This window comes from Balaenoptera ricei, chromosome 3 (assembly GCF_028023285.1).
Source record: "Balaenoptera ricei isolate mBalRic1 chromosome 3, mBalRic1.hap2, whole genome shotgun sequence".
Classification (NCBI taxonomy): Eukaryota; Metazoa; Chordata; class Mammalia; order Artiodactyla; family Balaenopteridae; genus Balaenoptera; species Balaenoptera ricei.
The window spans coordinates 113870008-113939452 of record NC_082641.1 but is presented as its reverse complement, the minus strand read 5'-3'; the positions used below and the strand labels follow the sequence as shown (position 1 = coordinate 113939452).

The following is a 69445-nucleotide window of genomic DNA, read 5'->3' as shown; positions in this document are numbered from 1 at the left end:
TATATATATATATATCTTTTTTAGTTAATAAAATATACCCTTTTGAGTGTACAGATCTACGAATTTTGACAAATGCACACCAACATGTAATCATGACCTTAATCAAAATATAGAACAGTTCACCTCCTACACTGTTGGTGGGAATGTAAATTGGTACAGCCACTATGGAGAACAGTATGAAGGTTTCTTAAAAAACTAAAAACAGAGTTACCACATGATCCTGCAATCCCACTCCTGGACATATATTGAGAGAAAACTATAATTCAAAAAGATACATGCACCCCAATGTTCATTGCAGCACTATTTACAATAGCCAAGACATGGAAGCAATCTAAATGTCCATCGACAGATGAATGGATCAAGAAGATGTGGTACATATATACAATGGAGTACTACTCAGCCATAAGAAAGAATGAAACAATGCCATTTGCAGCAACATGGAAGGACCAAGAGATTATCATACTAAGTTAAGTAAGTCAGACAAAGACAGGTATCATATGATATAGCTTATAAGTGGAATCTAAAAAAAAAAAAGAGAGAGAGAGATACAAATGAACTTATTTACAAAACAGAAATAGACCCACAGATGTAGAAAACAAACTTACGGCTACCAAAGGGGAAAGGAGGGTGGGAAGGGATAAATTAGGAGTTTGGGATTAACATATACACACTACTATATATAAAATAGAAAACCAACAAGGACCTACTGTATAGCACGGGAAACTACACTCAATATTTTGTAATAACCTATAAGGAAAAAGAATCTTAAAAAAAAAGATATACATGTATGTATAACTGAATCACTTTGCTGTACGCCTGAAACTAACACAACATTGTAAATCAACTATACTTCAATAAAAAACACACAGAACAGTTTAATCATCCCCCCCAAAATCCCTTTTGCCCGGTGGTGTTCTGGTAAACCAGCTCTCAAAAACAAACAACACAACCAAGCCCTGATGGGAGTGTCTGCTGATTTCCCTGGTGTAGACACTCCCACCTGGCTGATTCCAAGATGCTAACATGGCACGGCTCAATGTGGACTTGGGAAGAGAGGTGCAGATGGGCCTCCTGTGAGGTGGCACCTGGTACCTCCTGGCCACCACTCATTGTACCACTTGGTAGAAAGCACCCTCTTCTCCTCACCCCCATTTAACCACTCATCTGTTATCTGTCCCTTTGGTTTTTGCCTTCCCCCTAAAATCACACAAAAGGAATCATATGCAAGTTCTGGTTATCTCATCTTTCTTGAATATCCATCTCTGCCTTCTCGATTCAGAGAGACTGAGGCACTGTGCTCTGAATGAGTATCCCCTCCCTGCTGCATTTTAAAAAGGGTCTTCAGGGGGACAGCTGGGGTGATTTTAAGGCTCACCTCCTTTGTTCCCTTTCTTGCCTGAATCACTGTCCTGCATTTTCTGTTTTCCATTGTCTTAAAATAGTGGTTTCCTGGTTTATCCACTTTCCTATTTGTTCACAGTGGGAGGGCAAATCTAGTACTAGTTACACTTTGGCATGAAGAGAACCAATTTTCAATAGTCACATTTATTTGCATGGTTATTCTATGCCAGGAACCATGCTGATCATTTTTCATTGATTATTTCCACTTAATAATCCTATCGGGTATGTAAAGAGAAGAAAATGAAGTTTAAAAAGGTTAAGAATATATTGAGTAATCAATGGCCAGTATTAAGTGGCAGAGCTGGAATTCAAACTTAGGCAGTTAGACTCCAAAGCTGAAGTACTTAATCACTTTGCCACTGAAGAAAGATTTCAGGTGACACACAGGGGAACGGTTCTTATTTTGATAGCAAATATATTTAATTTAATGTATATTAGAAAAAATATAATTATCACATCAAAGCTATGATTTTATAGATATTTTTGCTTGGGACAAGGTAGATTTTCTTTCAATAAAAATATGAGTCTTTAAATATCTGTATCATAGGTTGTAATCAGATGCGGAAAGAACATGGAGGAGATGTGAGAATGTCTGTGCTGTGGGACACAGACACTACACTTTGTCCCTTCTGGTTTGGTGAATGTGGTTCCAGGCTGGCCTGTGTCCATGTGTATCTGTCGATGTGGATGAGGATGACTAATTTTACGTAAAGGAAATCATGTATCACAAGTTGTTATCTTCGTTTCATAACACATGTTAGACTTTGCCCTAACCCATAAATATAGAGAGTTTAAGGCCAGCCCCTCAGGCTTTTCTGTGGGGTTGATGCCCCTTTTACCTGTAAGACATTTCAGGTGACTTTTAGAGAGCCACCTCCCCATGGCTGCTGTGCAAGTCCAGGGTTCCGGGGTTTCTGTGGCAAACCCTCAGCCATCCCGGCCCACACAGAGCCCCGGAGAAGATGCATCTAACTCACTGTACAAGCCAGAGCGTACTCCAACTGCAGCTCAAGTGTTTGGTCCAGCAGAGCCCCTATCCCTGGGCCCACCCGCTGGGCATTGCTGCCAGTTCCCAAGGCGTTGGCTTTCCTGGCCTCACTGAATCCTCACTGGATCCTCACACTCGTGACCAGCAGGGCATCATCAGGCCCAGAGATGGGGACTGACTTATCCAGGTAGAGCCAGGACTCAGCACCAGGCACCGTGCTGAGGAAGCACTTTAAAAACCCTAATAATCCCAGGGGCAGAGACTCAGAGCACAGTTCTGGAGATTCTCACTCCAGGTCAGTGTGGCTAAGCGTCTCGGCCCAGGGCCCTTGACTCCGGAGCCTGTGCTTCTAGCGCTTGCTCTGGAGGCAGAATGTGCTCTCTGCCCAGACAGATTACAGTCTAGACGGGGAGGGACATCAGCCCTCCCTGTGCCTCATGCCTCATCTGTGTAACAGGGACCATGTGACCGTCTTGCAGGAGGTTTGAAATTCGGATTTGCAGGGACACATGATCCCTGTGCTGCTAAAGTCCAGGTGGAGTTTGGAGAAAGCAGAGATTCGATAAGACGGGAGTGGTCAGCTAAGGGAACAGAGCGAGCGGTGCAGAGCTAAGGCCCAGAGTGCAGAGACCTGCATGGATAGCCCATGCTCAGTGAGATGTCAGCTCAAAACCTGGAGCTCAACTACAGTGCGGATTCTGTTTCAATTGCCAACTTGATTTTTCTTTGTTGGAAAAAATACTCCACCACATTTGTGTCTTTGGCGGTCAGAATTGTCCTTTGCGTTTTCCTCCTCCTGCCAGAAGTGACACCTTTATCGCCCTGAAGCTGCTCTTAGGTGGCCTGAGGTCACTCTGTCAGGAGAAACTGAGGCCTTTGGTTCTAAGTCCCTCACCTGGGGTGCGTCCAGGAGCAGAACTTTCCTCCCACCGTTTGGGGGTGTTCTCCCCTCTCCCCCATGCTCCTGGTGTCTCCCTCCTTCTCTCCCCCCAGGATTTTCTTACTTTCTACTGTTTTTCAGGAAAAGCTCCAATAAAGTCCCTGTCCTAAACCATCTCAGGGCAGAAGCATGCCATGGTACCCGCAGCTTTTCAAGAGTGTGAAACTCCCCTGGTACCTTTAACATTGTTTCTTTCTTTTTGAAAGGACTGTTGACGTGTTTAATTTCCCCTTTCAGCTGGGCCCCCATATGAGCTGCTCAACTAGCCCCTCTTCCAATTCAGATAAGAAGTTTGTCAGAAGGACAAACTTTCACCTAAGAGGACTGTCTGCTTTTCAATGCTGGCAAATCAAAGACGTACTTTTATACATACCAGTCACAGTAACAGACGGGTGCCACTAAGGGTTTACGGCTCTTACCCAAGTCCTCCTCTTTCTCCGACCCTTGCCTCCCCCTACACTCTGGTCATCATATCTCTTACCTATCAGACAGTGCCATGCGGGTCCCTCCTGTGGGGCCTCCATGTCACCTATGAACTCTTCCTTCTTGGGGATCTACTTCTGACCTGTTCCCCAGTCATGCTCATTCAGACCCTTAAAACTCTCACCCCAGGCAATTGCAGTCTCTTTCAGCTGGTCCCAACCTCAGACACTCCCCTGCCAACCTAACCTGCTCCCAGACTTCTCTTTCTAAAATTCGGATTTTATCCTATCACTCCCTTGCTCAAAAACCTTTGGTGGCTCCCTCTTGTTTAGGAAACCAAATCCAAACTCTCTGGTCTGGCATTCTAGGCCCTTCACCATCTAGCTTCCTCTCTCCACTAAGCAAGTGCCCCCTCCGGCCCACTGGACTTGCGCTGCCCCTAAAAGACCCGGCACATTGTCCCCTGCGCCTTCTCTCACACGGCAACCCTACTCCCACCTGAGCAAGCCAGTAGCCTTCCTCCAAGAAACCTCCCGGGTGGCCACAGGTGCTCTATTAGTCTTCTAGGGCTGCCACAATACAACCCCACAGACTGGGTGACTTAAAACACTCAAATTTATTTTCTCACAGTCCCGGAGGCTGGAAGTCTGAAGTCAAGGTAGAGGCAGGGTTGATTTCTTTTGAGGCCTTTCTCCTTGGCTTGTAGATGGGTCCCTTCTCCCTGTGTCTTCATGACTTTCCCTCTGTGCGCGTCCATGTCCCAATCTCCTCTTATAAGGACACCAGCCATATTGGATTAGGCCCCCTCTGAATGACCTCATTTTGCCTTCATTATCTCTTTAAAGACCCTCTCTCCAAATTACATTTGAAGGTACTAGGGGTTAGGGCTCTGACATATGAATTTGGGGAGATACAATTCAGCTTATAACAGGTCCTCATACTTCTTCTGTCCGCCTTTCTCAGACTGTATTACAGAGAGAATGGCCTCCTTCTGCCTCCCCGAATGCCCAGAGCTGCTCTAGTGCTTTCCCTGTCCCCTGTCCCCTGCAGGGAGTTTGTCTCTAGCCATCTCTGAGTCTCAGAGTCCTCAGCTGTAAAATGGGGATAATAACAGCCTAAGCTTGTGACAAGAATTAATTTAGAGAACAGTCATAAATGGTAAGAATAGTGCCTGGAACATAGTAACCTCCCCACCAGATGACAGTGATGATTACTGTTACCTCTCCTGTGAGAACACAACCTCCTGGTGCACCCTAAACCTCTCAGCTTACAAGACCTCGACGGGGACATGAAGAGTGACCTGTCCCACAGGGATGCCATGGCTCTGAGGATGCGGGACAGGAATCTCTAAAGTGACAGATAGATAGATACATATATACATAGATAGATAGAAAGGAATATTGTATAAATTATATATACAATCTCACATTAACCTTTGTACTAACTTTGTGTGTATATTTTAAAATACCAGTCATAAAGCCAATCAGTCATTACAGAGATATTTTGTTACTTCAACACAGATTTTACATAAAATGTACTATTTAAATGTACTTTTAAATGAGAAGGAAAAAAATTCATATGCCCTACAGTTCCCTCAGAACTCTTGCATGTAAATTTTAGTTGGAGAAATAGGTACTTTCCTAGTTATCCACAAGGGGGAAGACTTATTCCATTTCTTCTGGAAGGCACCTTTTGGGTCATCATTAAAGATCATTTAAAACTACTATGATTTTTTGTGTGACTATTTCTTTCAAAGAAATGAAACTTCTCTATTCATGGAAGATGCCTTTTTTTTTTTTTTAAAGCTGACAACTTACAGATGGCCATTGGTTTGAAAACATATTTCAAAATGATTTACACACACATTCTCCCTGCAGTCAGTCATTAAGCAGTCTAACAAATGCCACATCCAGAATGTAAGAACACTGTGGTCTTTCCACTAGAAAGTCAAGCAAATTATTTAAATTCACAGGAAAGAAAAAACATCTTTTCTCAACATCAAACAGAAAACATTCTCTCTTTGAAAATGTAAATCCCTTAAATATATTCAAGAATTTTAACAAGCACCCAGAAAACTATCCTATTACTCTTTGAAGCCCTTAAAGAGTTTTCTGAAAATAGTCACACGCTACTCAGGGTTGGGGAGAGGGGCTTGTAAGTGACAATGGAGGTGGAAGCAGGGCCCATGAGTCCCTGTGTACCTTTTTCAGGAAAGGCAGAACCAGCTTTAGAGAATCACTGGGCAAACGCAAGGGTATGGGGGAAATCTAAGAGTAAAGCACAGGATCCATTTCCCATCTGTTTTACATCTGGGGTTAGAAATAGGACACAGAGCTCTGAACTACAGGGAGAGCCTCAAAGAAGATGTTAAGAACAGAGAGTTGTGGAGAACTTGGATCTCTCATCTGTCCCCTCTCCCATCCAAGCCTGAGTGGGGTGGCAGTGGGGGCATTCCAAGAGGATGAAACCGAGGTGGTAGGCAAGCCAGAGGTAAAAAGCGGTTTGATGCTCAATCCTTTTTTGAGCTAATAAACAAACAAATTATCTTCAGTTCCAGGAACTGGATCTCCATCTAAGTTCAGAAAAACATAAGAGTCTAGACAACACCAGCTACTTACTCAAAGAAGTTTTTCCTACGGGAATAATTGAAGATATTTTCAGAGACGTGGCTTTAAGATACTTATTACAGTGTTGTTTATAACAGAAAAAAGTAAATGAAAAATAAATTAAAAAAAGAAAAATCCCTAAATATCCAACAATGGGGGATTGATCAGATAAAGGATGCTATAGCCACACAGGTAAATATTATGAAACAATTTAAAATTATAACATAGAAATGTATATATTGCTATGGGAAAAGAGTCATAATATATTAAGTGAAAGACAGCTTGGTTATGTAATAGACTATGCAGGATGTATATATATTGGTAGACTTGTAGATGTTATCATTTCTCTTTTTGCTAATTTAAAATTTTTCATCCTATTAAAAATAATACACAAAATATGTGCTACCTACAGAAAAGTTATTTATAAAAAGACAGAACCCAAAATTCCTATCAAAACACCAGCAAGATAATCTGTAGATATAGGCAAGATTATTCTAAAATTTATATGGAAAGACAAAGGAACTAGAATAGCTAAAATAATCTTTGAAAAAAGAATAAAATGGGAAGAATCGCTTTACCTGATTTCAAGACTTACTATATACTACAGCAATCAAGACTGTGTGGTATTGGTAGAGACACACATAGACCAATGAAACAGAAAAGAACCCAGAAATAGACCCACAGATATATGCCCAGCTGACTTTTGACAAAAGTGCAAAAGCAAATCAATAGAGGGGATAATCTTTTCAACAAATGCTGCTGGAACAACTGGACATCTGTGGGTTAAAAAAAAATGAACCTTGACCTAAGTCTCACTTCTTATATGAAAAGTAACTCAAAGTGTATCATGAACATAAATGTAAAATTTAAAACTATAAAACTTTTAGAAAAAAATAGAAAGTCTTCAAGGCCAGGAAAGGGTTCATAGATATAACATCAAAAGCACAATCCATAAAATGAACAATTGATAAATTGGACTTCATCAAAATTAAGAACTTTTGCTCTGAAAAACACCTTGCTAAGAGAATGAAAAAACAAGCTATAGAGTGGGAGAAAATATTTGCAAACCACATATCTGACAAAGGACTAGTATCCTTTGCAAGTAAACAAATTACAAAAGCAAACAGTAAAAAAAAACCCAAACAATCCAATTAGAAAGTGGACAAAAGACAAGAAAAGATATTTCACCAAACAGGATATGAAGATAGCCAATATGCACAGGAAAAGATGTTTAACACCATTACCTGTTAGGGAAATGTAAATTAAAACCACAATGAGATATCGCTATGCACCTATCAGATGGCTAAAATAAAACATAGTGACAACACAAAATGCTGGAGAAAATACATAGAAACTGAATCACTCATACATTGCCGGTGAGAATGTAAAATAGAACAGTCCCTCAAAAAAACAGTTTCTTAAAAAAGTAAACACGCAACTATCATAGAACCCAGCAATCTCACATCTGGACATTTATCCTAGAGAAATGAAGACTTATGTTCACACCAACACCTGTACATGAATGTATATAGCAGCTTTATTCAGAGTAGCACAAAACTGGAAACAACCCAGATGTCCTTCAATGGGTAAAAGGTTAAGCAGACAGAGGCCCATCCGTACCACAGATACTACTTGATGATAAAAGGGAAGGAACTATTGATACACACAACAACCATGACTCTCCAGAGAATTACACTGAGTGGGAAAAGCCAATTTCCAAAGGTACATTCTGGGTGAGTCCATTTACATAATGTTCTTGAAATGACAAAATTACAGAAATGGAGAACAGTTTAATGGTTGCGCAAATGGTAAAGGAGGGGTGGAGGGATGGGGAGAGGGTGTGGCTGTAAAGAGGCAACACGAGGGATCCTTATGGGGACCGTGGGGATCCTTATGTCTATATTTTGACTATCAAGGTCACTATTCTGGTTGTGATACTGTATTAGAGTTTTACAAGACGTTACCATTGGAGGAGGCTTGATAAAAGCTATGTGGGATCTCTCTGTACTATTTCTCACAACTGCATGTGGATCTACAATGATCTCAAAATAAAAGGCTTAATTAGACTAAGAAGTAGATGAGAAGATGGTGGTGTGGGAAGATGCGGAGTTAGCGTCTCTCCACAACTAGGGCGCCTGCTGGCCACTGTTGGGGGACTCTGACCCCCAAGGAGATGGGAGGAACCCCACAGTGAACCAGTAGGACATAGGGGGACCAAGGGCAGAGCAGAAGTGGAGGTCAGACAAGATCAGCGCCCCTGAGGCCAGGGAGATCAGGAAAGGCAGGTGGGAGGGACTCTCTGGGAAGAGCAGGAGAGGAGCAGAGGGCGATCACCTGGCCCACTCGGGCAGGGGAGCCTACTGAGCTCCCAAGCTGCTTCCCCCCTCCAAAGCCCCGTCCAGGCCTCGTGGGTCTTGGGGGCATAGGAGGGAGGCCGGGAGATCTGGAGTGGCAGGTGGGAGGGGCCATCCAGGAGAAGCGGGAGAGGAGCAAAGGGAGTTTGCCCTGCTCACTGAGGCCCGGGGAGCCTGCTGAGCTCCCAGGCCAGTCCCCTGCCCTCCAAGGCCCCCACTTCCACCCTCCCCATCCCCACCAGCCGCATTGGTCCTGGAGGCATAGGAGGGAGGCCGGGGAGATCAGAAGAGGCAGGCAGGAGGGGTCCTCCCAGACCCCAGACTGGAGGAGCAGGAGAGGAGAGGAGGGCATTTGCTCCACCCTCTTGAGCTCAGGAAACCTGCTGGGCTCCCAGGTGAGGTCCCCTGCCCTCTGAGACTGGGCTGGAGGGAACGCCTGGGCCCCTTCTGTTCCTTGAGCCTAAGTCCCACCCCCCACAGCCCCCAGGGCCTTTTCCAGCCCTGTGGGTCTTGAGCATTGGCCTCACCCACCGCCCAAACCTCGCCCTTGCTTAGGCCCCGCTCTCCACAGCCAAGACCTACCTCCTGGTTGTTGATTCATCTATATTTTTATTTTTACATTCTTTCTAACATATCTGCTAGTTTCCTAGTCTAATTTTATTTTTTACTTTGTTATTGGTCTTTTTTTTTTTTTGCCACCCCACGTGGCTTGTGGGATCTTGATTTGCGAGCAGGGGGTCAGGTGGAAGCTCAGAGTCTGAACCACTGGACTAACAGAGAACCTCAGACCCCAAGGAATATTCATCAGAGTGAGGTCTCACGGAGTTCCTCATCTCAGCACCAAGAGCCAGCTCTACCCAGTAGCCTACAAACTCCAGTGTCGGAAGCCTCAGGCAAAACAACCAGTAAAACAGGAACACAATCCCACTAATTTAAAAAAAAAAAAAAAAAAAAAAAAAAAAGAGAGACAGCAAAATAATATGTCACAGATGAAGAAGCAAGGTAAAAACCTACAAGACCAAATAAATGAAGAGGAAATAGGCAATCTACCTGAAAAAGAATTCAGAGTAATGATAGTAAAGATGATCCAGAATCTCGGAAATAGAATGGAGGCACGGATTGAGAAAATACAAGAAATGTTTAACAAAGATCTAGAAGAACTAAAGAACAAACAAACTGAGATGAACAACACAATAACTGAAATGAAAAATATACTAGAAGGAATCAATAACAGAATAACAGAGGCAGAAGAATGAATAAGTGAGCTGGAAAACAAAATGGTGGAAATAACTGCCAAGGAGCAGAATAAAGAAAAAAGAATGAAAAGAATTGAAGACAATCTCAGAGACCTCTGGGACAACACTAAATGCACCAACATTCGAATTATAGGGATCCCAGAAGAAGAAGAGAAAAAGAAAGGGAAAAAATACTTGAAGAGATTATAGTGGAAAACTTCCCTAACATGGAAAAGGAAATAGTCACCCAAGTCCAGGAAGCACAGAGAGTCCCATACAGGATAAACACTAGGAAAAACACACCAAGACACATATTAATCAAACTTACAAAAATTAAATTCAAAGAAAAAATATTAAAAGCAGCAAGGGAAAAACAAAAAATAACATACAAAGGAATTCACATAAGGTTATCAGCTGATTTTTCAGCAGAAACTCTTCAGGCCAGAAGGGAGTGGCAGGATATGCTTAAAGTGATGAAAGAGAAAAACCAACAACCAAGATTACTCTACTCAGCAAGGATCTCATTCAGATTTGATGGAAAAGTCAAAAGCTTTTCAGACAAACAAAAGCTAAGAGAATTCAGCACCACCAAACCAGCTTTACAACAAATGCTAAAGAAACTTCTCTAAGTGGGAAACACAAGAAAAAGACACACAAAAACAAACCCAAAACAATTAAGAAAATGGTAATAGGGACATACATATTGATAATAACCTTGAATGTAAATGGACTAAATGCCCCAACCAAAAGACACAGACTGGTTGAATGGATACAAAAACAAGACCAATATATATGCTGTCTACAAGACCCACTTTAGACCTAGGGACACACACAGACTGAAAGTGAGGGGATGGAAAAAGATATTCCATGCAAATGGAAATCAAAAGAAAGCTGGAATAGCAATACTCATATCAGATAAAACATACTTTAAAATAAAGACTGTTACAAGAGATAAGGAGGGACACTACATAATGATCAAAGGATCAATCAAAGAAGAAGTTATAACAATTATAAATGTTCATGCACCCAACATAGGAGCACCTCAATACATAAGGCAAATGCTAACAACCACGAAAGGAGAAACTGACAGTAACACAATAATAGTAAGGGACCTTAACACCCTACTTACACCAATGGACAGATCATCCAAACAGAAAATAAATGAGGAAACAGAAGCTTTAAATGACATAATAGACCAGATAGATCTAATTGATATTTATAGAACATTCCACCCAAAAGTGGCAGAATACACTTTCTTCTCAAGTGCACATGGAACACTCTCCAGGAGAGATCACATTTTCGGTCACAAATTAAGCCTCGGAAAATTTAAGAAAATCTAAATCGTATCAAGCATCTTGTCTGACCACAACGCTATGAGATTGGAAATCAATTACAGGAAAAAAAACTGTAAAAAACACAAATACATGGAGGCTAAACAGTACACTACTAAATAACCAAGAGATCACTGAAGAAATCAAAGAAGAAATAAAAAAATACATAGAAAAAAATGACAAAGAAAACACGACGACCCAAAACCTGTGGGACACAGCAAAAGCAGTTCTAAGAGGGAAGTTTATAGCAATTCAATCTCACCTCAAGAAACAAGAAAAATCTCAAATAAACAATCTAACCCTACACTTAAAACAACTAGAGAAAAGAAGGACAAAGAAAACCCAAAGTCAGTAGAAGGAAAGAAATCATAAAGATCAGAGCAGAAATAAATGAAATAGTAACGAAGAAAACAGTAGCAAAGACCAATAAAACTAAAAGCTGGTTCTTTGAGAAGATAAACAAAATTGAAAAGCCCTTAGCCAGACTCATCAAGAAAAAAAGGGAGAGGACGCAAATCAATAAAATTTGAAATGAAAAAGGAGAAATCACAACTGACACTGCAGAAATACAAAGGATTATAAGAGACTACTACAAACAACTATATGCCAATAAAATGGACAACCACGAAGAAATGGACAAATTCTTGGAAAGGTACAATTTTCCAAGACTGAACCAGGAAGAATTAGAAAATATAAACAGACCTATCACAAGTAATGAAATTGAAACTGTAATTAAAAATCTTCCAACAAACAAAAGTCCAGGACCAGATGGCTTCACAGGTGAATTCTACCAAACATTTAGAGAAGAGCTAACACCAATCCTTCTCAAACTGTTCCCCAAAATTGCAAAGGGATAAACACTCCCAAATTCATTCTACGAAGCCACCATCACCCCGATACCAACACCAGAAAAAGTTATCACAAAAAAAGAAAATTATAGACGAATATCATTGATGAACATAGATGCAAAAATCCTGAACAAAATACTAGCAAACAGAATCCAACAGCACATTAAAAGGATCATACACCATGATCAAGTGGGATTTATCCCAGGGATGCAAGAATTCTTCAATATACACAAATCAATCAATGTGATACACCACATTAACAAATTAAGGAATAAAAACCATATGATCAACTCAATAGATACAGAAAAAGCTTTTGACGAAATTCAATACCCATTTATGATAAAAACTCTCCAGAAAATGGGCATAGAGGAACCTACCTCAACATAATAAATGCCATATATGACAAACCCACAGCAAGCAACATACTCAATGGTGAAAAACTGAAAGCATTTCCACTAGGATCACGAACAAGACAAGGATGTCCACCCTCACCATTATTATTCAACGTTGTTTTGGAAGTCCTAGCCATGGCAGTCAGAGAAGAAAAAGAAATAAAAGGAATACAAATTGGAAAAGAAGAAGTAAAACTGTCAATATTTGCCAATGACATGATACTATACATAGAAAATCCTAAAGATGCTACCAGAAAACTACTAGAACTAATCAATGAATTTGGTAAGGTTGCAGGATACAAAATTAATGCACAGAAATCTCTGGCATTCCTATACACCAAAAAATGAAAAATCAGAAAGAGAAATTAAGGAAACACTCCCATTTACCATTGCAACAAAAAGAATAAAACACCTAGGAATAAACCTGCCTAAGGAGGCAAAAGACTTGTACTCAGAAAACTATAAAACACTGATGAAAGATATCAAAGATGACATAAACAGATGGAGAAATATACCATGTTCTTGGATTGGAAGAATCAATATTGTGAAAATGACTATACTGCCCAAAACAATCTACAGATTCAATGCAATCCCTATCAAACTACCAATGGCGTTCTTCACAGAATTAGAACAAAAAATCTTACAATTCATATGGAAACACAAAAGACCCTGAAAAACCAAAGCAATCTTGAGAAAGAAAAACAGACTTGGAGGAATCAGGCTCCCCAATGTCAAACTATACCACAAAGCTACAGTAATCAAGACAGTATGGTACTGGCACAAAAACAGAAATATAGATCAATGGTACAGGATAGAATGCCCAGAGGTAAACCCATGTACATATGATCACCTAATTTACGACAAAGGAGGCAAGAACATACAATGGAGAAAAGACAGCCTCTTCAATAAGTGGTGCTGGGAAAACTGGACAGCTACCTGTAAAAGAATGAAATTAGAACACTACTTAACACCATACACAAAAATAAACTTCAAATGGATTAAAGACTTAAATGTAAGACCAGACACTATACAACTTTTAGAGGAAAACATAGGAAAAACACTCTTTGACCTAAACCACAGCAAGACCTTTTTTGACCCACCTCCTAGAGTAACAGAACTAAAAACAAAAATAAATAAATGGGACTTAATTAAACTTAAAACCTTTTGCACAGCAAAGGAAACCAGAAACAAGACAAAAAGACAACTCTCAGAATGGGAGAAAATATTTGCAAATGAAACAACAGACAAAGGATTAACCTCCAAAGTATACAAACAGCTCAATATCAAAAAACCAAACAGTCCAGTTAAAAAATGGGCGGAAGGGCTTCCCTGGTGGTGCAGTGGTTGAGAATCTGCCTGCCAATGCAGGGGACGTGGGTTTCAGCCCTGGTCTGGGAAGATCCCACATGCCACAGAGCAACTGGGCCTGTGAGCCACAATTACTGAGCCTGCGCGTCTGGAGCCCGTGCTCCGCAACAAGAGAGGCCGCGACAGTGAGAGGCCCACGCACCACGATGAAGAGTGGCCCCCACTTGCCACAACTAGAGAAAGCCCTCGCACAGAAACGAAGAGCCAACACAGCCATAAATAAAATAAAAAAATAAATAAAATTAAAAAAAAAAAAAAAGGGCAGAAGACCTAAATAGACATTTCATCAAGGAAGACATACAGATGGCCAAGAGGCACATGAAAAGATGCTCAACATCACTATTTATTAGAGAAATGCTCATCAAAACTGCAATGAGGTATCACCTCACGCCCGTCAGAATGGCCATTATCAAAAAAGCTAGAAACAATAAATGCTGGAAAGGGTGTGGTGAAAAGGGAACCCTCCTACACTGTTGGTGGGAATGTAAATTGATACAACCACTATGGAAAACCGTATGGAGGTTCCTTAAAAAACTAAAAATAGAACTACCATATGATCCAGCAATCCCACTACTGGGCATATACCCTGAGAAAACCATAATTCAAAAAGAGTCATGCACCACAATGTTCATTGCAGCACTACTTACAATAGCCAGCACATGGGAACAACCTAAGTGTCCATCGACAGATGAATGGATAAAGAAGATGTGGCACATATATACAATGGAATATTACTCAGCCATGAAGAGAAACTAAATTGAGTTATTTGTAGTGAGGTGGATGGACCTAGAGTCTGTCATACAGAGTGAAATAAGCCAGAAAGAGAAAAACAAATACCGTATGCTAATGCATATATATGGAATCTAAAAAAAAGAAAAATGGTACTGATGAACCTAGTTGCAGGGCAGGAATAAAGAGGTAGGCATAGAGAATGGACTTGATGACATGGGGTGGGAGGGGGAAGCTGGGGTGAAGTGAGAGAAGCGTTGACATATATACACTACTGAATGTAAAATAGTTGGCTGGTGGGAAGCAGCAGCATAGCACAGGGAGATTGGCTCGGTGCTTTGCGATGACCTAGAGGGGTGGGATAGGGAGGATGGGAGGGAGGCTCAAGAGGGAGGGGATATGGGGACATATGTATGCATATGGCTGATTCGCTTTGTTGTGCAACAGAAACTAACATGGTATTATGAAGCAATTAAATTCCAATAAAGATCTATTAAAAAAAAATCTGAAACAAGGCAAAAAAAGAAAAAAGAAGTAGATGAGACCATACCCAGAAAATTGGCAGACACGAGGCTGTGTACTGTGGGCTTCATTAAAGGCCTCGAATCCCACAGGGGACACGGATGGGGCATATCGTTTATACCTGGGAGTGCCTCATTGTTGAGGTGGCAGCACAGAGTCAGAGCCATGGGGGTGGGGGTCCACTATTAGCCCCCAGGGCACTCCCTTCCCCTGCCCTGTCTGTAGCCTCAGAAGAAGAGGAGATGGGATGGCAGGGGTTCTCCTCAGTCAGTGCTGAGCCAGGCCCAGACCCCAGCAGCAGAGCCTCAGTGCAGGGCACACCTGGATCAGCCCTGCCGACGGGCAGTGAGATCTGGGAGTCAGTTAGTGTCCATCAGGAACCAGCAAATGAGTAGGTGCGGCCTGTTTAGGGCTGTCTCTCCCAGAACTAATGGCTGTTGAGCTGAGTCCTTAACAAGAGCAGCTTTCTCCAATTAAATAACCACAGGCAGGCTTTTTGCAAACCCTAGCACTCCGCCTAGTAACCAAAAGGTAAACATAACATGACTTATTACTTTACAAAGTCCAAGAAAAGCTGTTTTGATCTGTTAACAGCTTCTAATGAGGAGGCAGCAATCAGAGATGTACACAAGCCATCAGACTGAGAGAACTGAGAATCTGGAGGGAGCAGTGCATCTCGAAGGGTTACTGTCTGCACTAGCGCCCAGCCACACACTGCTCCTTGGAGCGTGCACACAGAGCTCATGAGGGGACAATCTGGAGTGACGTACAGAGGCAAGGGAGGAATACAGCCCAGGTGGATGACTGAGGAAGGGGAGACAGGCCAGGAATCCCAGTGGGTTCTCTCTTTGCTCTAAACAGCACTAATGCTGAACCTAAAATAACATCTCTTCCCGTTGCCCTTCTTTCTGTTCTGGCAACTCCCCCAGCTGTTTCGACCTTAGAGCCTGAGTGTTCTGCCCCCAGATCTGAGCAGCTTCTGCTGGGTCTCAGCACACATGCCTCTTCCCCAGAAGGGCCGTCCATCCCTGACAACTCCCTCCAAGTTGGTTTCCTGCCCTCACCTCCATGCACTGTCCTAACCACACCTCCCTCCTCCTTCAAAGCACTTATCTTCAGGAAGTATCTTGTTTACTAGTTTATTCTCCCCACCAAAGAGGATGTTCCATAAGGACCGGAAGCTGGTCTTATTCCCCCATTATCCCCATTACCTGGCACAGAAACTCTCAATAAATAAGTGTTGAAAGAATCAGTGAATGAAGCTGTCTCTCTTCCTATAGCAGCTTTAATTTTGCCCAGGAAAGGTTGTGGTCATAGTAAAGGTCCCTCTCAGGGGGTTTTGCTGCCTATGGAAGACTCAAAAGAGCAAAGAGCCCCACCTTTTTGGCAATCCCTTTGGCTGGAGCTTTTGTAGTAAGTCTGACAAGCCAAGTCAGGGTTGTGTTTCTGACATATCTGAGTCGATGTTGTTTGCCACCAGTCACTGCCTTCTCTCCTGTTCCTGCCCTGCACTGTCTATGTGACAGCACCAGCATGTTCTGAGAACTGAGAGGTTAGACTATTCCAAAGCCTCTCCTTCAGTCTGAGGTGTAGTCTGTTGAAATCACTTCCCAGTGAGGAGGACAGAGTCAGGAGACCCAGCTCCTGTGGGTGCTGGTTATGCCAGTGACTCACCCTGTGACCTTGGGTGAGGCCCTTCCCAGCTCTGGGCATCTCTGGGCCTCGATTTCTGTAAAGTAAACATGGCCTCCCGGCTCTATCTTCACCAGGCACTCCATCCTGCCCAGGGCTCCTGTGGGGTGGGAGAAGGTCTCCTTTCCCTTCTAAAGAAAGGTTCATTGTAGTAAGTGCTATGGACTGAATGTTTGCGTCCCCCAAATTCATATGTTGAAACCTAATGCCCAAAGTGATATTAGGAGGTAGGGCCTTTGGGAGGTGATTAAGTCATGAGGGTGGAGCTCTCAGGATGGGATTAGTGCCCTTACAAAAGGGACTCTAGACAGTTCCCTTGCCCTTCTGCCATGTGAGGTTACACCAAAGCAGGCCCTCACTAGACACCGAATCTGCCAGTGCCATAAGTCATGGACCTCCCAGCCTCCATAACTGTGAGAAATAAATTTCTGTTGTTTGGAAGCCACAAGTCTGTGGTATTTTGTTATAGCAGCCAAAATGGACTAAGACAGTAAGTTCCCTGGGCCCAGCAGCCCACCTTAGGAGCTCTAGACAAACTCTGTCCTGGATGAAAGGCCCTCACGTGAGGAGGTAGATGGTGCAAAGGCTCACCCATCCTGGAGGGATGCCTCCCAGGGGGTGTGGGGCTGGACAAGGCCTCTGACACTTGAGAGCTATTAGACTTCGGACAAGCCACTTCAGCATCCTGAGCTTCAGTTTGCTCTTCTGTAACTGAGGATAAAAGCAGTAGCAAGTGATGGGATTAAACAAAATAATGATGTAAAACACAGTGCCTGGCACAGGGTAAATGCTCAATAAACGGCAGCTCTTAGTATGATGATGATGATGATAATGTTGATGGAAGATCTGTCTTCCATCAAGGTGAATTCATACTCAAAAAAGTCACCATGAAAAGAATGACCTGTGGTTGTGCTCTTGACAGACAAAGGGGTCTGGGCTGGAGCCTCCTTCAAAAATGTAAAATTTATTTACACCAGAGGCATGGAGAACAGCTCCAGGCTTGGAACAGTGATGTGCCTTCCCAAAGAAGCATGTTAAGGCCAGATACTTCTAGAATTCAGTTACATTGAGAAATTATAGAATAACCTAGATACTTGTTTCCCAGATAATTTTAGCTCTTATAAGTAATGATGTGATGGCCATTTTTGGGGATGGCAAGTAAATTCCAGAGGCCACAATTGAGTGCGCCATTAAGAATGATACTTATGAAGACTGTGTAGCAATGTGAGGCCAGGCTTACCAGAGAAGGGGAACACAGAATGCAAAATTGTGTTCCAATTACAGTTGTTTAGAAAAATGTCTACTTAAAGACCAGCTCTGGAAGCGAAAATTAAAAAGTTGATTTGCTTGACTGATGGGATTAGGAGTGATTAAAGCAACATTTTTGTTATGGTTGTTACATTGTGGTTTGTCCCATTTTTTAAGTAAAAAAGGGAGAGAGAAAGAGGATAAGGGAGCATGTGTAGCTCAGGGGCCCCTGGCGCCACCCCTAGAGCTGTCCCCCTCATTCATTCTCTCTCTCTCTCTCTGATATTCCACCTCTCCCACTTGCTACCATTTAAAATGGCTCCAGGCCCAAAAGGACCTATTGAAAAGGGAATTTTGCAAATTTACAGTAGCTGAAAGAATAGCCAATCCACTGGCCAGTGAGAAAACATTGTTGGGCTTTGTCATCAAGACTTTTGGCACAATGGGGAGTTAAAGAGACATAAGGGCAAAGGGAAAGTCTGGGGGGAGCCAGACCATGAAAACCCATGCCTGCAAGGAGCCTGTGAATCAAGAAACCTTGGGGGCTTCCCTGGTGGCGCAGTGGTTGAGAATCTGCCTGCCAATGCAGGGGACACGGGTTCGAGCGCTGGTCTGGGAAGATCCCACATGCCACGGAGCGACTAGGCCCGTGAGCCACAATTGCTGAGCCTGCGCCTCTGGAGCCTGTGCTCCGCAACAAGAGAGGCCGCGATAGTGAGAGGCCCGCGCACCGCGATGAAGAGTGGCCCCCGCTTGCCGCAACTAGAGAAAGCCCTAGCACAGAAACGAAGACCCAACACAGCCATGAATAGATAAATAAATAAATAAATAAAATTTTTTTAAAATAATAAATAAATAAAGCAAATAATTAAAAAAAAAAAAAAGAAACCTTGAACCCTCAGGTAGAGGCCCACAAGGGCCAGCTACTTCATCAGCCATAAGATACCCAGCCATACAGACCTCTTGGAAGAGAAGCAGATGTTGTGTAGTGAGCAAAGGGGTCACTTAGGGATATCAGGCCCCTGTGCTCTGGCCCTGTCTGGTGACCCCTGTGGGTGGCCAGGGTGGAGAGATGCAGTACCTGTAACAATCACTCATGTTTGAACAACAGCAATGACTCCCGTCATTGTCCTCACAGTCGGGGATCTTGGAAGATGCCCTGGAATGCCAGCCTCCTTGGGACCGGGCCAGGCCACACCTCAGCTCAGCTGTGATGGGGCTCAGGCTCTCCACTCCTGTGGCCTCTCCCAGGCAGTCCATAAACTGGAATGCACCTCTCCAGGTGAGGAAACTGAGTCTCCAAAGAAACAAGGAACTCGTCCGAGGTCCAAGGCCACATGTCCTTGTAAATGACAGCGTGATGCAAATCCACACCATGTTCCTGACTGTCTGCCCAAATGAAAATGTGGAGGAGCAGCCAAGTGCCTGGAAAGAGGAAGGAAACAAAATTCCCTCTGTGCTCACACACCAACCGACGGATCCCTTAGACAGCCAATTTACATGGTCAAACTGCCCAGAAGGTACAAACTGCTATTAACAGCGCGAGAAGCTTGGGGACAGGCAGCATAGAACTTCAGGTGGATGGACCAACAGACAGACAGACCCAGACAGCACTGCGTCAGGCCTGACACAGTGCTGTCTTCAAGTCGAGCAAACGTGAATGAGAAATGTTAGAAATTTAAAAGAGAAAAACAGACTCCTGATCCCTGCCCGCTCAATTAGCATGCTTACACAGAGATTCGGAAGAGAAAAGAATTGATTTTCAGCTTTTGCTCTGCTCTGGGCCTTCTGAAATTGTTCACAACAAAGGCAAAACCACACTGTACCATCCCCTCCAGCATGGCACCTGGAGCCTGCAGAATGGAGACTGCACCCTGCCCAGGCTGGGAGAAGTCCCACATACCTGGGCTGCAGGCCCTCTCTGCTGGTCATTTCTGGTTTTCAGCAACATGTTGTCACCAGAGCACATCTTACGATAATTGAAGAGGAAGTCCAGGGCATCACGACCACGTCTTCCTTGGGCTGAGGCCAGGTAATCTTCCCAGAGCTTTGGCACCAGTCCAGTCAGTGATCAGGGCTGTCAGCAGCCTCTGTGGACACACAGTTCTTCTTTGTCGCCTCCTCTCCCTTTCCCTGACCCACTCCCGCTTTAGAAGTCTCTTGCTCCTGCAGGAACTGTCCTTACTTCTTATTTCTCCTGGCTCTTACACTCGGTTCTGGAGAGCAGAGGTCTGCTGCCATCGTGCAGCACTCAGACCACCCAGCTGGTAGCTTTCAACCAGCTTCAGGTGTGGAATCCTCTCAACAGCAATCTTAGGTGGGCGCCCTCGTATAATCAGACAGAGGTGGACCAATGCTAATTGAAACGGGAACAGGAGCTCAGAGCCCTCGGGCCAGGTCCCTCTCTGCTACCCCTAAGAGCACCCCTTCGTCAGGGCAGCACTTGCACTCTGATATGCCCAAGAATGCGAAGACAACATGGGTCAGTGCCAGAGGTGGAGCCAGAACCTGGGTGTGCTATAACTCCGGCTGGAGGACCCACCCCGCCCCCCAGGAGAAGCCCAGAAAATAGTCTTGTCCCATCCCTACACTCCCCTGCTCCACTCCCCATTTTTGTTGGTGTAAATCCGGTGGTTTCTAGGATTTTCCTCTTTTCCCTTCTTGCCCCACCCTGGCATCTCTGTGCAATGGGCTGTGGCGGGCAATCAGGAGACCAGGATCCGCCAGGGTAGTGCCGGGGCTGGGCTGTGCAGGACCAGACGGACACCTGTACCAAAGGTGTTATGGAACTTTCTCTGGGCATCAAAGCAGCTGAGGAAACCACTGTTATTGAGTACCAGTGACAGCAAATACTGGGGTCACAAGGACATTGATTCCCATGAGAGCCAGCTTCCTCCTCTGTAGGTGTGTCCTCAGTCACACAAGTCTCTCAGGTCACAGGAGGGGTCTCGTGGTTTAGGTGGAAGGACACTGAAGTCAGCAGCAGAGAGCAGTTCTGCTGCCAAGTCTGGGAGTCTCTGGACACGTTGCCCTCTCTGAGATCTGGGCTCCCCTCTATTGAAGGGATCATAATCCCCACCTGCCTTGCCTCATCGGGTACAGAGAGGGGTGAGAAGAGGCCCTGCAGAGTGGGACCTGTGAATAGAAAGCAGACGGCCGTGTTGTGTAGAGCTCCGCTCTGAAGTTGGACACACCTGAGTTTCAGGGTGAGCACAGCCAGTGCTGGGACCCTGGGCAAGTTCCTTCATCTCTGTAAGCCTCGTCTGCAGGAGAACGGAGGACAAAGTCAGAGTGGGGCAATGGGGAGGCTCTGTGTGTGTGTGTGTTTGTGTCTGTGTGTCTGTGAAGAGCTCAGCACAGGGCCTGGCCGCCATCACCAAATCCACATCTTCCTTTCACAGAGGGCCTAGGCAGTGATTCCACATCGACCAAGGCTTTCAGGTGCTTAAAAAGCACCTTGGCTGTGTCCTGGCAACGGAAGGGCACGTAGGCGATGCAAATCCCTTCTGTGGGTCCAGGCAGCAGTCCGCTTCAGCCAGCCCTGGACCCAAGAAACGGGGCTTGTCTGTAAGGCCAGAGGGATGGGTCTGAGTCACCTGGATCAACCTGGGGGGGTCTTCCTGGGGAAAGGCCCCACCTCATATCAAGGAGCTCAGCTGCTAAAATGAGCAGGGGCTGCAGTGACTTTGGGCCACTGCATTTGCAACCTCAGCCAGCTGTAAGAATGAAATGGATTACATAGAGTTTTCAAAACAAATGACTTTGGCGGGGGACTGTTGATCCAACTGATCTATGAGCCCCTTCAGAATCTGGTTCAAAAAAAACCTTTTCTGGATGGGCTGCAGCCAAGCTCTGCTCTGGGCTAGGCAGAGCCTCTGCACCCGTGACCTCCAAGTTGGTGCAGAAGGGGTGCATGTCCCTGCCATGTGAGAAGGGGCAGAGGCAGGGCAGGTGCAATCCACAGAGACTAGCTCTGGGCTGCCTGAACCCCCTCCCACATTCCTGAGCAGGTCTAGGCACTTCCCTGACTGAAGGTTCTGTGGGCTCTCAGCCTCCGCCTGGCTCCTTCTTCATGTAGCAGCTTGAGTGCCTTCCCTTCCTGCCCCTGCTGCTCCTTTGAAGGTGATTTCCCAGGGGGAATACGGGAGCATCCTCTCCTGCCCCCCATTACCTCTCCCCGTCCGTCCCTCCCCTTGGGGCTCCATGGGGAGGGAGGGAAGCCAGGTTTCCATTCTTCCTGCTTCTCCTGCATGTCTGAACAGCTCCACTGACCCACCCAGCAAACACGCCCCCCCCCCCACCTCTAGGACACTGGGATGCACACTCTTGCTGCCTCTGGTACACAAGTGGGCTCATTTGCATGTCTTTTAGGTCAATCTGACTGACTCTGACAATTGATGTGGGCCCTAAGAAAATTCCAAAGGGAAAAACAAATCCTAGATTTGTAAAATGAAAACATAGGCTCTTTAATTTGTTTAATATCTATTTTCAAAGTTAGCTATTTTAAAAATTAAATGTATTTTGAGATAATTGTAGATTCACATGCAACTTTAAGAAATACAGAGAGGGGCTTCCCTGGTGGCGCAGTGGTTGAGAATCTGCCTGCCAATGCAGGGGACACGGGTTCGAGCCCTGGTCTGGGAAGATCCCACATGCCACGGAGCAACTAGGCCCGTGAGCCACAACGACTGAGCCTGCGCGTCTGGAGCCTGTACTACACAACAAGAGAGGCTGTGAGAGGCCCGCGCACCGCGATGAAGAGTGGCCCCCACTCGCCGCAACTAGAGAAAGCCCTCGCACAGAAACGAAGACCCAACACAGCCAAAAATAAATAAATTAATTAATTAAAAAAAAAAAAAAAAAAAAAAAAAAAGAAATACAGAGAGATTCTCTGTGCCCTTCATCCCGTTTCCCTCAATGCTAACATCTTGTAAAACTATAGCACAATATCACAACCAGGATACCGACAACCATACAATCCATCAGATTTCTCTATTTTGACTCGTACTTGTGTGTGTGTGCGTGTGTGTGTCTTCAACTCAATGCAGTTTTGTCACGTGTGTAGGTTACTGTATCTACCCCTACAGTTAAGATACAGGACAGCCCCAGAGCCACAGGATACCTCTCATTGCCCTTTTATAACCACACCTCATGCTTGGCAACTACTAACCTGGTTTCCATTTTTAACATTTTATCATTTCAAAAACATAATATAAATGGTATCATATAGTATGTAACCTTTTGGGACTGGCTTTTTTCACATGGTATAATTCTCTGGAGAGTCATTCAAGTTGTGTGTATCAATAGTTCTCTCTTGCTGAGCAGTATTCCAAGGCTACCCTGAGAAGGAGACAGGTAGTGAGCTCCCTGATACTTGTGACATCCAAGCAGAAGCTGCATAGCTACTGCTCACGGATAGGCTAGAGAGCAAGCTTTCTCAGGGAGAGGGATACACACCAACAGGACAAAATCAGTGCTTGGGGGACAAAAAGTCTTAGCTATTATAATGGCTGTCGCCCTCCAAAGGGCCATAGTACACAAACAGATATATGATGTCACTGTGATACTCAAATTTTACAGGAGGCAGCAATTAGGGGGGGAATGTCTAAATAGCCTGAGAAACACTGCTACTAGGGGACTGTCATGCTGGCAGAAGCTTGGGGTAAACGGTCTCAAAGGCCATTCTTCCTAATCTGGAGCTTTCCACAACCCAAATCCCATATTTGTAATTTAAGGTTTCAGACCCATGGGTCTATATCCCTTATTAACCTTTTATATGGGTAAAATCAGGGACTGCCTTTCTGTCACAATATCAGGAAAGACTCTTTGTTGGACAAGATTCCTCTCACAGATGCCTGAAACCTCTTGAAGAGGAAACAAAGCCAACTGTCTACCATGAGAGAGGTTTACACACTACTCCTCAGGAAGTAGCAGACTCATTCACACTAAAGTGTAAAGAAATGATAACCAATGAGATCAGAGAATGGTCCCTGTGGGAAATTGTATCTACCCTCTGTGGCTGTACAGGAGATTCTGGAGGTGTTTAGGTCAGCAGTAAGCTCACCTTCTTCTGCTTGAAACCCAGACCACCACCTACCCGTGGGCCCATATAAAGGTGCTCATTAAAACCCCAGCTGTCAACACATATATATGGAATCAAAAAAAAAAAAAAAAGGTTCTGACGAACCTAGGGGCAGGACAGGAATAAAGACACAGACGTAGAGAATGGACTTCAGGACACGGGGAGGGGGAAGGGTTAGCTGGGACAAAGTGAGAGAGGAACATTGACATATATACACTAACAAATTTAAAATAGATAGCTAGTGGGGAGCAGCTGCATAGCACAGGGAGATCAGCTTGGTGCTTTGTGTCCATCTAGAGGGGTGCGATAGGGAGGGTGGGAGGGAGACGCAAGAGGGAGGGGATATGGGGGTATATGTATATGTATAGCTGATTCACTTTGTTATACAGCAGAAACACACCATTGTAAAGCAATTATACTCCAATAAAGATGTTAAAAAAAAAAAGATTAAAAAAACCAAAAAACCCCCAGCTGTGTAAGTCAGTACACCAACCACGTGCATGGTGGGGGGTTGTGGAGTTGAGCAGCTCTCCCCGAGTTTTCTCAGTGATTGCGCTCAGTCCTGCTTCTCTCCCTGATGAGGATCTGATGGATGTCCTGGATCTGGGAGCTAGGTAAGACCGAAGGTCACTTTTCCCTGTAGGAAACAGCCTCTGTCTTGAGGAAAGGAAGACGGTTCTGTCAAAATGTCTTCTCAACAGTGAGAGTCGTGTTTCAAGGTGGAAACACACCACCAGGTGACAAGGGGTCCAAGCTACATCTACCACAAAGCCTTGGAAAACAGACTCTTGGAAACTGTTTCTGGGTAACTGGCACAGTTAATAGTGCTAGGAATTAAAGAATAAATCACGACAGGCACCTACTAGACCCAAGTAAAAGCCAGGAAATATAAAGAGGGAGCCATGCAGCCCAGGGAGACAGGACTGCACAAGGGCAAGGGCACGTGAACCTGACTTTAGCCCCAGAAAGCTACACCCTGGTCAAGCCAGGCCTTCCAGCTTTGTAATCCAGGACCATGGCTTTAATGAGGCACAGCTTCTTAATTACAGGTATGAATGGTTCCAAGAGAGAAAAGGCTGTGTTATCCAAGATGAAAGTTTTCTTTCAGGAGGCATTAGCACAGAACGGATGGATTAGTAATTTAAGAAATTTGGTTTTTTCTACACGTGCATTTTTATGCCATCTCTCCTGTATCCAAACCTTTCATCCACCCCCTGGGGCTTTAGAAAGCATCCTGAGAGGAGAAGTCACTTCCGCCAGTCAGAGCCTCCTGACCCCCTCCTGGGCAGCAGCCCAGCCAGCAGCTACACTACACTGTCTACATCAGCCCGTGAAGGGACGATGGCTCAGGCCATGCGGGGGAGGGTGGGAGGAGTGGGAAGGTGGGGTTGAAAAGGCCACCAAAGCCGAGGGGAGCCATCCCAAGTCACTCACCATCGCATTAGGCTTTCGGGAAGAGTGCTGCCACCCTGCTGGGGCGGGGGGCCCTGGGCCAACTTCAGGAACCTGAGCACAACCCTGACCCACTTCCTCCCTGCCGTAGTGACTCCCACATCCGCAGAGAAAGACAGACAGCGAAGTGCCCATTCTGGGCTGAAACCCCAGCCCAGAAGAGGAACCACTGCAGACATTGGATCAGTGGTCCCATTGTATTGATTGCACCTCTGCTATTTCTTTCAGATATGGCCTGCCTGCTCAGCCCCACTGTCTCTGCCCTAGTTCAGCCCTCACCTCCTCCGGTCTGCTCTGCCTGCCGAAAGAGCCTTCTCTGAGCCTCTAGGAGTCCTGTCTTTTGCCTCTCCAGTCGGGCCCCCAAGATTGAACCATGGGTCCTTCCTGAACCATGGGTCAGATTCTTACTCCCCTTCAGGGATTCCCTTCGTCTGTGGGGAAAGCTCAGACTCCTTGGCCTGCCCCTCGGCATCATCTCTCCAGTGTCATCGCCCCCCACTCCAGGCCTGAGCCCAGAACACTGGGCAGAGTGTGGTCTGCATGTCACCTTGGCACAGAGACTAACTGCACCGTACAGGGCCACAGGGACCCCTCCTACCTCCAAGCCATGCTGTCGTCCCCTAACTCACTAACCCCGAGATGTGGTTAAAAGGGGTCTTCCACTCACAAGTGTGTGAGCTTGAGCCATCACGTGGCTGTTTTGGGCTTCTTTTGCTTCATCTGTAAAATGGGGGTAATCACAGGGCCTTCCTATCTCTTTGGTCTGGGGTGGGGATCAGATGACTTGATGCAGGTAAAGTGTTTAGAAGGTGCCAGGTGTAGGAAGTGCTCAAAGAGTGCCAACTCTCACTAGTGATTTTACCTTTCCTCGGTGCTTTGGGTGTCCAGGGCACCTAAGCCACACTGTGTAGGGGGTGACCATACCCAACCGCACTGGGGTTGGTCTGCATTGCAAGCCAGAGATCGAGGCAGGCTTCCACCTGCGAACAAGCTGAAGTGATTGCAGGAAGGCACGAGGTGATGGGCTGCCGCTGTGGGAAAGGATGAAGGTTGACATCTACCCTCCTGGCTCCTTCCTTGTCTGTGCGCCCCATTTGTGAGGCCCAGGACTGGGGCTGGAGGAATCAGTGGAACCGCAAAGCCCTCATCTGCTTCTATCCTTTGCAGTAATTCCCCGTGGGCGGCTCGGTGCATTCCTGTGGTCTGGGATTTCCCCACTTCTGCCTGATTACTTACTCTGCCTGAGGGTCTCACCCAGAGGTCCTACAAGCAAATGAATATGTGCCTCTCTGTACCGGGCCACATCTAACCTGCTCCACGTGCATGGCCAGAGCCCTCAGAGGGAAGGGGGCATCCCAGGGTAGATGATTCCAACTTAACAGCTTCACAACCCAGAAATCATTCTCAATAAGCCTCGCCCGCACTCCTGCTGGGAGGGGCAAGGGAGGTGAGCTGCAGGAGTCCCTTTTCCTGGAACTGCTTCTGGCATGGTTTCCCACAGCTGGCCACCTGGGTGTCGAGGGGAGCACGCTGTGGACACAGGCCTGTGACAGCTTGCCGGAATGGAGGCTCAGGTGGGCTGTGTGGAGTGCCACGGGGTTCTCCGCTCACCCAGCCCCAGAGCAGGGAGGTCGTTCCACGCAGACACCACAGCTACAAGGAGGAGAGGTGGGGTGGGGGAGTTGGGACCACACAAATTTCCCTGAAACAGAGCATCAAAAAGCCTCCATCACTTGGAGATGGGAAGTTAGAAGCTAGTGATGGAATTTCAGTTCTGACACTTATGAACTAAACTAGAGCAAGTCTCAACCTATTTGAGCCTTAGTTTCCTCATGTGCAAAATGGAAATAATGACTGCTGTTCACTCCCTCAGGGGCCCCTAAATTTATTCATTTGTTCAGCTACTTATTAAACTGGGGTCACATGCCAGGCCTGAGGGGGGCTGCCAGGAGAAATCCCTCGGGTCCTGGCATCTCCAGGAACTCATAATCTAGCTGCTCTGATAACCACAGAAGCTCATATTTGTGAAAAAGCTTAGTAAAAGTGTGAAAATGCCAAACCACCAGCATCATTAACATGAAATGTCTCACTTTAAAAATAATCCGCCGAAAGGGACAAAATGTCGCTTAAATCTCACTGCTTCTCACACTTTAATGTGCATTAGAATCACCTGGGGATCTTGTTAAACTGGAGAGTCTGATTCGGAAGGTCTGGGGTGAACCTGAGATTCTGTATTTCTAACAAGTTCTCAAGTGCTGCTGCTGCTGCTGCTGGTCTGTGGCCACATTTTTTTTTTTTTTTTTTTTGAGTTTACACGTCATTCTTTTTATTTTTATTTTTTAAACATCTTTATTGGAGTATAATTGCTTTACAATGTGTGTTAGCTTCTGCTGTATAACAAAGTGAATCAGCTATATGCATACGTATATCCCCAAATCCCCTCCCTCTTGCGTCTCCCTCCCACCCTCCCTCTCCCACCCCTCTAGGTGGTCACAAAGCACCGAGTTGATCTCCCTGTGCTATGTGGCTGCTTCCCACTAGCTATCTGTTTTACATTTGGTAGTGTATATATGTCAGTGTTCCTCTCTCACTTTGTCCCAGCTTACCCTTCTCCCTCCCGGTGTCCTCAAGTCCATTCTCTACATCTGTGTCTTTATTCCTGTCCTGTCCCTAGGTTCATCAGAACCATTTTTTTTTAGATTCCATATATATGTGTTAGCATACGGTATTTGTTTTTCTCTTTCTGACTTACTTCACTCTGTATGACAGACTCTAGGTCCATCCACCTCACTACAAATAACTCAATTTAGTTTCTTTTAATGGCTGAGTAATATTCCATTGTATATACGTGCCACATCTTCTTTATCCATTCATCTGTCGATGGACACTTAGGTTGCTCCCATGTCCTGGCTATTGTAAGTAGTGCTGCAATGAACATTGTGGTGCATGACTCTTTTTGAATTATGGTTTTCTTAGGGTATATGCCCAGTAGTGGAATTGCTGGATCATATGGTAGTTCTATTTTTAGTTTTTTAAGGAACCTCCATACGGTTTTCCATAGTGGTTGTATCAATTTACATTCCCACCAACAGTGTAGGATGGTTCCCTTTTCACCACACCCTTTCCAGCATTTATTGTTTCTAGCTTTTTTGATAATGGCCATTCTGACGGGCGTGAGGTGATACCTCATTGCAGTTTTGATGAGCATTTCTCTAATAAATAGTGATGTTGAGCATCTTTTCATGTGCCTCTTGGCCATCTGTATGTCTTCCTTGATGAAATGTCTAGGTCTTCTGCCCATTTTTGGATTGGGTTGTTTGTTTTTTTGATATTGAGCTGCATGAGCTGCTTGTATATTTTGGAGATTAATCCTTTGTCAGTTGCTTCGTTTGAAAATATTTTCTCCCATTCTGAGGGTTGTCTTTTCATCTTTTTTATGATTTCCTTTGCTGTGCAAAAGCTGTTAAGTTTCATTAGGTCCCATCTGTTTATTTTTGTTTTTATTTCCATTTCTCTAGGAGGTTGATCACAAAGGATCTTGCTGTGGTTTATGTCATAGAGTGTTCGGCCTATGTTTTCCTCTAAGAGTTTTATAGTGTCTGGCCTTACATTTAGGTCTTTAATCCATTTCGAGTTTATTTTTGTGTATGGTGTTAGGGAGTGTTCTAATTTCATTCTTTTACATGTAGCTGTCCAGTTTTCCCAGCACCACTTATTGAAGAGGCTGTCTTTTCTCCATTGTATATTCTTGCCTCCTTTATCAGAGATAAGGTGTGTGGCCACATTTTGAATAACAAGGTATTAGGTTAATGCTGAGCGATTACGGTTCATTAAATCCAAAATGTTACTTAGTTTATTCATTCAGCTAATTGCAGGATTTGGGGGGAGAAGAACACAGGATGGATAAATTTTGAGGGGGTTGCCTGACAGTGGGCAAGTTCTAGAATATGGGGCCTCCCTCAGTGGTGGCCACTGAGGATGGTCTAACCATCTACAGGACAGAGTGAGGCACAGGGGCATTTGAGGGAGGGGAGGTCTGGAGGAGGGAACAGGTGCACACACTTCATGGGCTCCTCAGCTGTGTCCCAGATGCTTTGTGGAAAGGCAGGCTGTCCCAGGGGCAAGAGGCTGGCCTGGATTGAGCACAGATCTCAGGCAGCTTCTTCTGGGCACCCTCTTCTCCCTACAAGTGTGCAAGGGGAGGAAGCTGGTCTTCGGTGGGTCTTACTTGAGACTGTTTAGATTCAGGGAACAAACTGGCTTAAGCCAGACATTATCCTAGGACAAAGCATCAACTCAGAGCCTGAGGCAGGGAACTCATCAGATCTCAGGAGGAGTGGGGTGGGGTGTGGCCCCTTCTTCAGCCCCTCTCTCCTCTCTTGTCTTTGTTTCTCTCTGTGTGTTCTCCAACGTGTCTACTGTAAGGCTGCAGAAGGGGTCCAAAGAGGGGGTGGATATGTACTGGGGTCATAAATTTGCCCTTGAAAGAAGTAGCCCACTCAAACACATGCTCTTTACAATAAGAATGGAGCTGGGGCACCTGGAAAATTCTCTTCCTTCACTTGATGAACTCTTTGCTCTAAAAATAAAGCCCATAAACTTGTTCAACAGCTGGAATTTTCCCTCTGAAGAGAGTACCTCGTCTGGCAGTTGACTTAAGCAGTTATTTGCAGCCTATAATTTTCACAAAAACAGTAGGGTGTGCCTGACGGGAGATGTTTTCTACAATCCCATGGAAAGAAAACAATGAGAAAACTTTGGAACAAAGCATGCTCTGATTCCATCAGAAAATCATCGACAATTCAGGGTCACGGCCAAGAAAGCCGTGGAAAGTTTTCAAGCAGACCTGTGAGGAGCTGGGAGCATTGTGCTTTGAGGGGACCATGAAGAGCACAGCCTGCAGGGTGCCTGGGTGGGAAGAGGTGGGAGAGGGATGCTGGAAGCAGAGGGGCCAGTAAGGAGGTGGTTGCAACAGCCCAGGTGAGAAAGCTCAAGGCCCACGGAGGCGGCCAGAGTGGAAGTTAGGAAGAAGGATCCAGGAGGAATCTGCAAAGGGAGAACCACCAGGGCTTGGCCCTGAATAAACTACACAGAAGGAGGGTCCAGGAGACAACCACAATCTTGAGGTACCAACTCCAGGTAACTGAAGAATATGGTCCAGGCAATGAGGAGAGGGCACAAAAGGATGGACAGATTTTTAACATGCTGGGAAGAGTTTTGTGGGGTCAGTAGCAATTTGAAAGTAGGCCTCTGTTTTTTGTCTGTGCAGGTCCTATACGTTCCTGGGCCTATAGGGAGGGATAGAGTTGAAGTGAACGAAGAGGATTGGTGACAGAAAGGAGATGCTGGGGACTCTACTTCTCAGGGACACTCCTCCTAGAGGCCTTTAGCACTGAAGCTTTCCTCCCCTCCCCCCAGATTGCATGAAAATAGCAGATCGAAGGCATTCCTGAGAACCCACCTGCATGGTTAGTTCATGCCCACATAGGAGGCCAAAGGAACCTGCCAGGCCAGCACTGGAGAGGGTTGCAATTCTCCCACGGGCTGGGGACACATACAATCCACACAGAGCTGAATATCATCAACTCCATGCAAGCCTCATGTCTGCCAACCTTCGTTCCCCTCAGACTGAACAGCAGGAGAGAACTCAGGACGATGAAAAGACCTTTGTGTTTTATTCTAAACTAGCTGACACACCTGGTGTGGCTTGGGAGAAAACAGTAACTGGATTCAACCCTGTGTCTTTCACGTGAGGGTTCCTACTTGAATCCACTAGTTATTTCCTCTGTCCAGATCTTTTTACTGCTGCTGTACATCTAAGACAATGGAGTAACGTGGCAGCTCTTCTCGGACCACAGTTTAGCTCCTTGGACTATCACTGACCACCTCTTTGAGTGGTTCCTAGGCTTCTCAGAGTGTGTTTTACTTATACGATTGCTCTTAGTCAGTGTCGGCTAATGCTAGTTGCTATAAGAGAATAGCTCAACTCTCAATGGCTTAACACAGAAAAGGCCTATTTCTCGCTAACAGAAAATCCACAGTGGATATTTCTGGTTGGCCTGCTTTCCTGCATTGTTCTCCTCAAGAGGAGACTCAGGCATCCAGGCTCCTTCCACTGTGTGTCTCCACCATCACTAAGCCTTTCATATTTTACGGCCAGGCCTCTAAGTAGCATGTAACCATCTATTTTATATTTTATATAAGCAGCCCAAAGATAGCTTCCAAATCTGGCAAAAACAAAAAACAAAAAAAAACTCCACCCAGCTTCTTTCACATGATGGGTTAATAGGAAAGAACTTTGTGTAGAAAAGATCACTTTGAGGAAGAAATGAAATGTTTGAAATTTGCCATTATGAAAACTGTCTACCCTTCTCACCTGTACAAATAAGGATGGATTCTCAGCTAGCTTCTAAACTCCTGGATAAAGATCAGCTACAGAAAGGCCATGTGGGCAGCACCTTCCTCCCAGGAATAGCCGTAACTTAGCTCCTATTCGTAGAGCTGCTCTTCTTTGCCAGGCCCTATCCTAGGCACATGACACATGTCACAGCTAATGCTCATGACAGTCTGCAATGTATTCATGAATACGCCCACTTTACAGAGGAGCAAACCGAGCATCTGAGAGGTTGGCTAACTGGCCCAAGGTCACACAATTGTTACATGACAGTACTGGGATTTGATCCCAGACAGTCTGGCTCCAAGACCCCCACTTGTTTCACAACATAAGTCCGCTTTTCTCAGTGATCAAAACAAAACAAAACCAGAACCAGCAAAGGAGACAGCAGCGGCTTCAGAGGCCTCACACACTTTCATGCGGTCCATGGCAAATGGTAAATATTAGCATGTTGGAGCCATCTCTGCCCTTTGAATATCATGTCTGCTCTGGGTTCCGAGTGACAGTAATTTGAGGCTACAATTACCATTTCCTGCATTAGCTATGAGTACACACAGATAGCAAAACTGCGAAAACCAGCTGTCCCTTGCAGCAGACGGTAGCAATTACATCAGACTCTGCTCACAGCCCTTTGCACTTACCAGCTCCAGCTGAGGCCAGGACAAAGTACTCGGGATCTCACAGTGAAGACAGACTTACCGGTGGTGCCCCGGAGCCAGCTCGTACCAGCACATACCAGCCAGCTGTGCACACCTCCTCCCAACTCCATGGTCAATGTCATCACATTAGGAACTTTAAGTTGGCCATGGTGGGAGTATTTACACCACAGGAACTGGTAAATGCTGCAAATCGGGGCTTTTTTTTTAAACCCAGAGATCCAGCTGATGGTGTTCTTGGGAAAGATGTGTGTTGGGGAAGCAAGCAGATGTGCACTGAGGAATGGTAGGAAATAATAGTAATAATAATAGCAGCCAACATGAAATAAGCACTTACAGTGTTCCCGGCACCATGCTGAGCTCTTAAGTATTATCTCACATAACCCTTAGGAACCATATGATGTAGATATTATTTTTATCTCCATTTAAAAAGGAGAAAGCTTAAGTCCAAAAAAGGCTAAGTACATAGTAAGCCAAGATTCAAACTCAGGATTTCCAACAAATAATGGTGCCTTTTAACCACCACAGTGAACCTCTCAGCAGAGCAGTGCCTCTGGAATATGGTCCAGGGCCCCCTGCTTCAAAAGCACTGGGGCTGGTTTATTAAAATGCAGATTCCAGGGCCTTGCCCCTTATATACTGACACAGGACCTCTGAGGTGGGGCCCAGGACTCTGGATTCATATTGAGCTTGCTGGCAATTCTCCTGCTCACTAACGTTTGCAAATGAAGACTTATGGATTAAGATTTGGCCTCTAGCTGGGGTCTTCCCATAGCTTCCAACAAAATTTAGTGGGAAACCTGGCCAGAGAGTTGGTCTTGAAGTTGGGAGGGGCAGGAGGAACTGGCCCAAGAGCCCGAAGCTGGGGAGTCCAGACTCTGATGCTAGCTCTTTCCCCAGAGGCAGGTGAGTTCTCAGGCTGGGCAGGCTGAGTGGGCAGCAGGGCAAGGGCAGTGCCGGCAGCCGGTGTGCATCTGGGAGCTGGGGCACCCGAGGAGGTGACAGGGATTTTTATTTTACTGTCACCACAAAGAGTTGTGGGTTGAGATCTCAATTTACAAAGATTTTCAGTATGCGGAGCAAAATCTGCTGTGTGCTCTTTTCCTCTCAAAATGGAGTTTTGTACATTTTGTAATAATAAAATCACCTTGGCAGGACAGTCATGCAACCTAACTGAAAACACTATCCAGTGAAATGGCATTTTACCAACTTTCAGCAAAGCAAGTGTCATCTTCACAGGTATGGATTATCCTGTTCTCTCTACTTTTGCAGATGTTTGCAAGTTTCTATAATAAAAAATTAAAAAACAAAAAAGGAACCCATATATATAATCTATATTCCTTTTCCCCAGTCCCTGCTGCCTGGGAGGCTGGAAGGTCCAAGTCCCAGCAGCATGGGTCCAAAAAGAAAAAGCTGTCCCAGCCCAAATCCCAACTGCCCAGGCCCTATCCTCTTTCCTCGAGCTCAGCCCCAGGCACCCAGGCCTCAAGCGCCATCCGTCACTCAACCCATATTTACTGTCCTTCTACTATGACGCCTGCTCCGTGCCAGGCCCTGCAGTCCAGAAATCAACAAGACAGGCCTGGTTCCCTGTCCCCATGACCTCACGGGCTAGCAGGGAAACAGACAATACACACATGGACAAATACTTGAGATCATTTCAGACTGATAAGAGCTACGAGACAGAAAAAAACAGGATGTTACGAAAGATAGGGATGGGGAGGCTGCTTTAGCTAAGGGGGTCATGGGAGGCATCTCTGAAGGGGTGACATGGGAGCAGGGACCTGAGTGTAGGGAAGCAGTGAACCATGAGGGTATCTCAGGGAAGCGCTCCACCCAGAGGGAACAGCAAGTGCAAAGGCCCTGAGGCAGGAGTGTGCTTGGGGGTATATGAGAAACAACAAAGAGGCCAAAGTGGCTGAAATGCAGCAAGCAGGAGAGAGAAGTAGGAACTGAGATCAGGGACGTGGGCCAGGCAGAGAAGATCATGCAGGACCTTGCAGGCCTGGCAGGGAGCTTGGATTTTACTCTGAGTGGAGAGAGAGGGATGCCACGAACGCTCTGGTTTGCAGTGAGGAGAAGAGACATTAGGGGATAAGAGTGGTGGCTGGTGGATCAGATCGGAGATCACCGCAGTTTTTGAGGCAGCAGGTGAGGACAGCTTGGACTAGTGTGTCAGCAGAGGAGAGGGAAAGAGGAGGTCAGACTTGGGAAACTTTTGGAGGTAGAGGACTTGCTGACAGTGGAGGGGTAGAGGAAAAGCAGAATCAAGGACAACTCCTGGGATGGGGGTCTGAGCAACTGGGTGAAGAGAGAGGCTGAGCACTGAGAAGGGAAAATGTGGGTGAGGAACCACCGAGGAAAAGCAGAGGCCTGGTGATGGGGGAGAAAGAGGGCCAGAAAGTGAGTAGTGGAGATGCAACACGAGGCCAGAAAGAGAGGTCAGCAGGAGCCAAGCCCCACAGGGCGTCCTCTTTGGGCTGCAGAGCTGGCCAATCAGATGCGGTCAGGCCCCACCCCTCCCCCCAAGGACCACCCCTCCTCAGTAGCACCTGGACCGTGGGCTCAGTCTCCAAACACAAGCGTTGTGCCCAACAGGACATGAATAAAGGGAGCCACCCTGGCCAGCCTCCCACCCACTGCTCCGGGGGGACCTGCCCCCTCCCCAGCTCTGGCCCCCACACACTTCACCAGGGGGACCCCAGCCCAGAGCGTACTCACTGTACACTCACACCCACACCTCCCACATTCACCATATTCTCTTTGCACGTTCCTCTGTCTACATGCTCAAACAGTAGCTGTTGCTGAATCCATCACACATTTTCCTTCCCCCATGAAGCTTTACCTGATCATTAAAGCCAAAACGGGCTGCTGCCCTTGCCCATCACTGCCCCGCGGTGTCCCCTCAGCTCTTTGAGGACACTTGTCATAGTGTCCCTGCCTGTCGTTTCTAGGGAGATGAGACACAGCCACACATCAGCAGCTTGAGGGAGGGACTGAGTCCCTTACATCTTCATCCTCCTGGGAGCTCTTCCTCCTTTAAGCCTCATCCTGGGCGGTACCTTCTGGATGTCCACGCAGCTCTAGGGGCCCCTTCTCCAGTGCTCCCACTGCATCCAGCACTTGCTTCCCCTAGAGCACTGGTCTAGCCGCCCTGAGTTTGTCCATCTCCTTGTAAACCAGGAGCCTCTCCATGCAGAAGAGCAATGATGGCTGAAGGGTGGTAAATACTGAGTATTTATTATGTGCTAGGCTGTGTGCTAAGTGCATTTTATGCTCCCACCCATCCTCTGATATGGGTAATATTGTTAACCCCGCTCACATATGGGGAAACTGAGGCTAGGAGAATATAAGTGTCTGTCTTCATACACTGGTGGGTAGCAGAACCAGGATTCGAATGGAGGTTTGTCTGAGATATCCTACCCTCGCTCTACGGTACCTCCCACCCCCAATCCCAGGGGAGAGAGGGTCTGAATCACCTTTGGACCCTCAGCGCTCGGCACAAGTCACCAGGGGCCCAGGAGGCCCAGGACACACATCTCCCTCCAGGCTGCCCAGCCCAGAGCCAGGCCCTGCCCTGGGGAAGTGGCCAGCAGACAGGCCATATTTACCCAGGTGCCAGGTGTAACAGGCAGGGGGGTCTGGCCTCAGAGGCTGGGCAGCTTCTCACAGACAGGAAGCTGTCTTGGAAAAGAAAGGGCTGGACTGATGGCCAGATGGGCAGCTGGAATGAGACAGCTGAGTTCAAAGAGAGTGGTTGCAGGGTGACTGACTCCTGAGAACAAAGGGGGCAGTCGCTGCACAGATTCATCTGTGTCCCAGCCAGGCCAGCACACCCTCAAGAGCAGCCTCTGCCACCCTGCCAGCAGCCAGGATGTACGACTTTGCCACGGGGGTCAGTCACCCATGAGGAGCTACTGACATCCCGATGCCCTCAGAAGGCCTAGCTCCATCTCCTAGGAGTGAAGGCCCAGTGCTTGTGCTGCTGGTAAACTTTCTGAGTGGATCAGCTCAGAGAGGCTAAGCTGCTTGTTCAAAGTCAGTGTGCAGGAGCCAGAGCCCAGATACAAACTATAAGGATGACCCCAGCCCACACTGTGTCCAGGCAGTTTTGTCCCGTCCTCTGTTTTTCTGAGCACGAAATGACAGTCTATCTAGCACGGTTTGGGACCTGCTGGGTACACAGCCCATGCTTTGTCATCCTTGCTGCTGCCGCCACCACCACCACCATCATCACCATGTGATCTCTGAGCTAAGAGGTGGGGAATATCTGCTGTGTCCTAGTTGCCTTCATATATTACCTCACTAACTCCTCACAGTGACTCGGGAGAGAAATGTGAATATTCCCACTTTCGGGATGAAGAAACCACAGCTCCGAGAAGCTGCAGAACATACCCAAGACCCGCCACTGCTACGTGCTGGGGCTGCCTTCTCACTGAGCAGCAGCTCTGAGACTGCCACAAAGGCAGCTGCCCACCCTGCAGGGCCCGCTGCTCTCTGAGTCAGATCTAGAAAGTGCAGGCCCTAAACCAGATCAGGAGCTCTGAATCGGGTGGTCCAGACCAAGGGCCTGAGCACAGGCCTGCGAAGAAGACTGTGGTCATGACAACAGGAAAGGATTCCAGAGCCTGGCAGGGGGCAGTCAGGGCCCCAGAAACACTGGCCAATCCCTCCCAGGCCCAGGTCATCTACTCTCGGGCAAGAGTGCTCCTGGCAGCCCCCAGCGCCCCTTTAACCATCCCAGCCATGCCCACCTATATCAGAGGCCACCCTCAGCCGTCCTTCCAGCCCCTAACACCTGAACGGCAGTCAGGGACACTGGTGGGTTTGCATCATCAACCTAGACCGCACGCTGCAGTCTGCCTGACGCCAGAGCGCTATCTAGATATTTATTTGGAAGCTGCCAGAAAACTCAGTCAAGAGCGTAGTTTTGCCATCAGCCAGTGCTGGGTTTGAATCCTGCTTCTGCCATGTATTAGCTGTGTGATGCTGGACAAGTTATTTAACCTCTCAGTCCCTCTATTTCTTTATCTATAAAATGGGGATAATAATAATACCTGAAAGAGTTAATAGAAGAATGAAATGAGATAATTCACATAAAGCTCTTTACATACTTCCTGGAACACAGTAAATAGAAAAAAAAGAAAAAGACAAACAAACAAAAACCTAGCTAATTTTGATCCAACTTGACCCTTATACATGTCCCCTAAAGTAACTAGCTGAATAGCACTGACCCAAAAGTCAGAAGTCCTGAGTCTGTGAATTTACCGAAATGACCACACATCTCTGGGCCTCAGTTTTCTCTTCTTCAAAATGGGGATGTTGCCACCATCCTACGCAACATATGACAAGAATCTGCATTGCTGATGCACGAGGAAGATCTTTGGAAAGCCCAGAGCCTGGGAAAAGACTAGTTATAAACTGCCTTGTCCCCTAGATAGCTAATCCAGAATCTACCTGCTCTAGTTAAGGGCAGGACTGGGGTTGGGGATCGGATGTAACTTAGAGGCTGAGCTGGTTAAGAAAACAGCCTTGTTTTTCACCTGATTTGCCACCAATATACATATTCAGAGACTGTGTCCCACAGCAAAGCCCCACAGCAAGGAGACCTCCAGCTGGACCCCGGTGTGGGCAGCAGAGGCTGCTCTCCACCCCTGAGCCTCCTTAGCCTGGAGCAGTGCACAGATCCGTCACTAAAACCTAAGCCTTCTTCATGACTTCAAGCCAAGTCCAAAATGGATGTGACAGCTGGAACGCTAACTGAACGGTGCCAATTGACACAGATATTTGCCACATCTCAGGATGGAAATGTTTGCACGAGTGTGACCTGCGGTAAAAACCAAACACTGAGCCTGGCATTGTGTACAGGTCACTGGAAGGGTGCTCGCTCATGGGTGCTGGTGATTCTGCAACCATTTCCCTTCAGATCTGGGGGGCTGGCATACAGGGAAAGGATGCTCAAGGGTGTGGCAGTGGGGACTGAGGAAGCATCTAGAGAAGAGCAAAGATGTCCCCTCGGCCAGACACTGTGCTGGGTGCTGAGGACACAGAGGTGACTATGACCATTCCATTCTGGTGGAGCCCACAGTCCATCACGGAGCATGTCACAGCGTGGTGTCAGCAGCTCTAAGAAGGACATCCAGGGTGCTTGGGGAGAGTACAGCAGGGGGACACAGTAGACTGGAGAGTCAGGGAAGTTAGCCAGGCAGGAATGGGCGGCAGGACAGACTGTGGGCAGCAGGATGTCAGGTGCATTACTTGACCTTGCTTTAAGAATGCCCACCCTGTTACAACACAGTGGGGTCGGGGTGGAAACAGCTCCTTGCAGAGTAAGCAAGTGTGTGGTTCATCCTTGGCCTTGGCATCTGCAGCTGAAGAGGGTGACAAACTGCTGTTCTCACCCTCTGACTGAACCAAAGGGAGGCCTTGCTGGGCTGCCTTGTGCCGTTATCCCTGAGACATTCTTGGCTTGGAGATTGAGACGAAAAAGCACCCTTGAGTAGTGATTGAAGTTTCCAGGTTTGCCTTTGGGGAAATTCCTCCAGATCTCAGACTTCTTGTCCTTTTATACTTTGGACAAAACAACACAAGCCTGCGCATCTGCCTCTGCTATTTTTGCCTGTGGGTCCCTGCGTGATATAAAATATTACCATCCTGTTCACTGCTCACTGTGAATGGCATTTTCATAGCCATTTCTATAGTGCTTAGATTTCTTGAGGTTTTTTTTTTTTTTTTCCAGGGCTGATGAGAGTGGCGAAGCGTTGTCAGAAGTGATGAAAAAGCTCAGGCAGGTCCAATCAAGAAGGCATTTTTTTCCCTGCATGTATCCAGAAAGGAGGCCTGTTTGGCATTTAACAGCATCTCTCAAAGTGTGCTCCTTGGAGCCCCAGCTTCACACCAGCTAAAAGGTGTTTTGTGAGACAGGCGTCTCAAGATCAAGTTTGTTTGGAAAATACTTGATTAAAAATGTTGAACAGGTTTCCTGGCTTTGGGACTTCTCGGAGCCTTTCATATACAGATGGGCACTGAAAATCTCCTGGAAGAGAATATGGCACCCATGGGCATGGCCCAGACTCTCCCCACTGTAAGAATAAGATAGTGTATAGGTTTCGCAAAGCTGCGTAACAAAGTCACAAATCGGGTGGCTTAAAACAACAGAAATGTGTTCTGTCACAGTGCTGGAGGCAAGTTAGTAAAGGCAGTATCTCCAGACTCATCTTTCTCATCTGCACGTCAAAGTCCTAACACCTACCTCAGAGGACTGTTGTGAGGATTAAAGAGATAAACATATAAAGCATGGAGCCCAGCGCTCGGTACACAATAAGGGCTTTAAGCAGGAGAGTGACATGGTCAGATTAATTTTTTGGAAGAAAGCAATCACCCTAGTTTCTGTGTGGAAGATGAGCTGGCAGGGGACAGACTCTGTCTTGATCGTGCTGGGCCCCATCTTGGGCACATCCCAGGAAACACCCCATACAGCCTATCTATCGGTCCATGATAATACACGTGTGTGAGGAATGCCCAAATCTGGACCATGCGAGGCCCTGCTCTGGGAACAGGGAGTCAGGGCTATCTGTCTGAACCACTGTCTGTCAGCTCAGACACCACCATGGGACATGGGCCAAGCTACCAAAAGTTTGGAGCCCACTTTCTCCTCTAAATGTGAGAGTAAGCCTCCCTCATTGTGTTCCTTACCAGATGAAATGAGGACTGAGTGACAATATGTGCAGCAAAGGGCTTTGTAATATGCAAGTTAGGGCTCAAGATGTGTGTGTGCTGGTGGTAGTAGTAGGGGTTATGCCCTTCAACATACTGCTCCCAGAAGGTCACCAAGTGGCCCTGTCAGGTTGTCTGGCTTACTGTGATCCCAAGGTGAGTGAGAACAGAGGCATCATTAGAAAAAAATCTCGTTAAGATGTGAAGGTGTTAAACCTCAGCCTATGACCCCCAGATGAACCCATCCTTAGCTGTGTGCTGAGGCCTTTGATTGCCAGTGACCAAAGATGGTGCAGGGAAAGCAAGGTGGTGCACAGCCTGGGCCGAGTGGACCAGGGGAGGTGGCAGGGGATAGGTCACTCGGGTATCTTGATGAGGGGCCCAATGGCCCAAACTCTGAGGCAGGTGGGCATCACTGCCCACCGGCTGCTGAGGCTGGTGGCCGGGAACACACTGGGAATGGGGAGAGCTGTGGGTCTCCAGGTGACTCTGTGCAGATGAGAGGGAAGGGTGCCCATCACCGGATCTGTAGGCAGGACAGGACCCAGCAGAGCTGCCTGTCGATTCCAAGGCAGGAAAGCAAGCTCCCTATGGCCCTGGCTCCCCGTGATTTATGGGGGCCATAATGTCTCAACCTGCACCAAACCTGTGTTTAGAAACTGAAAGCAAGGGTAGGCCTGGGCCTCAGAGCATGTGCACAAGCGGCATCTACTGTGTTGCTGCTGGCAGAGCAACCCCCAGAGACCCCGAGGTGGGGAGCCCAGGTGTGCACTGGAGCCTGAGGGAACTTGAGAACTGTCTCTCTCTGACAGGGTGCCTGTGCTTTGATCCGCTTCTGGAACCAGTGCCTGTGAAGATAAAAGGGCACCTGCACATCAAGGGAAGAATTTCCAACCAGAGTTCCCTCTGGAACCAGGGTGGAGCCTTGGGAAGCAACAGAAAATAAAACCTAAGGCTGGACCCGGAAGCCATCCAGGAGGAGCCGCGGGGTAGCAAACACCCGGGGAGACCAGATGCCTGCCTGCACAGACCTTTCCAGACTGTGGCTCCTGAGCTGGCACCCCTCTTGTTCACTGCTTCTCCTCAACCCCAGCACAGTGCCTGATGTTTAGCACACGTTCACTCAATAATTGACAATGCCTGAAATTCACATTTTCAGTCCAACACCACTTTCTATGTGCCATGTGAAAAATGCTGATGGGGATGCAGAGATAACAAAATGAGAGATTATTAGAGTGAATAAGTCCTCAGGCCACGGAATTTAGGTTCTGCTTCCCCCACTTAATGGTCTCTGCAACCCCACAGATAAGAAGGTTGGTCATGATGGGTCCTACCCCTCTAGGTTGTGATCACTGCTGAGTCCATTAATAGGCAGTCTTTCACAATCCTGCACAGGGTATATGTTCAATAAATGCTGGCTCTTGATCATTTTTAATTGAGACATGAAATATATAAAATTTTATATAAAATAGAATGCATAGATCTTAAGTGTTTCATTTGATGAGTTTTGGCAATATAAACCTGTATAAACTGTATAAACCTATGTAGCCATCATCTAAGACAAGGTATAGATATGAGACATTTCCAATCACCCCAGAAAGGTCCCTCACACTCCTTTCCAGTCAATTTCTGTCTCCCTGCTCCCAGGGGCAACCGTTTTCTGATTTCCATCATCTTAGATGACCTTTGCTCATTCTAGTACTTCATATAAATGGAATCATATAGTATGTTCCCTGGACTTATTCTTCTATGTCTATGGTTTTTTTGCTCAGGATAATGTTTTTGAGGCTCATCCATGTTGTTGTAGGTGTTAGTAGTTTGCTGTTTTTTATTGGTGTGTAGTATTCCATTGTATGAATATATCACTTTTTTAAAAATCTATTCTTCTGTTGATGAACATTTGGTTTATTTCCAGTTTAGGGCTATTATAATAAAGTCTATTATAAACACTCTTGTACAAATCTCCATGTGAACATATGTTTTCACTTCTCTTGGGTAAACAGTTAGGAGTGAAATCACTGGGTCACAGAATAGGTATATTGTTGGAGGGCAGAGGGAACAAAAATTGCCCACAGAACTGAGACGGGATCTTGAGACCAAAAAACAAGGCAGGCAGCTCCATGTAGTCAATGAGTTAGTTTAACGTACCCAACAGAGCGGGATCGGGCAGACAACAATCCAGAAGCATTCGCAGCTACACTCCACACTGCCAAGGGGCCACTGGGACAGATTTATAGTTAATCGATGGTATGGGGGTATGTGCCATACACGTACATTCCTACGTCAAGATTTATGAATAGGTAACTAGTCTCGTGGGCACCGGGAATGGGTCAGGGAAGGTCTTCATCATTGTTTGGAAACTAACAGAGCATAGAGGCCACCTAGACCTAACGATCATTAAACAATATTAACTACAAAGCCCTTGATGACAGAGAAGAGATTTACATAGTACAGCCCTGGGTATGGTCAGTGGAAGGATGGGAGGAAACAAACAGGCCCAAGATGGTGTCAGTTATGCTAACAGACATACATATATGTTTATAAGAAACTGCTAAACCATTTTCCAAAGTGGCTGTATCATTTTAGATTCTCACCAGTAATGTATGAGAGGTCCAGTTGCTCCATACCCTCGCTAGCATTTGGTGTAATCAGTCCTTTTTCAATTTTAGCCATTGTATTGGGTGAGAAACAATATCTCAATGTGGTTTCAATTTGCATTTCCCTGATGACTAATGATGTTGAGCATCTTTTTATGTGCTTATTGGCCATTCTTATATCTTATTTTGTGAGATTTCCGTTCTCAGTTTTAAAATTGGCTTGTTTGTCTTTTTGTTTTGATCTGTAGAAGTTCTTGATATATTCTGAATATAATTCCTTTATCAGCTACGTGTATTTCATATATTTTCCCTTCTGTGGCTTACCCATTCATTTTCTTAACAGTATCTTTTGATGATGAAAAGCAGAAACTTTTAGCTTTGACAATGAATTTATTATTCTTTCCCTTTTTTTTTTTTTTTAAAGGGAAAGGTTTAAGCATTTACCCTGTCTTTTTTTTTTTTTTTTTAATTAATTAATTAATTATTTAATTTATGGCTGTGTTGGGTCTTCGTTTCTGTGCGAGGGCTTTCTCTAGTTGTGGCAAGCGGGGGGCCACTCTTCATCGCGGTGCGCGGGCCTCTCACTATCGCGGCCTCTCTTGTTGCGGAGCACAGGCTCCAGACGCGCAGGCTCAGTAGTTGTGGCTCACGGGCTTAGTTGCTCCGCGGCATGTGGGATCTTCCCAGACCAGGGCTCGAACCCGTGTGCCCTGCATTGGCAGGCAGATTCTCAACCACTGCGCCACCAGGGAAGCCCTATTCTTTCCCTTTATGGTTAGTGCTTTTTGTATCTTGTCTAAAAATCTTTGCTTACACCAAGGCTGTGAAGGTAGTCTTCTTTTTTTTTTCCTAGAGCTTTTGGAGTCTAGATTTTACATTTAGGTGTATGATCCATCTCAAATTGTTATTTTTTAAAATAGTTGTATTGATTAGAGCCATAAACACTAAGGAAACACTCTAGATTCTTTAGAAGATCAGACTTCACTTAAGCCTGAAGAGATAATATCAGTTCTAAGAAAAAGCCTTTGTTAGAGTCATGGCTGACTGATCACAGAGTCACCACCGACTGACCACAGGCCACAAATGGCTGGCCTAAGAACCACCAGCCAGATAAACAGCTATGTTGACTTCCCCATGTCCACCCAGGGGGCACTGAGCTTCCAACTCCTAACTCAGATAACCACAGTGTGACCTTACAGCGGCCCTGGGAACCATAGCAGGTCCCAGCCCAGGCATTTAGTAGGACCACTAAGGATGCCAGGTGAGCCCTGCCCCCTTCAGGTGGTTCTCAGAGGCCTCCTTGCACTGACAGCTTGGAAGATGGCATGGTCTAGCAAGTTCCTCAGGGCTGGGATGCAGACAATCCTGCAGCTGGCAAGGCCTGCTTGCAGCAGATGTTAGAGCCCTCCACATGGTCCGGGGAGAGCCTGGACAGTCCAGGGGCGGAGTGATACAGGAGCCTGGGTCAGAGGCAGCGGGAGGTCATGAGGGGATGGGCTCCTCATGCAGCAATGGGGGGAGGCCCTCAAAGGCTGTGCTCTTAGGAGCAAATGCCTGCAGCCCAGCCTTTGAGAGCCTGCTCCTAGAAGCTCTCCTGACAGCTAGGGCCTGTGAAATGGGTTCTTATCACTTCAGGGAGACACGAGGGATGGCCATCTCTTGGGCCCCGGGAGAAGGCTACTGGGGTATTCTCTCTCGGAAACCCTCAGTGCCCTGCTGTCTCTGCTGGCACACCTGTCATATACCTGGTCTACCCTCCTATTACATCAGACCCGGCATTCTTATCACGGTGTTGGCACACGGGATGAGAGGGTGCAGCTGGGACTTAAGAAAGGGCAGGGTCCAGCCTCTGGCAAAGGAGGCTTTCCAGTCGCCCATACTCTACTGGTCCAACTTCTCCAAAGAGAGGCAGGGATGTGCCAAGGTCACACAGCTGGTGAGCGATGGTATAGGGATTTGAGTCTGAATAGTCTGACTTCAGAGTCATGCCATATCCTGAGGAAACCAATGGATCAAAGGTTTCTGATTGCTCCTTAGTGTCCTGAGCAGGCTGGGGCAGGGCGGCTACCTCAGCAAAACACACGGCCAGCAGGGTTCTTGGTGACGACCGTTTGTGGGAAGTCCCCAAAATCACCACCCACCAAGCCCAAGAAGTCTGGCCCTTGGAGGCCAAGCTGAACCGGCACTGCAGAGGGGGCAGCCTGTGTGTCACCTCCTTCTCAAGGAGTGAAGCATTACCTGAGATGACCTGTGACACCCAGGGTTAATCCAGAACTTAGAGTTTTTAAAAAGCAAAGTTCTTTTCCGCTGGGTCTCCTTAAAAGAGACTCATTTCAGCATCATTTCTAACTCAAATAATTTTGGATGTCAATTGTGTGTCCTTAATGAGCCCAGAAATTTTCATAATTATCCTTTTTTTTCCTCAAAGCCATAATTATAGGTTCGAGTATATGCTGCAGACAAGAAATTTAAATAGTGCTTTTTACATGCTTAGGCATTCTGCTTCTTTCTCCTTTCAAAAAAAATTAAAGAAGGCTTTCAATTATCTTCTGTTACTGTTACCTTTCTTTTCTTCTTGAGGTAACCACTGGGAGACCAGGCTCCAATTGTCCAGTCTCTCATCCCCAGGTGTCATGTCCCAGTCCCATCTCCCGGCTCTTTCAGGCCATAGTTGCTTCTCCCGTGCTGGCTCAGAGGGGAGGTCCACTGTAAACTGGGACCAGCCCCACACTCCTCAGCACAACGACTGGCAGGAGGTAGGAAGGGTTGGCTAGAGCTGTTCTCCAGTCTGGAAGGCCCAGGCTAGCTCTGAGCGAACCTGGGGACCTCCCACAAGTGTGCAGGGAGCTGCCACCCCAATAGGTCCCAGTTGGGATGGTGTGGCAGACATTCCCTAGATGAGTTTCCTTCTGTGTGAAAACCTGCTCCCAGAGGTACTCCAGGGCCTGCCCTCATGCCATGGCATGGGTTTGAATTGGCATGCAGATGGAGGGGCCCAGCAGCGATGGCAGGGGGCTGGGGAGACTATGATTCTCCATTCATTCATTCGTTCAGCATTCGCTGAGCATCCCTGCCCTCCTGGAATTCACTGCCGCACAACTCTCTCTTCATTCACACCTACTCTCTAACTGGCACGGAATTTGTCACAGGGGGTCCAAGAAAAGTGAGACTTAGATCCTCCTCACTCAGAGCTCCTGTACTTCCTGATAGCGCCACCAAATTTGGCATGACTCACGGCCCTACCTTGTCCTCAGCTGGGAGTGGAGAGGAGGGCTCTGCCCCACCCCTCTTTGACTCATCCCCTGCGAGCCCAATCAGTCTGGTCCCTACCTAGTAGCCTTGCTGCTCTGTATTCCCCTAGTACTCCATGGCGTTCCTGGGTATTTCTGCATTGAGCTCGTGCCAGGCACTTTCCATGCACATGCTGCATTCTTTGCTTTTCAAAATTGCCCTTGGGCATAGATATTACTGTTACACCCATTTTATGGTGATGAAACAGGCTCAGAGAGGTCGCCTTTGCAGCAGGGCACAGAGCTCTCATCTGTGCATCTCTTCCCTGGATTTGCTTCAAGTCACGGCAGGTTAGAGAGCCAAGACTTGTGTCCTCTTGGGTTAGGATAGGCTGTCTCGGTTAAGAAGGGAGAGATCCTACTCTTGGTGAGTCTTCAGCATCTTCTCTCTTTCCAAAAGACTAAGACCAGCCTCCCTTGAATCCCAGAGCTGCTGGGAATTTGTTTTTCTTCTAAACCCAAGAGCCCGTGTCCTGGGAAGAAGGTTGGGGCAGGAGCAAAAACATGTGGCCAGAATCAGAGAGAGGCTCCCAGGAGCGTCTGTCCCATGGCTGGGGTCCAAGAGGAAACACAGCCACCTCCAGCACAGGCAGCGGGAGGAAGGTGCCAGCACAGCTGCTCCAAGGTGCGAGGCAGGCCAGAGACAGGCCCCTGTGGGTGGAAGGCAGCTCTCTGTCAGAGTCCAGCAGGGGCTGAAGAGAAAGAAGTCACCCAGGCCTGTGCATGCATAGCTTTGGCACATCAGCTTCAGGAAGGTCAGGCTGCTTCCATTCCAGTTCACCACCCTGCAAAGCCAGCTGGGAAAACCCAGGGAAAAAGTAATCCTCTGGTCCTAGGAGACTTAGCAAAGGTCCTTTCATTGTCAAATACTTATTGAGAACATATTCTGTGCTGGGTGCCAGGTCTTGCTCTCAGAGATCTTTTATTCTTGTAGAGAGAGACTGACAATAAGCAAGAAAAAAAAGTCATTAAACATGACAGTTTCAAAGAGAGATGAATGCTGGGAAGCAGAGAGAGCAGGGCGATGTGCTCAAGAGTGACTGTGAGGGAAGGGAAGGTTACCACTGTGGACAGGGGCCCGGGGAAGGCCTCTCTGTGGAGGGGACCATTGAGTGGGCCCATGAGTGACAAGAAGCAGCCAGCCCTGAAAGTATCGGGGAAGAGAGGTCCAGGCAGAGGGACCAGCTAGCACAACCGCCCCGAGGCCCAGAAAGGCCTGGTGCTTTTGAGAAGCAAGAAGATGCAAGTGCAGAGAATGAAGGCTGAGTGGGAGGTGGTAGGGCCAGAGTGGTCAGCTATTCTGGCTGCCAGGTGGATAATGAATTTCCAGAGAGCAGAAGTCAAAGCAGGGAGATGGGAGCTGATAGAATGCTAATCTTAATATTAATATTTGCAGCCATTTCCCAGAGCCATTTCATATCCCTAAATACCTAAGTAGTATCCTAACAGGGGAGCTGGTTTCGTCTTCATATACCTCAAGGTGAAGACTGTTCTTTTCGTTTGACCCTCTGCAGCCCTCCCTCCGTGGAGCCCAAGGCTAGGACTGGGTCTCTTAAAGCCTGTGTGGGCAGACACATCTGTGTAGCTGGTGGTTCAATAAAAAATAGTGAATGCAGCACACTGGCCGCCCAGGGGACCGGTGCATTTCATCCAGGAGCCAAGAGTCTCTTTCAAAGTCTCTCCCTGTCTCCGTGCAAGCCCACCGTGGTCCTGTCCACTGTTGTGGCTGCCTGGCTTCCTGTGAGATGCTGCCGGCGAACAGACACCCTGTAGGGCTGCCAAGGTGAGCGGGTGGCCTGGAGCTCACCAGTCACACCTTCCTCATTGCCTTTCAAGTGTGTCTCCTAAAGCATTTGGTGAGGAAATGCTCTTTCTCTAGAATATTCCATCCCACTGACCCCAGAAGCCTGTGGAACAAAGGGTCCAGGAGGCTTATCTGGGAGCTGGGCAGGCCCATCTCCTCACATGCACTCTACACTCTGTGTGTTAGAGCCAGGCACGAGGGGGAGAGGAGGAGGACGGTGCCGGCCTCACTCAGGCTACGAATGGAGTTGCACCCTGATAGCCTCTTTTCCTTTTCTCTCAACCCTCTTCCTGCCTCACACGGCAGGTGCTCAGAGGATGCCTTACAGCCAGGATGGTGGCAATGTCTCACTTGAATCCCCATTCCATTCGCTTGGCAGTGGCTGCTTTGAGAATAGTGTAAACAGGGCTTCAGACCATGTCTTGGTTCAAGAGGAAATACTGAAGGGATAGATTATAGATGTCTGCCCTGAGCACAGGAGAAGGGTGTGGAGGTACACATGCCTTTTATTTGCCAATACTATCACAGGCTGGCAAGTTTGGAGATGTCAGAAAGAGACCTAGCATACAACCGCCTCTTCCTTTTCTTTGTAGCTGAGCATTTTGAAGCTGCTGCATCACCTGGCACAACTAGTCCCAATATTCCAATCAGCTTATGTCAATGTGGGGCTCACAGGACAGTCCCTACCAAGGAGAATTGTGCAGCACCACCCAGGCCTGATCCATTCCTTTCCTTGACTTGACTCAAAATTCCCTAATTATATGGCGACTAAAACAGGTGCTAATATACCTGCTAATATACCAAGCTAAATGGTAGGGGTTTTAATCAAATATAAATTTAAAGAAAGTTTAACATTAAACAAACTATGAACATTTCAAATTATTAAAATTCTACTCACAAATCAAATGAGGAAAAGTACATTGAATGAAGGAACAAATGAAAACTCATGCCAAAGACGTACACTGCTAAAATTTAAGATGACTTATTTGGTTTGAGCTTTTAATTTGATCTTAGCTAGTATTAAGGTTCATTTTCAAAAGAAGAAAATGTAAAGGTATTTAGAGGAACTTTCCTCTTTGGGCCTTCCGTTCTAATCCAAATCCTGAAGACAGGCCAGATCAGATCTAACTCCATTAGAAAAGAAACGCATCTCTGAGTTGAGTGGCAGGTTTAATTAGCAGTCACATTCCATTTTAATTGCTACATTATTAGCAGAGACAGCATCTCCGTGAATGACTGCACTGCATGTAAATTTGGACTAAGATACTCTGCTATGTCACTTTTTCCCAAGAAGTTAAAACATGCAGACAGGGCTGGCTCCTCTCCGCTCTCAGAGGTGGCCGGTGGCAGTGGCTCTTTGTCCCATAGCTTCTCCTCTGGGACACTTTTTCATGCAAATAACCCTCTGAAAGGACAAAGTGGGATAGACACTAAAACGGCCTCCTTTACACATCCATCCAAGATTGTCCATTTCTCAACCTGCTTGACAGACTATCCAAAATAGGTTTGATCAGAAAACTGATAAAACCATTCTCAGGGCAGCGCATTTCACTCTCCAAGGAGCACCGGCTCTCCTTGCTGGCTGCTCTGAAATGGGACCCACTTTCGGACAAAAAACTAGTATAAGCTACTGTCCACCTCTTCTCCAAAGATATGTTAGCTTGAGTGACACGATGTGAGTAGATCTTGGGTAGGACTCGGGAATCCTCTGAGCCCTCTGGGCTGCTAAAGCAGCCACATTCATCAAGAGAACAATAAATAGGCTCCACAGCTGGGCAGCAACCTTGTCCAGGCCCCTGCTCTGTGCCCAGCACTCACCTGCTTACTCTCAGCTAACCCTCACACCACCCCAGGTGGTGGGAATTCAGTGATTCCCATTTGACAGCTATGGAGGTGGAGGCATGGAGTCTACACCCAACAACTTTGGTTTTATCATTTTGCAGAATTGTTGGGCAGGAAAATAAGTACTCTTGAAAAAAAGATCAGGGTCATTTACAGGGTGACCAATTGGTCACCAGGGTTACCTGGGACTTTTCCAGTTTTGGCACTGACCAAAGTTCTGTGACCAGGACACCCCTCAGTCCTGGGCAAACCAGGATGGTTGGTCAGCCTATTTCTAAACGCCCAAGGAGCACACACGAGATGCCTGGAACAATGCCTTCCACCTCCAGGGAAGCTACTGGAACACGACTGAGCCACCTGGAGACCTGACTTGCTTGCACTCCCCTCTTCCACTGCAGCAAGACAAAGGACCGGACCGGTCCTTGCCTGCCTTTTATCACCCTGCCCCAAGTGAAGAGCCCTCCCCCTCCGGCACTGATGTTTAAGAGCCAGAGCCTCTGAGTAACAGGAATATCTGTGAGTAAAATTTGTGATTTGTGTTTCCAGTGGACTCAACCTTTTAACCCTGGGAGCACTTAATTGCCTTTTCCAGGTTTTGCTTTAATAACCAGCCTGACTCTTGCCAATTTTGGCTGAATTGAGAAGCACTGAATGTGTAACTGGAAATGGAAAGCTCATTACTTGACATAGCTTGTGCCAAATCCTTAATTCATTAAATTCATTCATTGTGGCATCTTTTCCTAAATGATAGTCAGAGATTTCCTTCATAGGTAAAAACTTCCAAACTCAGGGAGTATCCTCAAAGCTGAATTTTTATAAAAATGCCTTCCCATAAGACACACTTAGGGGGAACTCCTGACCATAAATTACAGGACAACGTTGGAATTCCTGGTCTCTCCCAGAGGAGCTCAGTCTTTCTGCTGGGGGCTCCCGGGCCCTACACTCCACCTTCCAAAGTAAGCATGGAGTAAGGTGCAGACATCTGGTTCCTGTTTCTGGATTCAAAATTGATTTGCTGGGTGATTCTTGGCAAATCACTTAACCTCTCTGAGCTTAAGTTTCCCTAGTCCTGGCTGACCAGACACCTCTCATGGGGAGGGGGCTGGTGGCCAGTTAATGAGTAGGTGTTTTAGGGAGGGGGGTGGGGGACTAGGCTGATGGCACAGCAGAAGCAAATTCCAATGAAAAGAGTGGACAGGTGGGGGGCAGCAGACAGAAGGGGTTGAGAATCACAGCACAGCAGTAGCTAAATCCTGAAACACACAAGTGTCTTGAAGCAAGGAAAAAGTTATTTCTAGAGTCATCCATAGTTTATTCTAAGACAATCAAATCTCCTTGCACAATTTCAGACCAAGTCTCACTGGTTCTTTAAGGCCCCTCTGGAGCACACTTGTCTCCACAGAGTCTTCCCCAGTTCACTTTGGCTCATGCTGGCTTTGTCCTTTCCTGAAGGTTCCGCAGTTCTGTGGGATTCTTGTCCCTCCTTGATGTCTTAAAGCATTCATATACTGATGCTCCCACATGCCACAGCTTGACAAATCTTATCACATTCAATTCTCTCTTACATCACCTTTGAAATCTGGTGTTATCATCTCCATTTTGCAGATAAGGAAACTGAGGCACATGGAGGTTTAGCAACTTTTAGGGTAACCAATTCATCCTGGTTTGTCCAGGTCTTTCCTGGTTTTAGCACTGAATGTCCCTTCTCCTGGGAAACCCCTCACTCCCAGGCAAACAGAGACAGTTGGTCACCCAGGTTGAATGCAAGTGCCAGGCTGGCTCAAAGGAATGCTTCTTGCTCCTCTCCCTACCCCATCCTCAGCTGAAGTCCCCAACAGACAGAGTCCCCAAGACAGCAGCCAGGTCTTAAACCTTTGTTGTTTAAGAGAACCCAGAATAGAGTTGGACTGGGTTAACATCAACCAATTTGAATAAAATCATGCCTTCGCTTTCATGCAGGAAGATCAGTTTTCCTTTAGTGAAAACTGGGCTACACTAATAAGCTATTTTAGGGAAATGCCTTGCACTATTCAGCATTACAGAGAGCAGCCACTTTGGAGCCTATCTCTCCTCTCTTCTTATGTACAGGGAGATGAGTCAGCACCATGGAGTCTTAGGACCTTTGGATTTTTAAGTAAGAGCCAACAGCCATCCTTACTCTGTGTGGATCCAAATGTGCTAATGCGTACAACAGAACTTTGAAAAGGCACCTCTCTTAGCATAGGACTCTGATATAAGGTTTAAGCTCTCACATTTACCTCTCAAGGCCCTTTCTTTCAGACACTTGTTCAACAATGTAGGTATGCTGTCACCAGATGATAGTACTGCCTCACTTGGGACAATCCGTATGAGCATAAACCTTGGTTGACCAATTCTCCGATTCCCTCCCATAACCATGTGCAGCAGAGGAAGGGTCTATCACATGGGGAGGCACAATAGCTACCCTAGGTTTCAGGGGTTACGATTAAGAGGGTGCCTGTAGATTCCCTCCTGAGATGTGAGTGGGGCAAGAAGGAACTGATGGCATATCTAGGAGGCTCTGGAACACCCAACTCTTTGCTGCCAGAGGCCAGAGGACTAGCATTTGGCTCCTCCCCTTGACTTAATGCAGATCACTTATCAGAGCTAGCAAAGCATAGTGGGTTAGGTGAACAGACTCTGGAGTTGGACAGACTTACTAGCTGTGTGACCTTGATGTTATGTATTAATCCCTCTGAGTCTCAGTTTCCTCATCTGTAAAGTAGAGGTAACAATAGATCTTATAAGATTGTTGTAAGGATGCACTGAGAAATGTGTGCAAAGTGTTGAAACCCAGTAAGCATTCAGAGAGTGATAGCCGTTGTTATAATCTGATCATATGGGTAGCCATGGTCCCATCATCAATGCCCATTGACACTGATCCCCAGTGAGGACTCAGCCAGGCTCAGGTGGGGGCAGCTGGTGGTGAAAACATCCACCCACAGTCCCACCTACCCCTCACCTCCCTGCACCAGTGACAGACACAATTGCTGCTCAATAAACTCATGCTTGCCCACCGACAAGGGCAGACTGCTTTCCCAATGAATCCTATTACATGGGTAAGTGTTTGCTTTTCATGCAGAGTGCTGGCATCTTAGCCTTTGTTTTCAGCATGTTTACAATGAACCTGAATTCTAAAATCAACATTCACTGGATAACAATCTCCATGTTCCCTCACGGAATCAGTTATTGAGCAATTTCTTTCCATTGTTATTATTATTTTCTAAAGCTGAAACAGACTGTTCCATGGCACACTTCTTCGGTGTTGCTGAGCCTCTTCACAGACACGCTCACAGCCCTAACTAAATACAATGACCACCTTGGTTGCTAAGTCATAATCTCCTACAGGAATATCTGTATTATCTAGAGACCAGACCCCCAGCAAGGTCAACCTTTCAACTCTGTCCACAAAAGCTATAAAAAAGGTCTGAGAGAAGTCAGTAGTTATCGAGAAGCTCACGTACAGCAAGAGACACACTCAGGACAAAGGGAGACACAAGAAGGACAATGAAATGGGAGAGGAGAAGTACCATTAATAAAAGCAGAACAGTTACAGGCCACTGTCTGCAGGGCCAAGCAGCCCTGAATACTGCAGTAGCCCCTAAAAACATTACTGAATCCAAGAACCCAGGAAAATAATGTCTGTTTATTAATGACTACCCCAAGTCTTCATGAAATTGGTAACTTGTGTCTAAGGTGTGCTGTTTACTAAGAAGGGAAGGAAACATATTTTTATAAAAAGTGACATAAAAAAATAAGACTTGTCCAAAATTGACTTGAAGGAAATTACAATAGAAGGATTTTTAAAATGCTTGAAATAACATAGTATTGGAAAAATAAAATGCATATTTAAATACCAAACTTCAGGTATATAGAAACCTAACTCATCTGCAATGCCATGTTCCTCAAGTTGGTAATAAATGAAGCATTTTCCATGTATAAATACTGCAATTCTAAGTGCTACCATAAAATCTTTTAAGATTAATCTTTTGATAGATTATGACTGGCTTTTTTTTAAACATATTTATTGGAGTATAATTGCTTTACAATGCTGTGTTAGTTTCTGCTTTATAACAAAGTGAATCAGTTATACATATACATATGTTCCCATATCTCTTCCCTCTTACATCTCCCTCCCTCCCATCCTCCCTATCCCACCTCTCTAGGTGGTCACAAAGCACAGAGCTGATCTCCCTGTGCTATGCGGTTGCTTCCCACTAGCTATCTATTCTACACTTGGTAGTGTATATATGTCCATGCCACTCTCTCACTTTGTCACAGCTTACCCTTCCCCCTCCCCATATCCTCAAGTCCATTCTCTAGTAGGTCTGTGTCTTTATTCCTGTCTTGCCACTAGGTTCTTCATGACCTTTTTTTTCTTTTTTCCTTAGATTCCATATATATGTGTTAGCATACTGTATTTGTTTTTCTCTTTCTGACTTACTTCACTCTGTATGACAGACTCTAACTCCATCCACCTCACTACAAATAACTCCATTTCATTTCTTTTTATGGCTGAGTAATATTCCATCGTATATATGTGCCACATCTTCTTTATCCATTCATCCAATGATGGACACTTAGGTTGCTTCCATGTCCTGGCTATTGTAAATAGAGCTGCAATGAACATTTTGGTACATGACTCTTTTTGAATTATGGACAAACACATGGAGGCTAAACAATACACTACTTAATAACCAAGTGATCACTGAAGAAATCAAAGGGAAAATCAAAAAATACCTAGAAACAAGTGACTGGCTTTTATAGAAAAACATACTAAGTGATTTTCGAAGCCTCTTGGTGGTAAAGTGCTCACCTTCTAACTCAGTCTGTATGTAACTTTTGAAGAGTAAATAAGGCTCTTTAATGTCAGTCATTCTTCCTAGTTCCCCAAGGGCTCTCTACTGACAGAGTAAGGATACTGAGACTCAGGTTCACACACTTTGGGTTTGGAGAGCCTGGGTGAGCAAAGCCAATCAGTCATGCCTTCTTAGTGGATTTTTAAAAAGGTATCATGGCTTGGGTTCTGCTGAGAAGAGGTTGTTCTTGTAAGGCTTCTACTGCTCTGTCAAATACCCTTCTTCTCCCTTTGAAAGTCAGTGCCTTCAGAAATAAAGTCCTTCCCAGAGTGTCAGATGACACCCCAGGCAGCTCATCTAACCATCCACCTACCTATCTAACCATCCACCTATCTATCCATCCATCCATCCATCCATCCAACCATCCATCCATCCATCCATGTACAGATGAGGAATTGAACCTCAGAGAGGCTAATAACAAGATGACATGGTTATTTAGTGACAAAGGGAAGATGTGAACCCAGGTCTGTCCAACTCCAGTGGCTATGAAAATAAAGAGAAAAAACCATGAGAATCTTCACCCAAGTTCAGCTCACTCTGTCCTCATATGGACCAAGTCACAGAACATGTGACAGCTCCAGAGGCAGTCACCTGAGAGACAGAAGATGGGAGATAGGTGGGATCGCACTACACCAAGCCCAGGTGGAAAATCCCCAGGGAAACTGCAGAACTTACTGTGTTGCCAAAGTAGGGCCCTCATCACTGAAGACAGAAGAGCTGGGACTGGCTTCATCCCCAGCACATGGATTCAGTGGTGGATGGAAAAACATAGGCTGTACACAGAGATGTCACAGAAGGTACTCATTAAAAGGTCCCTAAACATAGAACACTTTCTGTGTCTGCCTAAGTTAAAGGATGAACTTGTCAATTTATATTACAGAGGTCTAACTTTCATAGTATATAAAGAGTTTCTAGAAATCAACAAGAAAATGGCCAAGAACTAAATCAAATGCAGGCTACAATCAAAAAGTTTGCAGAAAAGGTGATACAAATTGATTTTAAATGTAACAAAAAGATACTTAATGTCACTCATTAAAAAAAAAAAGAAACACGAACTGAAACTACCATAAAGTACCATTTTTAACTTTTCAGATTGGGAAAAGTAAAAAAGTTTAATAACATAGTGTTGGTAAGAGTGGGGGAAACAGACAATCTCATACATTGCTAGTGAGAGTGCAAACTGATATAGCCTCAATGGATGGCACTAGATAGTATCTTCCGAAAATAAAAGTGCATATATTCTTGGGCCCTGCAATTTGACCATAGGATATATTTGCACCTGAATGAAGAGAGAAATCTACACTGCAGAACTGGATGTAACTGTGAAAGTCCGCTAACAGAATAAATGTCCATCAATGGAGAACTTAATAAATTATGCTACACCCACACTAAGGAACACTCTGCAGCCATTAAAAAGGGAATAAGGAGGCTATTTATGTACTGATGTGAAACAATCTTCAAGATCTACTGTAAAGTGAAAAAAGGTAATGAACAGAGCAATGTGTATCATATGCTGCTGAAGTGGATGCTGGCCTGGGCCCACCTGGATTCCCCAGCGGCCGCAAGTGTTAGAGGGACCCCAAATCTGTCTCCATGGGCTGCTCAGGCCATAAGAGAGCTAGCTGCCTCACCAAAGATTATGTCCATAACCAGAGACTGATCAAAGCCCTGCTCCTTTTCCCCCAAATTGGGATAACTGTGAAGGGCCATCCTGGCTCCAGAGCTCCCCAAGGGTCTGGCTGAGGCCTCTGTTGTGATTGCATTAGTTAGAATCCCTCCTTCTGATCAGTCCCACTTCCTTCCCTCCCTCACAGATGTGGGTCCCAAGCACACTCCCAAGTAAACTTCCTGCCCTGCGGAATCCCCATCTCAGAGTCTATTTCAGTAGAACCAACCTACTACTGCTACCACTTGTGGAGGAAAAAAAGGCAGGGGTATGGGGAGGTAACAAAAGGATTACTTATTTACATACTTGCTCAATTGTGCAAAAATGCTTCTAGAAGGACACGTAAGAATCTGAAATAGTGGTTAACTCTGAGGAGGAGAATTAGATGGTGGGGGGCCAGGAGAAGAAGGAAGATTTTCCACGGCTTTCCCTTTTAGTGTTTTTAGAATTTGTATTACGAGCATGTGTTATCTATTGACAAAATAAATAAATAAAGCAGCCATGCCTTTAAAAAGTGAAGGCAGAGGATGTTTAAGAAAACCAAACAGGTCTCTTCCAGCCGTTAGATAATTGCCAGCATTCAGCATGAAGTTTCAGCCAGGATGACATCCTAGGTCACCGCACTGAAACCAGAGAGTTCAAGGTTACCCTCTGGTCCGCTGACACTGCAGGGAGGATGTTACTTCTTTTCCATTTCAAAACCCTTGGAGACATCCTGGAGCCAAGCCAGGCTGTGCAGGAGAGATGATTCCTGCAGGGCATCCCTACTGTGTGCTCCATAGGGCTGATTCCAAAGCACAGGCATCACCGAGGAAACTTGGGCCTTTGGTGCTATGCCGAATTGTCATTACAGAGGACTGGAAAGTACAGGGTAATACGTGTTCTCTGGTCAGGAACAATTTGATGATGACAGGGTTGACCTTCCACCAGGCCCATTTCTGGGAAGACATGGAACTCCTGGCCTCGCCCTGCCTTGGCGCTGCTGACCACCCAGCTCTTTGACACATGCTTTGGGGGGGGCGGTGCTTTTCCTGATTCTCCCTCCAAATGGAACTTCTGCCTCCACAACTAGCCAAGCCCTTGCTTTTAGAAATTTCTTCCTGATCCCATTTATGAATATAGAACTAAACACTCCAAGAGAGATCAGAGGTGATGTTCTAAAGAACGGCTAAGTCAGCAAGAATGCCAGTTGGCAGAAGGGGAGATTGGGAGTGGAGGTACTTCCCAGCCCTTCCAGATCCTGGGGGACCAGTAAACATATGATGCCAACAATTCTGCTCCTAATCACACCATAAATGCCTTTACGAGGCTTGACTCTCCTCCATATACCAGATCTCTCCTCATTCCCAGATGTTTCTGCACCCCTGCCCTTGCCCCACCCATTCCTTGGCCAATACTGATTAAACACACAGTATTTTCTCCATTTTCACTCTGTTGGCAGCAATGTGCATTAGCAGGAGGCATGGTCTGGGCGGTGGAGGGTTGACATTGATGCTGCCAAGTGGATGTAGCGTTAACAGTGGAAAGTCATCTGGTCAACCCTTCAGAGGCTTCTCCAGCGGGACTGCAGAAACAGCCACAGCCCTCCAGTGACATGAATCCCTTCTACTCTCTCCCATTTAGCCATCGAATGACTTCTAAGGAGAAGGCTTGGTAAATGATGATTAGTAATAACCATAACAACAATCCAGATATGTTGTCCCTCCCCAATGAAATACTGGTAGTATAACATTTTAAAAACTACAAAAGACTACACCAGTGTAAGGTATTGTTCTCACCCCCTAGATTAGATAAATACATGCTGTTCATTTTTAGAGACACTTGCCTGGCCACTTGGGGAACTTGGTTTATATTTGCAATTGGTCCCACCTCTGGTCTCTCAAGGATTGATAGCTGGAAGCCCATCTCAGCAGCCTTTCCTCCTCTTGCTTGTCTTACCCCAAAGGAATGTGATTGGCGTATATCCCACAAGAATGTCCTGCACACAAACAAAACATTTTATGGATTTGCTGATTCTCCCCAGTCCTTCAAGTAAAGACACATGTATACACATGTCTGTACACATATACATTTATATAGAAAGTGTGCAAGTTGCATACTTTAAATATGTATAATTTATTGTGTATCAGTTCCACTTCAATAAAGCTATAAATAATAATAAATAACTTTTGCAAGAACTATGAAAAAAGAAATGGTGAGGTCAGGTGTCCATTCCCAGAACACCTGGCCAGGCTCTGCCTGCCCAACCTCACTGTCCTGTGTGCCTCCACCCCCACTGGCCCATAGCTGGTCTTACTGGTCAGCAGCTGGAGCTGTGGCCTTGACACCCAAGAACCTGACACCCGAGCTGAGACCATGGGTTTGAGCCGCAGCGGTCACAGTCCCACACTCGGGTGGGGAGACTTTCTTCCTGCCATTTAACCTGCTTGGTGACGGACTAATGGTAAGAAATAAATACAAGGGAAGGCCCATGGGGTGTCTCAGGTGCCGATGACAGCTGCACAAAAGCCTGCTGTGGTAATGAGAAGTTCAATGTGGTCAGCGCCTCGCTTGCTCATTTCAGGCCCAAAGCCCACATTACCTCCTTTTATAAGCTTTAATATCCCTCGGAAACGCTCTCCCTTTACTTTCTCCATCTCTTCCCTGGAACATCTCCAGAGGGGTCTGTGATTGGGTTGCATACAAGTTTCCAACCTTGCAACTTCCTTTCAGTCATAAATCACCTCTTACACACTCACTTTTCCCTTCTCATTGTTCTTCAGTATTAATAGCCCCAAATCCCAGGACCATTTGAGAACTGTTCCAGTTTTGGTTTGAAAATCAATTTGGAAGCTAATGGTTGGCTTTGCTCAGACCTCCAATCCTTCTGAGAAGGTCAGCTCCTACAAACTGGCCATACCAGGGATGGGGGGCCTGGCCTGGTGAACTTTGCCATTTTTAAAGTCTCACCATTTTCTCTTGAAATGTTAGATACCTTGGTCTCAGTGTTTTTCATTCAAGTCTGCCTCTCAAATTAAAATGTTAATTCTGGAGAGGAATCAGAAAAACCTAATGCCTTCTGTGTGTGATCTGGTAGATACTTTTAAAAGTATACAGTTCATTTCAGGATAGGTCAACGTCTATTACGAAAGCAGAAGAATAAATATGAAATCCAGTTGTGTTTGTTAAAAGGCTCTGATACTATACTCAATTTGGGGAAACATCATTCTAGATAAGTTCTGCTTCCTCCATAGGCTGCTGACCTTCTGCAGGGAAAGTGAGAAAGTATCAGATCTCATCAAATGCTAAAGGGGTAGGGCTCCCCACCAGATCGGAGCAGGGATCCTCTGCCAGTTAAGGGGTCTGCCCCCCCACATCAGAGAGCTGGAATACGTATTCAGGGATAAAGGAAACAGAACATTGGTTGCGTTATCTTGGGAAGACAGAAGAGGAGCCCTTCACACATAGCACATTAAGCAGTCTGCACCCCAAATCAGAGTGGGAAACAAAACTGATGATGCTCAGCCCTAAAGGCTGACACCGAGCCTGGAGAGACTCAGCCGAGGGCACAGCAATCGGGAAGCAGGCCTTCTAGAGAGAGGAGGCAGGGGCACAGTGACCGCAAGCCTCTCGCCTTCAGAGCTGGGCCTGCCTGAACACACTTTTGAGTTGCAAGCTTGAGCACAAGCTTGAAAGGCATTCCTTTTCCTTTCTCTAGCTCCTTCAGCCTTTATCCTGCCCCCTGATATTACAGTCAGGCTTTTCATCTTTCCCCACACAGCTGGTTAGTGGCTAGCCTGTGGGCACCCACTTCACGTGCCCCCTGACTGACCCCCAAGCCAGTACACTGTGCCATGGCCGCAGGCTCCCACCTCTCAGACAAGGGTGGGGCTCAGGTATGGCAGGGATGAATGATTTATTTAGGAGTGTCTCCCTAAAGCTCCCTTTCAGAGATATCATCAACATTTCAAGAGGCTGATAAAGTCTCCTGCATCTGGGGAGGGAGGTTATTAATCTATTCATTAGCGTGAGACAATGACTCTTTCGAACCTGATATGTCTAATTGTGGAAAAGAACAAAGCCTCATAATTACAGACAGAGACAAGCAAAGAGCATCTGCTCCCATGACGTCAGGACTTCTGCCAGGCTCACAAAGCACTGGAGTGCTCCCCCCTGCCTCCACCAAGTAGGATCCTGGTTGAAGCAACATGATGATAATAAGAAGCTACCCTTTACTGAGTCCTGCTATGTCCTGCAAGCCATACAAAGCATCGCACAGGCACTATCTGACCTAATTCTCACAACAACACTAAAAAGAATGGAGTATTTTTATCTCCATCCTACAAATGAGGCTCAAAATGACTAAGTGATTTGCCTAGAGTAATTAGCCAGTAAAGAGTAGAGCAGGACTCTATCCCGGTCCCTGGTTCCCAAGCCCATGCTCCTTTCCACTGCTCTGTGTCCATCCCTCATGGAACTGCAGAAGAGCTCACACAGTGGGTCGTTTGCCCCATGTTCCCAAGAGAGGGTCCAGATCTGCGCTGAGTGAGATGGGGTGCTGCAGGCCAGCCAGGCAACAAGAACCCACAAAGGCTGGCCGGGCTGACGTCACCAAAGCTGACACTCAAATCCAGGTCCACTGCCCTGAAATTCAGCAGGGCTTGTAAAATTTGTCTCCAAGGGTGTGGATGAAAAATGTTGCCTGCTGTATCAGTAGACAAAGGATGTCGCAGTCATCAAGCCAGCAGCCACTGCGGCCACTGTGGCCACCCCAACTGTGTACCCTGAGGTGACTCAGGATGGGAAAGAATAGGATTGTGCCCCTAGAGAGCTAAGGTACATATTAAAGTAATGACTGCAATGAGCCCAGACTCTTGCATCCTCCCATACATAGAAAAGCGTTAAATTCATTAACTTGACATGTCTGGTTTTCTTTAATTAACCGTAATCTTTTGATGTTCCGACTACCTGGTTTTTGTTGCAAAACTCCTATATATCCAGGCTCCTCTTCTTTGGTAAGAGCTGAGAGGCTGCCTTCTGGGCTAAAGCCCTCAGTTTTGTCCGCCAAATAAAACATAATTCTCAACTTTTAGGTTGTGCTTTTTTTTCAGTCAACAAAGGCATCTACACCAGTTTATGAACAAACTCCCAGATCTTTGATCTTTCAATTGCTGGGACATCATTCTGATCATCTGATCATCATTCTGATCATCAGCAAAGTACCCATGCCTGTTTACGGGTAAGAAGTTCCTCTCTGCTGGGCTTGCACTCACCCCTGTGGAGCCTGAAAACCACTAATCCTGAAGAAGAGTTAGTGGTGTGGGTCTCTGAGCTCAAGCATATCACACAGCCTCCCCAGTGCAGATCGGGGAGGACTTGCATTGCCATCCTTCAGCCTGGGCCTCCAGGGCCCATAGCTCAAGACAGGCCTAGAACAGTGCACCTGCCTAGATATGTAAGGCTGTCCACTGAGAACTCCGAGCCTGCTCTGCCCACAGCCAGAGGACCAAAGAATTAATGCCAAGCCTTAGAAGTGGCCCTCGGGACTTCCCTGGCGGTCCAGTGGTTAAGACTTCGCCTTCCGATGCAGGGGGTGCAGGTTCAATCCCTGGTCGGGTAGCTAAGATCCCACACGCCTCGGGTCAAAAAATCAAAACATAAAACGGAAGTAATATTGTAACAAATTCAATAAGGACTTTAAAAATGGTCCACGTTAAAAAAAAAAAAAAAAAAGTGGCCCTCAACTAATGACAGGTAGTAAAAAGCATGGTAACAAGGATCTCAGCTTCCTCACCAGTCAGGTAGGATGGCTCTGAAGTGGGTCTGCACTATCTCACGTAGTGCCCCACTGAGACTGACATCCAGTTGCCCACAGGGGCAACTTCTCGATTATGTATCATGACTTGGTGACCTTCCCTTCGCTTCCCTTCGCTTCCCTTCCCTTCCCTTCCCTTCCCTCTGTCTCACATCACTACTCCCAACCAGCGCCTCCTGGGATCCCCTCCCAATAAACTACTTGCATTCAAATCCTCGTTTCAGGGTCAGTTTCTGGGAGAACCCAATCCAGCCCCTATCCAGAAGTGTCCTCGCCCCCTCCAGCCCCCAAAGAATCTCCTTTAGGCCTCTCTTCTTAGAATGCACCACAGATGTTGAGTGCTCAGGCTATGGAGAAGATGGGCCTGGATTTGGATCTCGGGAAGGTTCCTTACAGGTTGTGTGATCCTGGGCACATTAGCCAACCTCTCACATCCTCGGCTTTCTCTAAGGTATATGATGACAAGGGCACTGACATCACAGAATGGGTGTGTTATGTGTGCAGGACGAGAACTGAGCACTGTGCCCAGCACACACTGACCACTCACCAAAGGGGAGCTGCCATTACCATCAGCGTCATAATTATCACTACCATTATTTTCTTTTATACTAGAATAAGCCAAGCACTTGTCTTCCCTTCATCACTTCCTTGAGGTCACAGACCATGAGTATTTCAACTCTGCTTCATCAACTTCATCACAAAGTTGATGCCCATTACATACCTGTTGCATTAAACCGCCTTGTTTAATCTCTGCATTACCTATTCCTGGGTGAAAGCAAGGGAAGCATGCTAATACCCTGAGTTTCAGGCTCAGGGAACAGAGCCCTAAAGCGCCTCCTACCCCATTGACTTTTTCAGCCCTTGTTTGCTGCTCTGCGTGAGCCCTGGGCTGGAGGATGCAGCTATGAGTTATCTTCTGGGTTATGATTTCATCTTCATACATTAGAAAAGTTGGAGTCAGTCTCACAAGACAGCAAGTGCCTCAAGGACAACATCTATGTTTATCCACGTCCATGTTCCTCTATGCTAGGCCCATAGTAGGTGCTCCATAAATGTTTGCCAGTTGACTAAAATCATCTGAGTATGGCAAACAGCACCAGGTGGCTGCTATGTGGACTCACGTCACCCACAGCTGGATGCAGCCAGAGCCTGACTCGGTTGATTATTTTTTTTTTTTTGATGTGGACCATTTTTAAAGTCTTTATTGAGTTTGTTACAATATTGCTTCTGGTTTTTTGTTTGTTTGTTTTGGTATTTTTGGCCGTGAAGCATGTGGGATCTTAGCTCCCCGACCAGGGATCGAACCCTCACCCCCTTCATTGGAAGGCAAAGTCTTAACCACTGGACCACCAGGGAAGTCCCATGACTAGGCTGATTTTTGAGAGAAGATCCTTCAGAAATTAGAAGGTGGCAGCTTGTCACTACTTTGGTAACTTGGCCCTCCTAGATATATCTTATGGATGTCAGGTTACAGTTAACTTTTCTGGGTGTATAAATAGCTTATATTAAGTTTTCAAACCACAGATCTTGAAGCTTCTCAGTTTATAAACTGAGTTGTGATGATTTGGCCATTATGATAAAATCTCTGGCCCCTTGTTAGCACCAACATTGATTAGCTGAGATTTCAAACACCTGATTAGAAATTACCTCAGTCACCATCACAACTGCTTGTGAGGTGTTAAGACATCTTGGGGGGGCTTCCCTGGTGGCGCAGTGGTTGAGAATCTGCCTGCTAATGCAGGGTACACGGATTCGAGCCCTGGTCTGGGAAGATCCCACGTGCCACGGAGCAACTAGGCCCGTGAGCCACAAGTACTGAGCCTGCGCGTCTGGAGCCTGTGCTCCGCAACAAGAGAGGCCGCGAGAGTGAGAGGCCCGCGCACCGCGATGAAGAGTGGCCCCCGCTTGCCACAACTAGAGAAAGCCCTCGCACAGAAACGAAGACCCAACACAGCCAAAAACAAATAAATAAATTAATTAATTAAAAAAAAATAAGGAAGTAACAAATGTTCAAGTACAATTGGTGTCTTTAAAAAAAAAGACATCTTGGAGTATGGATTGGGCCGTTTCTTGGCCCTGGGCCACTCTACCTGTTGATCCACTGGCTGTTACAACTTGCAAAGAGGCCAGGACTCAGTCTTCACACTCCAGTGATTTAAAAATAGATTCTGTGCTTAGAAAAGAGCTGTCACAAAACCCATGCCCTTAATCTGCAGGTTAGTCTAGGGCCATCCCCAAGCCTTGTCAGAATCTATAGATTTACAATTGCCCATAAAACAGTTCTAAACTCTGGTGCATACCAGCATCAGCTGGGAGTCTGAGACCTACTCTGACTAATTAGATCAAAATCTCTGAGCCTAGGACACAGTATGGGGATTAATGGATTCCCAGGTGCCTGTAAAGTGCAGGCAGGCAGGGTTGAAACCCACTGCTATAAGGAAAGGATACGACGAATTCAATCAATTTCCTAGAAATGAGTAGATGAGAAACAGCAGGTGATAAGAGGGACAGAGAGATGGTAAGAGTAGGTGTACCAGGTATATCAAGGCGTGACAGTGAGAAAAGAGAGAGAATGAAGGAAATCAAAAAGAATTTTTAAAAACACCTTTGTCTTAGGCCATTAGGCATAGGGGAACTATCCCCTTCTCTGTGCACCATGGCAGGTGGGGCATGACCCAGCAGAGCACTTGCATACTAAATTGTGTCCACTTTCTTCATATACATTTTAGATCATCAGCTCCTTGAGGGAAAGAAGCAGGTTTGATTCGTCTCCACACCTCTGATGCCTGGCATCATGCCAGGACAAAGGAGGAAGTAATGAAACGTTTGTAGAGGGAGTGAAAGGATGAACAGGAGTTTCCCCCTCATGGGAGCCCCTGAGGACAACTCTGTTTCAAAAAAGACAAGGAAAGTGCTTCGCCAACTGGACAGAACTTCAAAATGGTAGGGGTCTTTATGACCCTAAGTTGTTCATTCAAAGATGTTTATTTGGAGCTCACTGTGTGTGCTTTGGGGAGAATACAGAGTAGAAGGTCATAGGATGCAGACATATGGAGACAAGGGCACCAAGGCTCAGAAGGAAAAGCATGGGGCATGTGTCAGAACCCATGAGACTAGCTAAAGCTCAGGTGCAAGTGATGGGCTATAAGGCTGAATCACGGAAGAAGCAAAATGCTCTTCCACATGCTCCTTTTAAGGAGCTGGGCAAGGTGCAACACCCATCAGAAAGACTTCTCCCCAGATGATAATACTTTTTCAAAATCTGCTCACAGGGCTGATATTCTATTTTCTGGGAAATCCACTCATGGCAAACCTTATTCCCGTAATTCTGGATGAGCAAGGCTCTGTGATAGCTATACTTCCCATGCAAACTCCTTCCTCCCTTCACTGTGGTCCCCACCCTCTGCAAAATCAGCAAGGAGGGGAGAGGAGAACACCTTTCCTTTTCCTAGTCAGCAGCACCTACAACCCCCAGGTCCCTCACAACTTGCAGGTGGGCTCTTGAACAATGAAGTTTCTGCTCCTAAACTACCCCTCTCTGATTTCCTGAACAACAGGATTCTATTAGAAATCAAAGCTTTTCCTGAACCTTTCCAGAGCCCTGGTGCCCTGGAGCAAGGGTCCTGGTTTTTGGCTGTGGCTGTAAGTTGGTCCTGGCTTCCAGAAGTTTCCCAAGACTACAGGAAAGCATCTGAGGAGCAGAGGGATCTAGGCCAGGAGTGATGGGAATTGAATTTCAATCCTCACTTCCAACCTGCTGAGTTCTTCCTGAATATAAGCTCTTTATGTGAACGATATCTGAAGACAGACAGGAGATCACTGGGGTATTTTACTGAAAAACCACACCACTATTTCCTGGTCTAAAATGCACAGATTACTGAAAATAGCCCCTCAATAAGTGGAGAGGGTTTCCTCTCAGTGGTTCAGTGCACATAAATGGAGTCTCGCCAGATCCCTGGGGTCTGTTTCCCTCATTTTATGGATGGGACACTGAGATGGAGGAGTTATGAGAGCTGGCCAGGGCCCCAGTGAAGTAGTGGCAGAGCAGGTCAAAGATCTTTGTGTTACCAATTAAAAATTGGCACTTGCCATCTGTCTCTACAAGGATGAAGTCAATGGCCACTGCAGCTGCTGACCTTCAGCACACCCTGAAAGGAGTTCAGGGTGAAGATCAGGAATAAGGCACTCTGTTCTCTGGGGAAAACTGGCAGCATAGACCTTCAGATAGTTAGATATTTTCAGGAGAAGATTTTATAAGCCCAAATTCTTGCATCTTCTCATATCTATTCGAAAAGTACTGAATGGAGACATCTGCTCCTTGTGACTAGCAGCAACCCTCTGCTAAAACATGTGTGTGCTTGACTGCATATACCCCCCTTTCACTAAAATCATATATAATACTGACCTTTCCCCTTACCTCTTTGGAGCCGTTCCTCAGAGCTATCTGAGATGCTGTCTCCCAGGCTATAGTCCTCATTTTGCCCCAAATAAAACTTAACTCACAACTCTCACGTTGTGCTTTTTTTTTTTTTCGTTCAACAGTATCCTCGATGTTCCATGTAGGTGTCACATGAGGTGACATCTTCATGTCACCTACAGTTCATCTCTGTCACCAGTTCATGGCACATGATGTCTGTTATGTACTCATGAAGTCCAGTCACACAGCTGGAGTTTCATCATACAGTGATGGCACCTACAGTGGGTTTAAGGTACACCATATCTTCAAGGAGTATTCACACCAGAGGGGAGAGAAAAGTACCCAAATAACTATACTACAGAGCAGAATTTATTAAAGGCCCATAAGAGGGTCAAAGTGTAGGACCTCGTAGGAGAGTGAGAGCCCACATTCCATCATATTGGGAGCAGAGAGGTCTAAAGGAAGGAAGCTCAGAAATCTTGAAGGCAAGATTTGAGGATGAATCAGATTTTTTTAAAAAAAGAATAACAAGAGTGTTTAAGAAAATTTGATATTAAAAAAAAAGTTCATTCATAATGTCACAGCCCATTGCACAGAGTATCTATTCCAGATTGGTCCATGCTCACCACTGTAAAAAAAAAGGAATGTCACTCACCATCTGATTCCTCAAGGATTACGTCATTAGCCATGCTATCACTGACCTACAGTACACTCTGGAAGGAATTCAGGATGAAGAACAGGATAAGACACTCTGTGCTTTGGGAAAACAGGCAAACAGGCCCTCGGAGATATTTCAGACGAAATTTTTATGAAGCCAGATTCTTGCATCTTCTCATACTTAGAAAAAGCACTAAAATCATTAGCTGAGATATCTGTTCCTTGTGACAAGCAGATGTATGCCTGATTGCACATACCCCTTAGCCAACATCACATATATAATCTTAGAGCTCTCTGAGAGGCTGTTTCCCAGTATGTAGTCCTCAGTAAGGCACTGAATAAAACTCAGCTCACAGCTCTTACGTTGTGTTATTTCCCAGTTGACACCACTGTGGAAGGAAAATCAAAATGGAATCGTAATTGCTAAGAGAGCTCTCTAAAATGGAGCCAGGAGGCCATTAAAGAGGTGTGATATATTCACATCTCAACCTGGATGGAATCTGACCTTTTGACTGCTTATTGTCCTAACAAAGACATCCAGCAGATCTGCCAGAAACTCAAGAAACTTATTGGACCCTTACCCTAAAATAACTTGTGACAGCCTACCCACTTATCGGACCCCTACCCTAAAACAACTCTCAATTCCTTAAGAACAAATATTTCCTGACTTGCGTCAAAATCAATCACAATTCTCCCTGGGCAACTAGAACAACCATGTGGCTTTTTGTCTTTATAAGCCCCTGACTCTTTCCCCTCTCCAAAACAACTCTTTCGGTTTCACTAGGATCTGTGTCTCCTGAAATGCAACACTTAAGACCCCAAATAAAGCTCTTTGTTCTTTGCAGCCTTGAGATTGATTATGGTTTGATGCCACTGGGATTCAGACATGTTTCGGCGTATCTGGAGAACTGGGGGGCCAGCCACCAGGACCCTGCCCCGGTGCGCATCTTGGGAGAGCATCAGGCATGACACGCTGGACAAGTAACAAAGCCAAGGTGGAAGAATAACGAGTCTGTCATAGTATCTGTCCCTTGGGCTGACTCCCAGCCCAGCCTTCCATGGGTACCTGTCTAAGCAGCGAAGAGTAGTTTCATTAAAATCCCATATCTATAGTTCTGGAGAGAACACAAAGAGACAGTGGTGCCGCGAGGGTTCCCACAGAGCCAAGGCCACTTCGAGGTGGAGAACCCTCAGCGCTTGGCAGGTACCTCATGTATGGGCATCACCCAGCCTGACAGGTGTCTGAGGCCGGGGGTGGATGCCATGGCAGAGGTAACTTGTCTGTCATGGGATTCTTTTGTGAAGCCATGGGAGATTAACTGCTCCCAGGAATTTCTGGGGCCAGAATCCTGCAATAACAGGTGGAGGTGAGAGACAGCCAAACGCAGGTTGGTTCTATAAGAAGGCATCACATTTTTAACCCTCGACAAGAGGAGCCTGAGGAAACACACCTTACATCACTATGTTCATCTTTGCATATTCTATTCCATTCCTCATTCCCTTGCACATACAACAAGCATAGTGCATATTTTTCTATAAGTTACTTTTTTGAATTTATCACTAAATTACAAATTAGGGGAAGGGAGACATGGGAGAGGGCTTTCCATGCAGATGAAACAATATGAACTCTTGATCAGTGATTCTCAGTAAGGGGCAATTTTGCCTCCCAGGGAACATTAGGCAATGTCTGGAGACATCTTTAATTGTCATGACTGGGGAGGTGATGTTACTGGGTAGAGGCCAGAGATGCTGCTGAACGTCTTACAATACACAGGAGATCCCCTCGCCACAAAGAATGATCTGTCTGAAAATGTCAATAGTGCCAAGGTTGAAAAACCCTGCTCTCTAGGCGCAGAGACCAGAAGGTACATGATTATTTGGGTAGTACATGATTAATTGTAAGTAGTCCAGTTTGACGTGAACGAACAATACATTCAGGGAAATCAGTGGAGGAAAATCAAGAATTTAAGTTAGGAAAGAACTCCAGAGAGCTTGGATTTCATTCAGTGTGCAGTGGGGAGTCATGGAAAAGTTTCTAGCAGCAGAGATGGAGGGCCCAAGGGCGAACTCTTAAGGTCTTTGGCTCAAGTGACTACTCAGTACCATTTACTAAGACCCGGCCCA

General features: G+C 46.1%; 1 long non-coding RNA gene across 1 annotated transcript; it reads left to right on the top strand.

The window, feature by feature from the left end:
• Positions 1-30527: 30527 nt before the first annotated feature.
• On the top strand, positions 30528-42104 carry LOC132363793 (uncharacterized). The gene is made up of 2 exons (XR_009502657.1): positions 30528-30750; positions 41190-42104. It is a non-coding gene; the product is annotated as an uncharacterized LOC132363793 (long non-coding RNA).
• Positions 42105-69445: the final 27341 nt, after the last annotated feature.